The sequence below is a fragment of the Mytilus galloprovincialis genome, chromosome 1 (genome assembly GCF_965363235.1).
Source record: "Mytilus galloprovincialis chromosome 1, xbMytGall1.hap1.1, whole genome shotgun sequence".
In the NCBI taxonomy this organism is placed as follows: domain Eukaryota; kingdom Metazoa; phylum Mollusca; class Bivalvia; order Mytilida; family Mytilidae; genus Mytilus; species Mytilus galloprovincialis.
Window position 1 is genome coordinate 50,058,234 of NC_134838.1, and position 71,876 is coordinate 50,130,109.

Genomic DNA, 71,876 nt, shown 5'->3' on the forward strand with positions numbered 1-71,876 from the left:
TGACTGGGTATGAGTGCAATAGTAAGTTTATTGTCCCCGAGTTGCAACTATTGCCCTGAGGCGTAGCCGAGGTCAACAGTTGTATCCGAGGGGACAATAAACCGACTATTCTACGAATATCCAGTCAGTAAGTGTTTTATTATACCGATAGAGGCAACAGACAATAAATGTCGGGGCTTAATCAACTATCGAAACATAAAAAGCAGAAACACAACCATACTGTTTAACGTAATCATATATGTTTTGAATCCTAAGACTACGTCCCACACTGACGTCAACCCTAGATATAATAGGTAAAACGCGAAGTCGTAACTCCCGCGGTATTCGCAACATTCTCCAATCCCGTAGCTGCAGTTGAAATTCCGCGAAATATATAGAAAATGATAACTGACGCAAAATAAGATTGCCTATTAGACAAATATCCATCAGGACCTCGTAGAATGAACCCGTAGAAAACGTATTGCAAACGAAATGTATCATTTTTAACGGTCATGTTGTTTATAGATTTCATCAACTTAGATACATTTGTGTACGATTCCCTTTCACTTATTGGTCCTTTGAACACACTGACCAATTCAAAAAGGTTGTCAATTTAATATTGTAATAACACAGCAAACACAAAAATATTTTTATGTCAATTGTCATGAAAATATCATGAAAATATCGCCAAAAATGTATAAAAAATATAAAAAAAAGTATGGTTGTAAAAATATCGCAAAAGCATTTTCAAATATATTTTTTAAAATATTGGCATAATGTGAAAAACAATGGCGTATAAAAATCATTTCACAAATATTTTCTCGAAATATTTCTAGTCGTTTGAAAAACATTATGAACATCAAATAATGTTTTACAACTGTTTTGGGGATATGTTCTTTCAAGTGCCTGCAAAATGTTTACAAAATGTTTTATAAGATGTTTTGGGTGATATCTATATCATATGTATATAAAATTTTCTGTACTTTCAATTGAGTTTCAAGGTTTTTAACATTTAAAATCATAAGTTTAATAGATATACATTAATTCATTCTATAAACAAACAAGAATAAATCAGTTGTTTTGCTAAGCACGTGACAATTCACAATTCAAAGTATACGAAAACAGGAAGTATATACACAGTTTGGAGCATCCAAAATTGCAGACACAACTCATCATGGTTATGATGGTCAAGTGGCTAACCAAATATGAAGTCATTCTTTTCAGCTGCAATACTGATAGAAGTCATGAGAAATATGTGTTCAATCACACCAAAACATAAGCAAAATGACAGATACAAAAAATGCTAATACATCACAGTTAATCACTATTAAGCAGCTTACTAAATATGAAATCATCCTGTTCAGTAGTTTTGGTGAAAACAGTTAAGAAATATTTAATTAAACCTACAGTATGAACGTAAACAAAACAAATATAATTGACAACCAACGGTAAACACTAAATAACTGTTCAAGGCTAGTAACAGACATATAAACATAATGCGGTATTTCACATGTTGGTAAGCGTTCAAACCTCCCCCTTTACCTTGGTCAGTTGTGTTTAAAACATTATAAGAACATTTTTTTTAAATTGTTAAAAATAATTCGAAAAGGGCTTAACTCATGCATGTAAGATCTGTATAAAGCACTACCACAGATAACAAAACGCACAAACAACAGCTCAAAGAATACTAGCAGAAAATAAATACTAGTTCAGAGCCCAAATTCAACTACAACTAAATCATAATCTCAAAGACTTCAATGTAAATCAGTACACCTCCAATGGTTTAGTGTTAATACGTCTAAGATAGAATCAAAAAGCATGACCTTGTGCAATTCTTGTTGCTATTAAATATGCATTACTTTTATATAGACTAGGGGCAGTTGATTTGATATTTTGTGTAGAAACCTGTTTATTATGGAAGACTGTTTGCTGCCATCTGGATGTCTTTTGTTATTTTTGTCATTTTATTACATTACCATTGACGCATATTAGACATCTCTTTCTATTCATAGGAGAATAGGAAAATCGTTTTTAGTATTTAGTTTAATTTCATCAATATCAAAACATATCTAACGAAGGCTGCCATAAATACCTATCTGGTGAAGAAACTTAAATTTAGAAACATGAATGAACAACCACCATAAACGAATAATATTTCAATAAAGAAAGAAATTACAAGTATTGCATTATTCTGAAACTTTCAATTTTACATTCATACGTTGTTCTGTTACACAGAGTTGGAGATTCTGAAATGAATATTTTGGGCGACTTTATTACTGCAACTCATTTTCTTTCGGCTTTATTTAACCACAAAAAGGTTAGAACACAGTAACTCACATATTTAAATATACACATGCAATGTCATTTGCTCTCTGGCGGAGAGTTGTCTCATTAGCATCCATACGACGTCTTCTTATGTTTACATTCAACTACTATATTTATTCTTTTCAAGTAACGCCATGTTCAAGATCCCCATGTGAACACGGTGGGAATTGTTTGGTGACAGACAATAGTTTTTCCTGTACCTGTTTAAACGGATTCACAGGATTACAATGTCAAAGTGAGTAATATGATATTCACATTTAACGTGCTTAGTTATAGGCATTATAACCGTTAACTAAATCGTTATTCTTAATAAAGATGCGGTATATAAAATTGAGAATGGAAATTAGGAATATGTCAAAGAGACAACAACCCGACCAAAGAGCAGATAACAACCGAATTAGACAGCAATCAAACGACGAAACTACTAAACGGTATTTATAGGGCAACATTAAGTTTTCAACAGTTAAAGACAGTTATACAATATGTCCATCCTAAAGGGTTGACTGGGGGTTTAGAAAATCCGTCGTCCCTAGAGTTATCCCATCCAACAGCTAAACACACGCTAAGGTTGGGCCTTCGATTCCCTGTGTCGAAAGTATAAATAAGAAGCCGTTTCAAGACTAGAAGTCGGAATAATTGTGTCCGGATAGAGTGACCTGTCTTAGATGACAATGGTACAACGTGTGAATGTAATTTATTTCCAATCTTTTTTTATGAGTATGCAAACATAAAATAAACACTTTAAATACAGTTTTTGTGACAATACACACCGGTATATGTACATATGGATTTCGTACTTCAAAGAATAGAGCGAATGACTGCAAAAATTACGAAATATTCGTCTATAGGACTTCAACTTTACAACACACAAAGAAAGACAAATAAACATTTAAAAGGCAATATACGATTGTCAAATAACTTTACTTTCTCCAATTATTTTAACCTAACACTTGATTTGAATAACAGGTACTCCATGCGATAACTATAGCTGTGACAATGGTGGGACGTGCTTTCTTGATGAATATCAGCCAAAATGTGCGTGCAAAAATGGATTCACTGGTGAAAATTGTGCATGTAAGCTTATGAAATATAGCAATTTTTTTTTCTTTTTTATAGATTCCATCAAACACCAAAATTATATATTCATATATGCCTTTCCTTTATACATGTATTCATCAGCTGACTACAGAACCGTCCAATTTTATTAGTTGTTCATTTTATAAGTTTATGGTTCTAAATAAGCTAACAATATATATCACTTGATGATCAACAAGCTACAAACAATTAATCAATAATTCCATAAATCAATCAATTTATGAATATATAGATCAGGTTAATATTCCACGTCTTCAATTTAGAAAGTTCCAAATGGATAAAAGATTTGAGAGTTAAGTGCTTATCCTGTACTTGGTTTTATTGTAATATGTTCTTTTATGAGCGTTTTATTTATCTTTTCATTGCATTTTAGAAGGGGGATAGTAATGGTTTAACAAAACCTAGTTTAACTATTTTTTGTGCATTTCCCTAGTCAGGATCATCGTCCGTTGTTGTCAAATAACGTACATTATATCTTAAGGATGTACACCTCTGAGAAGCCAAACATTTCTAGAATCAAACTTTTTTTCTTAACATGATTTTAGGGTTTATAAGACTGTTACAAAATAATTGGTGAAGAAAAAATCATATGGTGGTTCACTTCTTTTTTTCTAACCCTTTGAAAATGACCAATTTTGATGATTTTCCCATTTTTTATCGATTTTTGCCTATTTGTTTTGCTATTATCGTGAAAAAAAATCACAGTTCCAGAATTAAACTTTTTTTCATACTTTCTATAAAGATGAAGTTGACCAATCTGAATAAATTTTACTTACAAAAACTATAGGTAGGTGTTGATATAAGAAAGTTTTACCATATTTTGACACTTTTTTGTGTAAAATTTACTATGCTGTCATAATAATAGTATATTGCAGACACAACTCATCATGGTTATGATGGTCAAGTGGCTAACCAAATATGAAGTCATTCTTTTCAGCTGCAATACTGATAGAATTCATGAGAAATATGTGTTCAATCACACCAAAACATAAGCAAAATGACAGATACAAAAAATGCTAATACATCACAGTTAATCAATATTAAGCAGCTTACTAAATATGAAATCATCCTGTTCAGTAGTTTTGGTGAAAACAGTTAAGAAATATCTGATTAAACCTACAGTATGAACGTAAAAAAACAAATATAACTGACAACCAGCGGTAAACACTAAATAACTGTTCAAGGCTAGTGACAGACATATAAACATAATGCGGTATTTCACATGTTGGTAAGCGTTCAAACCTCCCCCTTTACCTTGGTCAGTTGTGTTTAAAAAACTATAAGAACATTTTTTTTAAATTGTTAAAAATAATTCGAAAAGGGCTTAACTCATGCATGTAAGATCTGTATAAAGCACTACCACAGATAACAAAACGCACAAACAACAGCTCAAAGAATACTAGCAGAAAGTAAATACTAGTTCATAGCCCAAATTCAACTACAAAAAAATCATAATCTCAAAGACTTCAATGTAAATCAGTACACCTCCAATGGTTTAGCGTAAATACGTCTAAGATAGAATAAAAAAGCATGACCTAAAGCAATTCTTGTTGCTATTAAATATGCATTACTTTTATATAGACTAGGGGCAGTCGATTTGATATTTTGTGTAGAAACCTATTTATTATGGAAGACTGTTGATGCCATCTGGATGTCTTTTGTTATTTTTGTCATTTTATTACATTACCATGGACGTATACCAGACATCTCTTTCTATTCATAAGAGAATAGGAGAATCATTTAGTTTAATTTCATCAATATCAAAACATATCTAACGAAGGCTGCCATAAAAACCTTTCTGGTGAAGAAACTAAAATTTAGAAATACGAATGAGCAATCACCATAAACGAATAATATTTACATAAAGAAAGAAATTACAAGTATTGCATTATTCAGAAACTTTCAACTATACATTGTATTATGAATTACATGAATTATGAATTATACATTTCTATTATGAATTATAAAATACGTTGAACCATAAACGTCAAAATCATTCTACTATACATTATATTATGAATTATACATTTCTATTATGAATTACAAAATACGTTGAACCATACACGTCAAAATCATGCAATCACGTAGTAGAATTTACTCCTTGTGGATTTATATAAATTCTTTATATAACTTTTGGACTTTTTTCAATCTCGGTCTATTTCTGATATTTATTCTTTAACACTTTTGATTTTTTAACCCTATATGCTATCATTGCCTATGTAAAGTTTAAAATTGTGTGCATGCACATTGAACGACTTTATGTGACGGATAACATTTTCTGACGTCAGACACACAAATCAATGAATGTGTTTGTAGATAGATGTTTTTGTGTTCTGTTAAATTGTCCCTTTTAAAATTGTTATACGATGATGACTGATGTACCCATATTTTGACTATTTATTAATTGTGTCTGTTTAGTTAACGCATCAATGTAAATATAACGGAATTTGATGAGACTGTCATCAAAGTGAGAGGGTTAGCGCTATAAAACCAGGTTTAATCTAACATTTTCTACCTTTGAAAATGCCTGTTCCAAGTCAGGAATATGACAGTTCTTGTCCATTTTTTTATGCGTTATGTTATTTGAAATTGCCATATGATTATGGACTTTCCAAATTGATTTTCCTCTAACTACAGTATTTTTGTGATTTTACATTTTTTTCATACGTTTTTCTGTTACACAGAGTGGGAGATTCTAAAACCGAAGGCAAAATGACTATTTTGTGCGACTTTATTACTACAACTCATTTTCTTTCTGCTTTATTTAACCACAAAAAGGTTAGAACACAATAGCTCACATATTTTAAAGATATACACATTCTATGTCATTTGGTCTGTGGCGGAGAGTTGTCTCATTAGCATCCATACGACGTCTTCTTATGTTTACATTCAACTACAATATTTATTCTTTTCAAGTAACGCCATGTTCAAGATCCCCATGTGAACACGGTGGGAATTGTTTGGTGAAAGACGATAGTTTTTCCTGTACCTGTTTAAACGGATTCACAGGATTACAATGCCAAAGTGAGTAATATGATATTCACATTTCACGTGCTTAGTTATAAGCATTATAACCGTTAACATAATCGCTATTTTCAATACATATGAAAATAAGGAGATGCGGTATATATATCAATCAACCAAACAACGAAAATACTAAACGGTATCTATAGGGCAACATTAAGTTTTCAAGTATTATAGACAGCTTTACAATATGTTTACCCTAAGAGTTGACTGAGGTATATGAATATGGTCGTTCCTAGAGTTCTGTAATCAAACAGTTAAACACACGCTAAGGTTGGGCCTCCGAATCATGTGTCGAAAGTATAAATACGCAGCCACTGCAATACTCGGAGGCGAAATAATTGTGTCCGGGTCGGATGACATGATTTCCTGCAGACTGTTACCTCTGAACTAGAACGTTTATTATCCATCTCAGCATGCAAGTCTAGAACAAAGTAAGTTTAATATTCACATTACATAATCATGTTCAGATATGCATTTCATTAACCACTGAACGTTAAACAACTGTCCATCATTATCACCATACAAACTGTGCATGCATCTGACGAAACATATTTTATTTGTTTTAAACCCAGTGCGAAAAAATCACGAGAAAAAGCAAGAGAGAAGAGTTCAATGTACTAGTAAACTGTTGCTAGGGATTGCATTTTTATAGCGGAAAATGTGATAATAACCGAAAACCTCATAAAATATATTGTCGACTTTTAAGTCCTAACACTCCATGTTGGTCTTTGATACACATTTAAGCGTTTCATTTATTTGTAAGAAAGGGTTTTCACAAAAACAAGAAGTGTAAATAGTTGTCAAAAGTACCAGGATTATAATTTTATACGCCAGACGCGCGTTTCGTCTACATAAGACTCATTAGTGACGCTCAGATCAAAATAGTTAAAAAGCCAAACAAATACAAAGTTGAAGAGCATTGAGGACCCAAAATTCCCAAAAGTTGTGCCAAATACGGCTAAGGTAATCTACTCCTGGGGTAAGAAAATCCTTAGTTTTTCGAAAAATTCAAAAGTTTTGTAAACAGAAAATTTATAAAAATGACCATATAATTGATATTCATGTCAACACCGAAGTGCTGACTACTGGGCTGGTGATACCCTCGGGGACGAAACGTCCACCAGCAGTGGCATCGACCCAGTGGTGTAAATAGTTATCAAAAGTACCAGGATTATAATTTTATACGCCAGACGCGCGTTTCGTCTACTAAAGAGATTATTTCATTTCGAAAACCACTGTACTGCAGGGTGGAAGGGTGTTATATCTACTTTATACACAATGTTTCGGAAATCCAAGTTCTTTCGAACAATGTATTATTTTAGGGAAGAGAAATTTGTTCATCTCTTTTTGTCATTTTAAATCAACATTTATTTTGCAGTCACCCTTTATTTTTTATAAAGCACACGGTTACGTAACTTTTTGCTTTGGTAAGGCCATATTTTCCAACAAATAATAAACTGTAGACTAATCGTTAGATTACTTGTTGTAAGTTTTGTTTTCAAAAGAGGTAGGCATCAAAAGTCGAAGGGGAAAAAGACCATTGTGAAAAGAAAAAAAATAGTAGTTTGCAAAATATGTCGCGAAAAACATTACATGAAAAACTTTACACAAAAAAACATTACAGAAAACATAATGATTGATCAAGTAGAATCTAACTAAATGTGAAAAAGAGCACCAATAACCCTATCTTTGAATAATAGTTTTAATTTTAAAGAATATCAGAGTTATTGAAATACATAATTTACCATTTTTTTCAGATTATCATGCTAACTTTGAGAACAACATGGACTCCATGTTTACTCAGGATCTAACTGACGATTTCGACTGGATAATAAAATCGGTAATCCATTTCAATAAAATATCACGCACGTTATAGGTCAATGGGACAACAACCGACTGACAAAGCAACAAAAAGCAACAAAAACTCATCTAGAACGCAGCGTTTAATCCTCAACCAGACATTACGATATGTCAAGTACAAAATTGTACCGCGTCTTTAAAATTTTTGATTAATTTTTCAGAAACAATAAGATCTGTAATTATAACAAATTTCTCCAAATAGAAAAGTCATTCCTTGCTGTCCTTGAGATTTCATATAGCTACGTCAAAAACACTACGTCAAAAACAGTACAGGAAAACAACCTATACGAAAAATCAAAGGAAACGTTTAAGTTATGCGGCAAACTATAGGTAATTGATATTTGTCCAAAAGAATACGATTAATTGATTAATTGTTGCTAGCTTAACGCACTGTTGCAATTCTAAAATATACAAATCACAGTGATTAGACAGCATATTAATCAGTATATGAAGGCAAGAAGACAAATATGAGGGATAATTCCTAAATTTATAGGCTTTTTATGAACAATATTACATTAAAGAGCTGAATGCGAAACACGACCTCTCATTTCAATCTTAATAAAACGTAAAGATGTTTGTATTTTGGATATCCGCGTCCAAATTGATACCAGTCTCTTTCAAACTACAGAGGTGCCAAATTCGCTGAGTTACATTAGATCATGATGGTAATGCAAAGAGAACGATACTAATTCCTTTCATCTCCCCCAATGGGAATGTTTGAGAGAAATTTACAAAATATTTCTGAAATTAAGCTGCAATGTGTGAAAACAGATATGTACAGTTCCGTTTCTAACTACCCCTCATTTAGGCCTTCAGTCTAACATCCCAAGTTAAATTTGGGTAGTGATTTAAAAAAAAAGTGGTAAATAGCCAATACCCAAACAGGCTGTTAAAAAAGGATGAAAGTTTATGCGAAAAGATATGGAATTGTTTGCCTACACAAAAAAGAATTGCACCTACATCCTATAACGACAGGTTCATACATTTTAGTAACTGACACGTCTTATAATAACTCTGTTAAAGTATAAATAATTAGAATATAACAATATCAAAAATATACTACATTTTGAACTTGTCATTATCTGGTTGATGCATTTATAAGAATAAATTATCAGCTCTTGCCTCCAATTTCTTTATCTTAAAAGTCATATGCAAAAATGCCCTATAATTTCAATTTAATCCTGGACGTTTTTGAATTGAAAAAATGATTGAACACAAAAAGTGGCAGTTGATGCGAATTTAAATGTATTTTTCCTAGAAATCCCGAGAACAAATCAAATTCTAGTTTGTGTAACTATTGAAATGATCTTCGATCTTGTAACAAGAGTTTTTGAAAGTTTATTGCACACATTTAAACCACGCTGGATGAAAAATAAGGTTATGGATTATTATATACATTTATATTCATACATGACAGGTATGTCACATCAAATTAATCATGACCATTTTTAATCCTTTTTAAAAAAGTTTACCAGGTCTCGTATTATTAAAAAGGCAATTTGCTATGCAAAATTCTACGATTATTGTTTCGTTTTGAAGCTGTTTCATTTCATTAATTTTTTAATACATGTTTTTTCGCAAAGCAGGGCCCAACAGTGACTAAAGATACTGGTCCGTCGTCAGCATATGAAGGTGATTACTACTTATATATAGATACATCACAAGGATCTGACGGAGATGTTGCAAGATTACTGTCACATGACTTCATTTTTGGTAAAATTATTGAACTTTTATATGTATGAGTTACTTTCAAACTTATAAATGTAAATTCGCTCTCGATCGACATTTCTCTATAACAATTGCAATCAGCATTGAGAAATGGTTTAACTTATGTATTCTCAATACACAATCAGCATTCTTGATACTTTAATATACTATATAGAAGGAAAATCATTATGTTAACTTATTGAAATAATTGTTTTCAAAATTTTAACAATAATGACATTTAATACATCACTTTTAGGTTTTGCTAAACAAGTAAAATGTTCATATATGAGGTTCTAATCTAATAGCCAAGTAAACTGTAACGTGCAAAAATGAAACATGAAAGAGGGATGGACAGGGGTAAGGGAACATAAGAATGAGGGGCCGAGAGTCAAGGGGAAGCGGGAGTCAGGGGACAGGAACCTGGATTTAGAGGTTGAGTAAAAATAGGGATATTCTGAAACCAGAGGCTCTAAAGACCCTGTGTAGCTCATCTGCATCTTCAACAGTGGCCACATTTTAGTAAAAATCATCGTTAATGGGGAATAATTCTTTTAAGAGTTAACTGAAAATTTCAGTCATGCTGACATATTTGTAGATCTCATCCTGCTGATATTTTTTTCTGTTTAAAGTTTCTATGAAGTTCTAATCTAATAGCCAAGTAAACTGTAAGTGCAAAAATGAAACATGACAGAGGGATGGACAGGGGTAAGGGAACATAAGAATGAGGGGCCGAGAGTCAAGGGGAAGCGGGAGTCAGGGGACGAGAACATGAGTTAGAGGTTGAGTAAAAATAGGGATATTCTGAAACTAGAGGCTCTAAAGACCCTGTGTAGCTCACCTGCATCTTCAACAATGGCCACTTTTTAGTAAAAATCATCGTTAAAGGGGAATAATTCTTTTAAGAGTTAACTGAAAATTTCAGTCATGCTGACATATTTGTAGATCTCATCCTGCTGATATTTAAAGTTGCTATTTATCTTTTATATATATAATTCAACGGATAATAGGCAAAAAATGCAGACTCGGACTTCTCTTGAACTGATTTTGAAATGTGCATATTGTTATGCGTTACTTTTCTATATGGGCTAGAGGTATAGGGAAGGGTTGAGATCTCATAAACATGTTTAACCCCGCCACATTTTTACGCCTGTCCAAGTCAGGAGCATCTGGCCTTTGTTAGTCTTGTATTATTTTAATTTTAGTTTCTTGTGTACAATTTGGAAATTAGTATGGCGTTCATTATCTCTGAACTAGTATATCTTTGTTCAGGGGCCAGCTGAGGGACGCCTCCGGGTGCGGGAATTTACCGCTACATTGAAGACCTGTTGGTGACCTTTTGCTGTTGTTTTTTTCTATGGTTGGGTTGTTGTCTCTTTGACACATTCCCCATTTCCATTCTCAATTTTAAAAACATGTTAAAAAGTATCAGTTAAGGGCAAAAACTCAAATACATTTGTAACAAGTCGACTGAAGATTTTGGCCATTATTGCTTATTTGTAGATCTTTTCTTGTTGATAATTTGTGCTATTTGAAGTTTTCTATCTATCTTTTACAGTTTTCAAGACAATAGGTAAAAATTGGAAAAAAATTGGGAACATCATTATAAAAGGGTCATAACTTCAATAAGAAGTCGTCATACGATTTTTGTTATTCGACTTATTTGTAGATCTTGTCTTGCTGATAATTTTTGATTCTAACAGTTTCTATCTATCTATTATAGTTTTAAGATATTAAGCAAAAACGAAAAAAAAAAAAAATTAAAAATCGTCATTAAAGGGCAATAACTCTTATAAGGAGTCGACTCGAGATTTCGGCTATTTGACTTATTTGTAGATCCTGTCGTGTTGATCATTTTTGCTTTTTTACAGATTCTATCCATGTATTATAGTTTTTAAGATATTAGGCAATAACATTAATAACGCAAAACGTTGGTAAAAATCATCATTAAAGGTAAATGACTCCTATAAGAAGTCGTCTGACAGTTTTGACGTAAAAGAACAATAGGTAGAGCTCAACATTTTGATCAATTTTGCTCCTGTCAGATTTTCTCTTTTTATAGCAGTTTTCAAAATAATGGGCAAAACTTGCATTTTACAACTATGTTCTTTTTTTAGCCATGTCGACCATCTTGGTTAACAGGCAAGGTCATCGGACATATTTTTAAAACTAGAAACCCTTATAATGATTGTTGCCAAATGTTATACACAATGCTTATGACCACAAAACTCAGATCAAGTTCGAATTTTGGTGATGTTACTTTTACCGTTCCTGAGTTATTTCACTTTTACCGTTCATGAGTTATGCCCCTTTATAGATCTATATGCAAGAGGGGCATCATCTGTGTCCCATGGACACATTATTGTTAAAGTTAATCGGCGACGACGATGGACGTCAAATAAACTCATCATAGATACCAGGATTAAAATTTTATATTTACGCGTTTCGTCTACAAAATACTCATCAGTGACGCTTTAACCAAAAAATGTTTAAAAGGCCAAATAAAGTACGAAGTTGAAGAGCATTGGGGACCAAAAGTTCCTAAAAGTTTGCCAAAAAACAGCTAACTTAAAAGGTAATCTATTCCTGAGGTAGAAACGTCTTAGTTTTTCAAAAATTCAATGTTTGTTAATAGTTAATTTATAATTATAGCATATCAATGATAACTCAAGTCAACACAGAAGTGCTGATTACTGGGCTGGTGATATCCTCGGGGAAATAAATCTCCACCAGCAGTGGCATCGACCCAGTGGTTGCAAAAAAACTCATCATAGATAACAGGATTAAAATTTTATATTACGCCAGACGCGCGTCCCGTCTTCAAAAGACTCATCAGTGACGCTCGAATCAAAAAATGTTTAAAAGGCCAGTGATGAGAAAATCTCACTTGGTTTTTTCGGCCAGGTGAGCTAAAAAAAACATTTTAACCGATTTTCGTCTGGTAATAAGGGGCTATTAGAGTGGCAATAGGAGTTGGGAAGTAAGAGTTGTGGTAGGGAAGTGGGAATAAGTGACCCGCTATCTACGCCCTCATAAAAAACTAAACTTTATCGCAAAGCCAATCATCAAAAAGATACATTTTTTTACAAATAATTCCATACGACGATAAGGAATTATATCCGTTTTTTGACATGGTATTGTCAGTTTGTTTTCGACTAATGAGTTCCATTATTCCTTTGGTATCTCTCGCCTGTCTCTTAAAGACTTCGTTGTAATATGAATGCTACATATTTGCAGAATACCCTGGATGTCTAAAGTTTCATTACCACATGTATGGTATTGACATTGGTACTTTAAATGTATATCAAGGAAGCAATCTTATTTGGAACCAATCAGGAAATCAAGCCAATAAATGGTACCTTGCCGAAATTATCCTACAAGCTAATAGTTTTAGCAGCTCAAAGGTGAGAAGAAATCCCACAAAATTGCTACCGTATAGTTTTGTGTTGTTCAAGGTTTTTCAAGATATATATGCCTTTTAACTACAGACTCGGTTAGCAGCAATATTTAAGTCACTGTAAGTACTCAAGGGGGTACCCAACGCTTTGACTAAAATATATTTTGCTCGTTTGATTTTCATAAATTTTTGACAAAATATTGTCTTTGACCTATTGCCAAAATATAATAGTTTTAAGAAATTTGAACCTTACAGGAATAAATTCATTAATATATAGCAGGTTGACAAACACTAATTTTGATTTTTGAGAATCTTGATTTCTCTTTACTAATTATATATGATAAAACCGTTCAGCTGATTTTTGAAAGGGTTAATTCCCTTGGGTGTTCTCTACTCCCTTAAACCAACTCTATGCATTCAAAGACAATGTCAACAATTGTTACAACGATTTCAGATAATGTTACATAATTATTTTCCTTATCTCAGCATTGTAATATGTGACTCGAGTCTGATACCTTTCAAATCATAAACTGTAGATCTCTTGCAGATGTGATGTGACTCAGAATAAATTAAATCAAAGTTACCTCATGCCATGTGATCCGTAAAATGTGATCTGTATCTTCAGACACTATAACCCCCAAAAAATAATAAAACCACGAACAAGACAAACAACAGTCTACAAAAAAACTGGATTTACAAAATAAAGATTGATCAACAACATCAAGAACAACACCAAAAACCTGGCGTCATCTCATTGGTTCCTGCTCCACTAGTGGTACCCGACGGGTAGTACATACAAATTTAAGATAATCTATCTTACTTTTAAATGTATGTGCATATTACAGTTACCGTCTCTCAATTTTCATACAGATTAAACACGTGCAAATTTGACCTTAATAAATTATACGTATCAAGAAATTTGAGTCCACGACCCTTGGGTATTGAATGAGTATGAAAGGTACAAGCAACACGTCTATTGTTCCCTATTACAGATATCATTTGAAGCAGTACGTACTTTATATTCCGAAGGTGATATAGCCATTGATGACGTTCAAGTACTTCTTACAGGCTGTTGAAATTATTCAATAAAACGCAATATTTAAGTGATGGCAATATTATTCTTACATATACCGTTTTTGAAGAGACTCCAACATTCAGAAAATTCTAAGAACTGAGAAACATGACTACAATACACAAAATTACTATTTACTGAATGTCACATTTGATAAATGCAACAGATATATGATGTTGGATGAAATATTCCCTAGTTATACCTTTTCGTCAAGTCGTAAATTTAAAACAAAAACTTTTTTTGAAAGCTCTCGGTCAACTAAATCAAAGCTTGGCCACTACCAGCATTATGAAGGTTATCTATTTTCCCATTGTATCTAAAGGTTCAATTATTCCAAAACTTGTAGAACCTTGTCCTTGATATGCATAACTGCCTTACTAAATACATTTTTGTGTCATAGTGACGTTGTAGATAACCCATAGTTCGGTATGGTATTCTTCTTATATTTTAGAATTTGGTTAAAAAAACGTGTTATTTTCTTCTTTTAATGCATTGACAAAGATAAGCTAGTTTTATTTCTTTTATTCTGTATGCATTTAAACCGGTTCTGAACAGTTAGAATTTCATTTGTCAGTACGCTACAATTAATTTGATACATTTAGATCTTGCAATGTTCTGCTATTTCCAATCAGAACATTGCACTAGACATGTCCCCTTATTAGAGACAGATTTTTCCACTTAACCGCGTTGACTGCAATACTTATCAACTCCATATGGTTACTAATCAAATTTTGATGTATGAAACTATCTTGCATTGAAAAATATCGCAATCAACGGGAAAGCGTGGTAGACTCTACAATGTATAAGAAACAATATCAAATCATGAAAGAAGAAATTGTAAAATTGTGAACAAATCAAATTGTAAACAAATCAAATTGTAAACAAATCAAATTTGCAAATGTATAGCTCTATACATGTACCGAAAAGAGCCTCTACAAAACTGTCATTATAGTATTTTTAATCTTCAACTAAAAACTATTGTAAAAATAAACATGTACATAGCACATATATACGTACTGTAAAATGATGTATCTCTACTACTCAATGGTTGAGATGTGTCAAACTTAATTAAACGATAATTTGTTGAAATTGGATAAAACTTGTTTTATGTGTAGAGAAATTCAACTTAATATGACCAGTTCATGATGATTGGATTATATCGTTCTTATTGGTCAATGATCTTGCGTGGTTGGCACGAGTTCACGTGTATGTGCTCTGCGTGCACTTCTTTTTATTATCAACGGTTAACGTTGACTTGCATACTTGTATCTCTTATCACACAATTTATGTTTAATTTAAATTCCTACCAGTATACCTCCCCTTTTCAATCTTTAGACGTACATATGTATAAATGTCTGTAAGGGGTGTAGATTTTTCTGCCCACATTTGTTTTTGTCATGTATTAAATTGATATGATTTTAGTTGATATAATTTCTTATTACTTATGTATTACAATTTCATATTAAATATGAACTGTCAAATATTTTACATGTAAGATGTTTTATTTGCATTTCATGATTTTGAAACAATTACAGTACCTTTTTTCGTCAATTTTATTTTTATATAATATAGCTAAACAGTTTCATACTCTGAGCTGTGTATACATTAGTATCTTTATGGTATCTGTCCGTCTGTCTTAAAAAAAAATAAAACAACGTAACAAAATAGTACATGTACAGCTACCACAAATATCATTTTGTCAAAAAATATGGAACTACAGTTTTAGGTCATCAGTTACTGTATTTCACTTTTTTGGAAATTCCCCTATTATTTCACCAAAAAAAAAAAAAAAAATCAAAATTCTACTGAAAATTTATCTTGTCCAAATAAAACCAATTTTATTTGCTAATTAAGAAGCGGAATAAAATAATTTAAGACTGCAAGGAAGATTAACTTTGTAGTTTTATAGCTTTAACTGATAAAAAGAATGAGAACTTTATATTGTAAATTTTACGATGTCTCTGAAGTGACCAGTGGGTCAGATTTGTATAACATTGCTATTTGATTAATTGTCTAAATTGTATAACACTTTTTCACGTGTAGAAAACCATGTGAGTGGATTCCTTACTTCCTAATGGTCAATGATCTTGCGGGGTCAGCACAAGTTTACGTGCCATGTGTGTACTTCCTTTTATCATTAACTTTCGTCTTGATAACTTGTAATTTCTAAAACATTGCGCAAACCTTCCTTTATTTATCTTTACAAGTAGTTTTGTAAATAGATTTTTTTAGTTGGGCAGATTTTTCTCCCCACCTTTGCTATTATTTGTCATTTATTCAATTGATATGATTTTAGTTGATGTAATTTCGTATTAATTATGTGTTATAATTGCATATTAATTATAAACTTTTATGTCAAATGTTTTATTTGCAAATTGTATTTTTTTGCATTTTATGATTTTGAATAAATTCGTCAATCTTGTTTTTATAGATATAGCAAAACAAGCTCAAACTCTGGCTGACATGTTTATATGTCAATTAGTTTATGGTATCTGTCTGTCTGTCTGTCTGTCTTAGTAGAATTATTTCATTTCATACAGAAATGTCTGCAATTTCTTGCAAAAGAAATGAGATGTTTTTATGATTTATATTTCTAGACAAATATGAATTTTCTGCACGAAAAAAAAAATCATATGGCCATATTGGAAACAATTACACTTAATTTCAATATGAGTATATCAGTAATGATTTCCCAATAATGACACCTCATAATAATATTTCATGATAACCACGAAAAACTGTTCACATTTGTGAAGTTAGCAGTAAAAATCATCAAAATCGAACCACAAATTACCTTTTGATAATGGTTTTAGAAAATGTGTCATTAAAGGAAAATTAGATAGCAGGAAAATTTAGGATAAGTGAAACAATTTTGTCCTTCCAATGAGCCATGGCAAGATTTGAAAACAATTATGATAAGATCTTTCAAATTCAAGTGATGTCATAGTTGAAATGACAATAGAGAAGTAAAAATAAAATAAATATCGTCAATCTCCTCCTTCATATATTTTTTGTGAGATCGCCTACCTAGATAAAACATAACTTTGCAAAAGAGAGGAGAAAGATACCAGAGGGAGATTCAAAATAAGTCGAAATAAAACTTGGGGTGATCTCAGGTGCTCCGGAATGGGTGAGCAGATCCTGCTCCACATGTGTAACCCGTCGTGTTGCAAAATGTGTAAAGTAATTATAAAAAAGTAAAAAATAGTGAAAGAAATGATACAGATGCGCTTATGAAAGTCCAAAGCTAGCATATAAAGCCATATGTTACAGTATATGTAACCGGTCTGCAAACTGTCGGTCGAGCAAGCAATGTACAAAGTAAACCTATAAATAAATCCGTTATGGCCAAATACAATTTGCAAAACTGATCTACGAATTTACAGTTGGTCAAAAATTGAAGTAATGTTTCTAATTCTTGACAGAAGTGGCAAATACCATCAGATTATTTATTTTCTAGTAGCCTATCTTCTTGGGTTGCAATTCTATTAGAAAAATGTTCGTAAAAACGGTCCCAAATGAGTTCCCATGGCAACTCAGATTCAAAATACAGTTCCAATTTTAGTTCACAACTCGGTACAGAAGAGACATCAAAGATATATTGAATATGTTTTAAACATAATTTCTTAACTTCAATGATTTCATTATTTTTTTGTAAATGGATAGAGCTTTAAAGACTTATAAAAAAGAGTAAAATAACAAAAATACCGAACTCCAAGGAAAATTAAAACCGGTAAGTCCCTTATTAAATGGCAAAATTAAATGCCCAAATACATGTGGTTTAAATCTGGTTTTACAGCTAGCTAAAAGAGGGACGAAAGATACCAAAGGGACAGCCAAACTCATAAATCTAAAACAAACTGACAACGCCATGGCTAAAAATGAAAAAGACAAACAGAAAAACAATAGTACACATGACACAACATAGAAAACTAAAGAATAAACAACACGAACGCCACCAAAAACTAGGGGTGATCTCAGGTGCTCCGGAAGGGTAAGCAGATCCTGCTCCACATGTGGCACCCGTCGTGTTGCTTATGTGATTACAAATCCGGTAAATAACCTTATTCGGTAGGTCAAATTCATGAAAGGGAAGGGGATTGTAGTTACGACGTAAGGAAAAAGTAAAATCACAAAAATACTGAACTCAGAGAAAAATCAATTCGGAAAGTCCATAATCACATGGCAAAATCAAATAACAAAACGCATCAAAAACGAATGGACAAGAACTGTTATATTCCTGACTTGGTACAGGCATTTTCAAATGTAGAAAATGGTGGATTGAACCTGGTTTTATAGCTAGCTAAACCTCTCACTTGTATGACAGTCGCATCAAATTCCATTATATAGTCACCGATGCGTGAACAAAACAAACAGACATAATAGGTAAAAATGTCAAAAATAGGGGTACAGCAGTCAACATTGTGTTATCATCTTAATCACTATAAAAACAACAAATGTAACGAAGAAGCACAAAAAGGCATACATCAAATTAACATCCTCATTTTGATTATATTATACGATTATATTTGTCTATGTAAAATGCACCCATCAAGGAAGGAGGGTATGGGTACTGGTGTAAAATTGCGCGTTTGAAATTCGCACAGGTAGACATGAAATAATTTTGTCGTTCAAAGTATGACGGGATGCACAAATACAGTCACGCAAAATAGATATAACAAACACTGACTTAGCAGTTAAAGTAATAATAATAAATAAAATAATAGTGTGGTTCAAAGTATGACGTGATACATAAGTACAGAGTCACGTAAAATGTATATCACAAAAAAAGTTGGTTAACAGTAAAAGTAATATTAATGAATAAAATAATTTTGTCATTCAAAGTATGACAAGATACATAGGTACAGAGTCACATCATAAAATAATTTTGTCATTCAAAGTATGACAAGATACATAGGTACAGAATCACATCATAAAATAATTTTGTCGTTCAAAGTATGATGGGATATATAAGCACAGAGTTACGTCAAAAGGATATCTCTAAAAACAGACAACAGTAAAAGTAATATTAATAAAGACAAATAAAAGAATAATATAACAAGCAGATCTTGCTCCACATGTGGCACCCGTCGTGTTGCTTATGTGATTACAAATCCGGTAAATAACCTAATTCGGTAGGTCAAATTCATGAAAGGGAAGGGGATTGTAGTTACGACGTAAGGAACATATCCGATATCATTTGTGAAACAGTTATATTCCATAACGGTCAACCAACTCGTGATGGCGTCCGTAAAATTTACGAAGGGATGATTTCAACTTCACCATTTGGAACTCTTGGTTTAATAGCTTCCTTGTGAGCAGTGACCCTCTATCAAGAAAATCATGATAGGAAATGCAAGCACGGGAATATCGTATCAATTGGGAGATATATACCCCGTATGCAGGTGCTGCTGGAATGTTGCTACTTGGAAATGGAAAGTTCACAATTGGAAAGCTGAAATCATCTTTTTTGTCGTAAAGTTTTGTTTTCAACCGACCCTAATTGTCAATTTCTAGATGTAAGTCAAGATATGAAGCCGACTGTATCTGTAATATCCTTTATCTCCAATTCGATGGGATAGATGCGTTCCACATAGTCACCAAATTTTGAATTGTTTAGTGAAAGAACGTCATCTATATAGCGGAAAGTAGAGTTAAAGGATATTGCTAACTTCTTATCTTTCTTCCTAAGAAGTTCCTGCATGAAATAGCTAAACCTCTCACTTGTAGTAAGAAGAGACGTTATTTTCGGATTTTTGATAAATTGATAATTACAGATGTGAATGCTGCTTTGAGTTTTTTTAATTAATAAGTCGATTGAATATTTCAACTGAAAACATTTGATATTTACATCTCATATATCATTTACTGTTTTAATCCCATTTTTCGAAAAATTCTCCTTAAACATAAATGAAATGTTTTCTTCTATATTGATAATCATAATTAATTTCTTTTTTTTTCTTCTTCTCTGAGATTGATATGATATGTGTAAAAAAACAACACTTTATAAGTTATGTGCGTCCAAAGCGTTTTTCTGGATGCACCTTAATCAGAAATGCTCAAAGCCGAATATTTGAAATTCAAGGATGTATAAGAACCGAAACAGGCGAAGAGCTATATGAATAAAAGAACCTAAGGGAGCTACCATTTGATTTTTATGGGGGGCTAGGATGAAATTTGAAAAAAATAGGCAGGACAGGAGTTTTGAGTAAAAAAAAAGGCAGGATGTGACACTTGCAAAAAAAAAAGTCAGGATGACAATTTAGGTAAAAAAAAAGTCAGGATAAACTAAAAAAAAAGGCAGGACTGATTAGAGTGAAAAATAAAAAGGCAGGACAGAGATTACAGCTAAAAAAAAATGCAGGACAAAATTTTTCATCCTAGCCCCCCCATAAAAATCAAATGGTAGCTCCCTAAATCATAATAGTTATATCAATCTAAGGTCACCTTTATAATTATAAACCGATGGCATTTCAAACGAGAAAGTGTTTATATGAACACGCTGTAGCTAACGGGCCTTAAATACTCTTGATAACTTTCAGTCGCAAGCTAGTACAATGTAGCATGATATGAACAAATTATCGCAAAAAAGATCAAAGGAAAAGTACACAAAATAGAGATAAGTATGCATATATATTACATTGAACGTCCTTATGATGCTGTTGTTATTGTGTATGTTTAATATGTATGTTTATTGTGTTAATATATGTTGGTCACAAACTGTAAAGTTTATATGACAATAAAATATTTGATTTGATCTGATTTGAAATTAAAAAAATACTACAGGTTTAAGTATGTGGTTTTGAGTTTGTTTTCAAAAGAATAAAAAATATCACAGTGGTAACCAATAAATAAACGTTTTAAAAAGAGATAACGCAATGATCAAACGAACAACGACACGCAGTCAAACAATGAGAGTCTATACAGTAAAACCATGAATACGTAGAAAACAAAAGAACACACAAAACAAACAAAAACCCAACAAACGAGAAAACTAGAAGGTTATGCATTAACTGTTCCTGCTTCTCTAGAGGTCCCTGTCGTACTTATCATATCATTTCATTACATCAAAAACGGTGACTAGACGCTTTAAAATCATTTGCGTGAATGGTGGCAGTGATGCAAAGAAGTTTATGTCCAATGAACAATATGGGAAATCACACTTAAATGTTTTCTATGAAACTACATCGCCAATCTTACACGTTATTTAAATATACAAATATACGGAAAAGACTATCTATCAAAATTCACGTAGAAAAAAATCCAGTGTATATGCTGGGGTTCGAACTCAAGACCTTTAGTATATTAAGCCACGACACAACCACTACACCAGGACGACTAGATACGAACTATCAGTAATTTAACATACTTAAAGGAAGCAAGATATTTTTATAAGTGAGGCGAGTTGGCAGACCTTTATTCAGTGGGGTTTAAACCCTTGTCATTAATTAGTGAGTTGTCAGTGATTGTTTAGTTTGATTTTACACTTTTTCAAAAAATGGGGCGAGTCGGAAAACAAGAGTGGGGCGATTTTTTTCATAAAATGGCGATATAGGTTGGGCCGATTCTCCGGTGGGTCGAGTTGACATTGTTTGATATCTACTCATCGTGTTCGGGGTCAAAAAGGGTATAAATCATTTAGTAATGTATAAAGTATATTATAGTGGTTGTGTGGTGTTCTAAATTAGATTTTATGAATTGTAAATGGTTTTACGTCTAATCTAAAACAGCTGGGATGTAAAATAGTTATCCCACTCGGACTTGGTGTGTCAGTGTTAGATCACCCTCTGGCCTCCGGCATTGTGGGATAACTATTAATTAATTATATTTATGTATGTTCTCGATAACTAGTAATTGAAGTTTTATGAGAAATAAAGTAGTCGTATTCCTTTAAACTATAAATTACACGAAGACAGCCTACGGGTATAGTACAAGTGAATATATCATAAATAGATATAGGAAGATGTGGTGTGAGTGCCAATGAGACAACTCTGCATCCAAATAACAATTTAAAAAAAGTAAACCATTATAGGTCAATGTACGGCCTACAACACGGAGCCTTGGCTCACACCGAACAACAAGCTATAAAGGGCCACAAAATTACTAGTGTAAAACCATTCAAATTGGAAAACCAGTGGTCTAATCTATATAAAATAAAAAAAACGAGAAACGAGAAACACGTATAAATTACGCAAACAAACGACAACTACTGTACATCAGATTCCTGACGTAGGATAGCTGCAAACATTTGCAGCGGGATTAAACGTTTTAATGGATCCAAACCTTCTCCCTTTTTTGAAACAATAGCATAACATCACAACATAGAAAAACACACGATAAAATATCAATTGACAGGCTTAACTCAATCAAAAAACGTACATGTACATTAATACACTATAAACGAAAAATTGTATCTGCGATATCTGAATGCAAAGTATATATTTAATCCTCATTCGTCCTTGTAAATGTAAAACTTTGGATTCTCTTTATTAAATTCATTTATATATTATGCAAATATAGATGTGGTAGTCACCACTTACCGATTAAGTCTGGAAGGTGGCAGGATTTACAAAGAAAAAACATAATCTGCCGTCTCTGTGACACAAACAACATTCGCGACGAGTACCATTACATTATGAATTGTAGAATATTTAAACTATAGAAAGAAGAACATTTTTTTGAAGGGTTTTGAAACCACTGAAGGCCCAAACAGCTTTAGAACAAATGATACAAAATCATGCTTTCTGGGAGTTCCCCAGACCCTTTCTTAATCTGAAAATGCAAGTTTTGTTTTAATAATTTTTTGACAATATTTTGGTCTCAAAGCAAAACGTATACTTTAGATTCAGTGGAAGACTTAAGTTTCTAGGGACAACTTCAAAATATGATATGGCCCAGTAATTACAGTGGAAAATAATTTTTTTAAATTTACCAAAATTTATGAAAAATGTTAAAATGGTTAAAAATTGACTATAAAGGGCAATAACTCCTTAAGGGGTCAATTGACAATTTTGGTCATGTTGTCTTATTTGTAGATCTTACTTCGCTGAACATTATTGCTGTTTAAAGTTTATCTCTATCTATAATTATATTCAAGATAATAACCCAAAACAGTAAAATTTCCATAAAATTACCAATTTAGGGGCAGCAACCCAACAACGGGTTGTCCGATTCATCTGAAAATTTCAGGGAAGATAGATTTTGACCTGATAAACAATTTTATCCATGTCAAATTTGCTCTAAATGCTTTAGTTTTTGAGTTATAAGCCAAAAACTGTATTTTACCCCATGTTCTATTTTTAGTCATGGCGGCCATCTTGGTTGTATGGCCGGGTCACCGGACACATTTTTTAAACTAGATACCCCAAATATGATTGTGGCCAAGTTTGGATGAATTTGGCCCAGTAGTTTCAGAGGAGAAGATTTTTGTAAAAGATTACTAAGATTTACGAAAAATGGTTAAAAATTGACTATAAAGGACAATAACTCCTAAAGGGGTCAACTGACCATTTCGGTCATGTTGACTTATTTGTAAATCTAACTTTGCTGAACATTATTGCTGGTAACAGTTTATCTCTATCTATAATAATATTCAAGATAATAACCCAAAACAGTAAAATTTCCTTAAAATTACCAATTTAGGGGCAGCAACCCAACAACGGGTTGTCAGATTCATCTGAAAATTTCAGGGCAGATAGATCTTGACCTGATAAACAGTTTTATCCATGTCAGATTTGCTCTAAATGCTTTGGTTTTTGAGTTATAAGCCAAAAACTGCATTTTAACCCTATGTTCTATTTTTAGCCATGGCGGCCATCTTGGTTGGATGGCCGGGTCACCGGACACATTTTTAAAACTTGATACACCAAAGATGATTGTGGCCAAGTTTTGATTAATTTGGCCCAGTAGTTTCAGAGGAGAAGATTTTTGTAAAAGATTACTAAGATTTACGAAAAATGGTTAAAAATTGACTATAAAGGGCAATAACTCCTAAAGGGGTCAACTGACCATTTCGGTCCTGTTGACTTATTTGTAGATTTTACTTTGCTGAACATTATTGCTGTTTACAGTTTATCTCTATCTATAATAATATTCAAGATAATAACCATATAACGGCAAAATTTCCATAAAATTGCCAATTCAGGGGCAGCAACCCAACAACCGGTTGTCCGATTCATCTGAAAATTTCAGGGCAGATAGATCTTGACTTAATAAACAATTTAACCCAGTCAGATTTGCTCTAAATGCTTCGGTTTTAGAGTTATAAGCCAAAAACTGCATTTGACCCCTATGTTCTATTTTTAGCCATGGCGGCCATCTTGGTTGGTCGGCCGGGTAACCGAACAAATTTTTTAAACTAGATACCCCAATGATGATTGTGACTAAGTTTGGTTAAATTTGGCCCAGTAGTTTCAGAGGAGAAGATTTTTGTAAAAGTTAACGACGACGGACGACGGACGACGCCGGACATATTCATTTTATGAAAAAAATGTTTTTTTGTAGTTATGACGTCATAATGCCGTGTTTTGACAACACTTCACGTGCATTTTTGTTGGCTTTTCACAATTTTTTACTCATTTTCACTAACTTTTTCACGAAAAAAGTACCAGCGCATTCTTGCCCCAACGAAATATTTTGTCAGAGCAATAATACCAACAAAAAGCTTCTTATGTTGAAATATTTCAGTGGGGCAAAGCTGCGCTCATACTGAATTTTCATTAAAAACTTGCTCAAAACCGGCATCAAAGTTCCAAAATTTTCCGTCCGTTTTTCATATATACCATTATCGGACTAAGGATGATCAGGAACAGATGTGTTTTTTAACATATTATTTGTCAATGGTTGATAATAATAAAGTTTCATTATAGAAAGTAAATTATAAAGTATTTTTCTTCATATTAAAGTATAACATAGCCTCTCAAGTACAGCCTAGCCCTTGTCGTCTATATTTATTGTAAGTGATTACGGAACTGACACACGAAATTTTACTGGTTTCTGTTGTTTTATAGCGGAATAAAAATCCGTGTATCATTCGTTAAATACTTGATATTAACAGACAGAATTAAAAAAAACCATTCAATATATAACTTAACACGTAAAACATTCCACAGCACAGCAGGGGAGTGGTTTTTTTTTTTGTTCTTTGGTTGTGAGCCAGAAGAGGTCCATTTCTGTTGTTTTTTTTTGTTTTTTTGTTTTTTGCATTGGGAAGATCTTCTGGCTCTCTTCTACCTCTTTCCTTTAAATAGGTGGTTTAGACGGCAGAGGCACAAAACAAAAATGGCGTTGTTTAGTCGAAATGACAATAATAAATAGAGTGCCTCCCCGTGCTTAAGGTTTATGCTCTTATACTATACTAGATTATGAGCCTTCGGGTGTTGTCTGTTCTATGGTCGGGTTGTTGTCGCTTTGACAAATTCCCCATCTCCTTTCTCAATGTTATTAAAAATGTAGATATATTAGAATGTGAGCTGTGTTATACATGCATAATGCTACGACGGCCTTTGTAGGACATCTCTGTAGGATGATAAGCTAGATGAATATAAGAACTACACGGACAATAACAGTTAAGGGCCAACTATTTGATATTCTAGGGAAGGAATTTTGATTCATAGGTGTTAAACTCTACTTTCAACACTCATGATTTGGCTAGTGGTCAGCTTTAAATCAATGCTAATTTTTAACGCACAGTGACACATATTTCATGCATATTCAGGAAACAGGAGATTAAACGTCAGACATATATAATATAAAAACGAAGAGATGTGTTATTATTGATTATATGGCAACTATCCACCGGAGTTCAAATATGAAGTGGATGTAAACAATTACAGGCAACCGTAAGGCCTTCAATAATGACAAAATCCGATACTGTTAAGGCGTTTATAAAAGTCCATGAAAAGTGTGAAACAATTTAAACGAATAAACTAACGGTTTAATTATACATATCAAATCAATTAAAAAAATATCAAAAATGAGTTGAGACATGAACCAACGACAACCACTAAACTGCAGCTCCTGACTTGGGACAGGTTCATAAAGAATATGGCAGGGGTTGATATTAAAGCGAAGATTTGGTATGATTGCCAATGAGACAATTTCTGACAAGAGACTAAATGACGCAGCAATTAATTAAAATTGAGAAAGGACATGGGGAATGTGTTAAAGAGACAACATTTCACATACTCAGCTATAAAAGGCCCCGAAATCACTAGAAGAAACCTAACAGCCTAATTAATGTACAAAATAATGAACGAAAAACAAGTAAGTAACACAGCAACAAACAATAATTATTGACTTACAGGCTCCTGACTTGGGACAAGCATATAGTTTTTTACATACATAATTTGGCGGGGATAAACATTTAAGCCGCGGATCCCAACCATCCCCTAACCTAGTACAGTGGTTTAACAGCACAACAGCATGTTTGTGAGCGCTCAACCCTCCCCGAAGCTGAAACAGTAGCGTAGCAGTACAATATAAAAGCAACCTGCACAAATCAGTTGCAATTAGATTAACTCAAAATATTGGTACGAGACAAACACAAAGAAACCCCCAGCAAACTAGAATTAAGACAATAGAGTATTGAACTAAGAGTATTTGCAATTACTGGTAATGTGTTCAAAACTAGTTGCAACTAGTGCTGAGATAAATCTTGTTCTCCCAGAATGAAGTATCAATCAGTACACTTCCAACTGGTCCAAGGAAACAGTAATCGTCCTTTGGTTTTCGTTGTCTATAGTCCCTAGTGTAAACAGTGTATAACTTGCATGTTTTATTTGATACACTTTCCCAATTAATTTCTTGATATTAAATGCATGAAATATTAAGTAGGGGGATTTATTTACATGTTAAAAAAAATTGGGTGCTGAATCTTTATGCTAAGTAGTGATTTGGTCCAGTTCAAAAAGGTCAAATTGTATCACGTCTGAAGCTGTCAAACTGAATTTTACATCCCCTTAACACAGAATTGTCAATATTTTGAGTTAGAGCTGGTAGAAGTTTCTATAATTTTGATATTATTTGTCTCGCTGGTAATAAACTACACTGTAAAAATCTTTTTGAGAAAGAGCAAGTGCGATTTTTTAAATTTAAATTTATTGTCTAAAAGAAATGGACTACGAAATAACTGTGTTCTCGGGCCTACTGATTTATTTATAAAAAGAAACGTCTGGTATACCTTGTATACTTACATATAGATCCATATACAATGAAGGTTGTAGAAAAATGGTAGTCCGAAGGTTTTGACCATCAAAATTGTGCATTAGAAATAATAGTTAGGACCAGAAGATGTTCTTCAAGGAACACCATAGAAAAACGATTTATAGAACTTCCAGATATCTTAGCTTTATACAAAAAAAATCCAGTTGGGTTACTTTTAAAAAAAATGTATTATAGACTGAGATGTACTTTTTGATCAGTCATATTGACAAACATTGACGATTTTTCGTGCAGTTTAAGATTATTCTTAACAGGAGCTGTCAAAATGACAGTAAACCGGATTCTTTAACATTTATTTGTGTTCTGGCATTTATCAATATTACAAGGACCAAAACTCCTAATAGGTAAAATTTATGATTATCAATATCAAACTTGACTTCCATGTTGTCAACAATAACAACATATAAACTAGATAGAAAATGACCCTCTAGCAGGACAAACTGTGTGCCCTTAATGCATAAAGTAAGAAAAAATTACTAAGTCCACCTACCTAGGATTTTGAAAATATCTAAAACATAGAATGCTTCTAAAGTTAATGAATCCCATTTCTGTTGTATAATCTGCCAATAATACTCAGGTAACACAATTTTTCAATCTTTCAAGAACCGAAAGGTTTGGTTGAACGGTTCATGAGCAAATGCACGGACACGACATTTTTTAAACTTTGAAGAACCGTAACTCCTGAACGGTAAAAGTCAGAATCGTCATTATTTAACTTAACCTCCATTTTGTTGTCAGTAACAACATATTAAAATTATAAAAGGTTTGGTTGAACGGTTCATGAGTAAATGCACGGACACAACATTTTTTAAACTTTCAAGAACCGTAACTCCTGAATGGTAAAAGTCAAAATCGTCATTATTGAACTTGACCTCCATTTTGTTGTCAGTAACAACATATTAAAATTTTAAAAGGTTTGGTTGAACGCTTCATGAGTAAATGCACGGACAACATTTGGTTGCCGCCCGCCCGCCGTACATCCCCAAATCAATAACCGATATTTTTGACACAAAAATCCGGTTAAAAATCAAATAGCGGGAGATTAAGCCTGGTTTGTTTAGAAAAATTGAGATATAGGAAAGCACAAAGAAAATTTTAACGAACAGACCACACTTTTACAGTCATGCATGTCTACGGGACATATCATGGCTTAATTTTCTAAAAAAAATAAGGTCATCGAAAACTTGATTTATGTCATCGAACATAACAAAAATCTGCTATTTTCGACGTCAAAATTAATTTTTATTTTACTCTTCACCAGAAGATATTCTGAAGATGTGCAGAAGAGACCAATAAAACACGCCCCAGACGAAAACCTCAGTTTCCATTTTGCACTATTAACGACCGTTTGGTAAAACAAAAATAATTTAGACCACGACATTATCAACAATGATGAAATGGCCATATCATTGATATAAACAATTTAGTTGAATAAGAAGTAAAGAAATGAAAAAAAATTGTTTCTACCGTTTATGAATCAAAATGATCAATATGAGTTATTAACTTCAAATAGTTGTGTCAATGTGGTTCAAATCGCCTACACGCTGCTCATTGGGCATGATGGTGTACGTTCGAGTCCCATCAAATTCTATTGTTTTTTCATCGTTCCGTATCTTTTTACATTTGTTGTTTTAAATCACATTATCATGATAGTGTAAAGACACCTAAACAACAAAAAATAAAAAATGTGCTAACAATATTTAGGTTTTATTAAGGTTGAACCGGTAATTGTTGAAATGTATAGTTTATGAAATTGCGATCTTTATTCATAAAGTACACACAAACTCATTTTTGGTTATTCAAGTTAAAAGAAAAATAAATAAGGCCGTTAGTTTTCTCGTTTGAATTGTTTTACATTGTCATATATTACGGGGCCTTTTATAGCTGACTATAGCTAACTTTATATCAATTTTGTTCTTTATTGTATTAATACAATGGTTCACTAGTAATAATGTATTCACGTTGATTATTTAAGGTGTAATCTATTGTAAAATGTACACAATACATAAAAAAAGGATAAAATACATAAAAATCTGATATTTAAGCTTAGTCGGCCTACCATTTTTATGACGTCATAACAAGAAAACCGCAAGAGATAACTATAAATTTTTTGGTGTTTTATAAGCTCAATATCATAGAGACCAATTGAAAGAAATATCAATAGATTCTGAAGTGGGGCCAATTTTCCCCCTTATAGCCCAATTGCCTCAATGTAGACCCTGTAAATAAATGTTCCTGAGACAATATAAACTCAAGTTATCAGACATTTCAAGTATATTTAAATAATATTTATACTTTTATCATTAAAAGATTTGGGAAGTGTTTCCCGATTTTTTTTTGGAAAAAAGATGAATTTATAGAGAATCTGGTGCCATCTCATACTTTCGATTAGACCTGCTGAGTTATTTATTTTCAATACATTGCAAGTCAGGTAATTTATTTTCAAACTACCACAGAACAAAGCATTTATTTTTGTGATTATCAAGGCCGAGTTATTTATTTTCAAAATCCTCCTGCCCCTCCCCCCCCCCCAGAATATCAAATGGTCGTTCCCTAAATTCGTTCATACATGTATATACAAAAAAAAAATGTTTTGCAAGTTTGTCTATACATGTAGAAAAATGTCTGATTTGAAGCGTACCGAAATAAGGGTTTTCGGAAACACATGTCATCTGTTCATATTTTAAAAAGCTGATAATCTGTGTGCGTTCTATAACCTCGTGGGATAAAATGAGAGAATTATGCTTAATATAACAACGCCTTTTATGTTAGATACATATTTCAGCTATGTTTGCGGAAGACCCAATGTTAAAAGGGGTTGTGCAAAATTTTAGCGCAAATTGAATAGGCATACAATAAAAGAACAGAAAACATACCATCTGCCCCAAGTTTTACGTTTTGAATAAAATAGTAGTGCATACATGTATTAACTTTCCATTCAAGGATATGTTATTTTTTTTTAACGAAACTTCATAGTAAAGTAGCACAGTTTTGCCGTGAAGGTAGATCCTAAAGGAAATTGCAATGTCTTTATTTGCAGAGTTTTGACTACATTTATGTACTTTTTTGGTGATTGTACATGTATTTACCGGTCATGTTAGATGATCTAACATTGTATTTGTTGTTATCTGGATATATGTATAGGCTTTTTGTTCTTAATTTGTCGTTATTCTGCTAAATAAATTTGAGTTTAAATCGTTGCTTTAACTATTTACCTCAGTTACATATTACAAGACAAGTCACATATTTTTATTGATTTAATACTTTTTGAAAAATTAGAGTCAAGAAAATCTGAGAAATGTTTTTTTCATTTACTTCATTTTTCCTAACTTTGTCAAATAAATGGTTTACAACCATATCAATAAAACTTTCTTTGCGAATTTGATTTGACAATATCATCTGTTTTAAATCTAAATTTACTTGACTCTTATCTCGTCTTCTTGCCATTTCTTCGATGAAAAATGGAAGTGCATCTGTGAGCACGTCATGCAATGCCGCCCTTACCTTTTCTTCACGTTCACTCGAAAATCTCTTTAGTATATCAATGAGGATATCAATATTTGAACTTTCACTTGGATCATTATATGCTTTCCGGAATTCTGCTACCTTTTCAGCCGGAATTTTTTCATATTTTACTTCATCAAACGTCTGTCCAGCGAAAAAAGTATTTAGAGCTTTGATCGGATTTTCTCGTACTTCCGTAATTTTGTTCGCAATTTCAAAAGAAATGTTTTCATTCATCCCCGCAAAAAGATTGCTTGGAATAAAGAAGTGTTGCAGTTCTCTACTTCGCAAACAACTAATCATGTAATCTAGAACTTTTATCAACAATTTCAATACGTTGTCTTCTGTATCTACAAGTAACAAGGAATTAAGAGTTTCTGAGTTCCAATAAACTGCTGTTTTCCAATGAAACGTAGTTAATATTTCTGAATAATCTTGCAATAAACTCTTTTTGATAGCTTTAAGAATGAGAACAACTTTCTTTTGAACACTTGTCATTGCTCTCGCCAGCTTTATTTCAGCGTTGTTGTATGCCAAACAAAAATCTTTGTTTCTCTCTCGTTTAGTCAAGGCCGGTTTTGCAACAACAAAGAACTCGCTATTGTAAATATCATTCACTACATGTTCTGGTGGCCAGACGCGTTTACGTTGTTTCCACTCATCAAGAAATCTTGGCTTCCCAGCAAGCGGGAATGCTGGTATAAAATCTTTGCTTGATTTTGATTTGTATTTTAGTATAACATCGCCTTTGTCGAACTCTTCTCCATTGGCATCATAATCAATATTGTTGAATTTTGTCTTCCTACTCATAGATTGTTTTTTATTTCTATAAAATTCCTCATTTGGACAAGTATCTGTTTCGTTTTGATTGTTTTCAGCAGTTTCAAAAGAAAGAGCATCGATAATGGAGCCATATGTTTGTAAAAAAATAGACCCCTCTGAATCTGATTTGATGTCAGCTTTCTTAAAAGCGTTTACTAAATGAGCTCCTTTTTTAAGCGGAGACATTAAATCATATTTTCTGTCAAATATCTGCTGATCAATACTTTGTTTTAATTTATCAGATATAAGTTTCGTATTACTTTTAACGTATTTCAGATCTAAAACTGGACAATCAACATCACGGTACGAAACTAACGTTTTTCCTGGCTTTATATTATGATCTATTGCCACGTGCAAACTGTTGCGACCACGTGTTCTTCTAAAATTTGAGAGTAGTTTGTGAAAATCTCGCATATGCTTGAAAGCTTCAGGTCTAATTTCACTAAGTAAATTACTTGGTAGATAACGACCATCAATCAGTTGAACAGTCGGAAGTTTTTCAACCAACTGAAGTCCATTTATGTGGACAAAACAAGGAAGATCGTCTCTGTACTCTAAAGCACTAACAGGAATAGATATTGCCGAAATTATTAGGTAGTCGAAATCCCCTTCGTCTTGTCTGATTCTTAAACGTGTCTGCTCCTGAGTACTTCCAGCAACCATACATCTTTCTCCGCTGAAATAGGACAACAATCGCATTATATAGCTGCAGTATTTGTTTTGTCTGTCATCATTAATAGCTGGTTTATTCATTTCAATAAGTCGTTCGATCATTTCCTGTAACGACAACTCTGGCTTATCAAATCCTGTTAACGAAGTAAGGCCTATAAAATGACAAAGAAAATAGTATTAGAAGTATGTGAATAAAAAAAGTTTATTATAAACGCTGTATGAAAACAGAACACACTCTTTTCTACGTCTGATTTTGTACACGTATTTAAAGAAAAGTAATTGGTTAATCACAAAACCGAATAGCGATTGATAGACCATTTTCAAGATTAGTCGCGTTTAAACAATATTCTATTTTTATAAAACCAATTGACGTAGAATCTTACCGTCGTAATTCCTTACTGGCCTATGGGTTGTTGTTTTTCATTTTTGTTTTTCTTTTAAGAGTTGAGTTCTTTCAGCGCCTATTTTAGCTTACTATACGGTTTGAAATTGTTTTTATTATTGTTGAAGGTCATACGATGACATATAGGTGTTAACCTCTACGATATTTGGTCTCAGGTGAAGAGTTGTTTTATAGACAATCAGACAACACCATCATATTTTTATATACGCAGTAATCAAGGCGTTTGTTTTTCTCTTGTGGATTGTTTCACAATTTGTCATTGTCATTTTTATTCTTCTTAACCTCAACTATTCGATATTTCAGAAGCGTTCGGCAAAATAAAAGAAAAAGACCGAACAAACCTACTTGAATACAAAGATAAAACGACCCAGACGGATAAGATCCCGTTTGTTGTTAGCTTTCATCCTAACCTGACACAAATCTTTCATCCATTGTCCACAAACACTGGCGTCTTATTGAAAATGATCCTTCCTTAAAAGAGATTTTTCCATCACCTCCCGTCATGGCTTAAAACCTCAAAGATATTCTAGTAACATCCAAAGTATCTAAACATGAGATATCAACAATCGGAGGTTATATAAACCATGCGGAAGGGGCAATTGAAAGTGCTGCAAAGTCGCCAATATCGAAACCCAATTCGTCAGCACTATCAAAAAAAAGAAAAAAAATACAACATATTCATAACATCAAATTGCAAAACGCAAAATTATATTTATGTCCTAACGTGTGGAACTTGCAAATTACAATATGTTGGTGAAACAGAAACACCATTTAAAATCCGACTTAATAATCATCGTTCGCAAAAAGAAAGAAACTGCCCAATCACAAGACACCTTTTAAGAGCAGGACATGAATTTGAAAACGTCACATTTCAAATCATGGAGAAAAATTAAAATTGGGATACAAAAGGAAGAGAGATAGATTTTGGATGCACCATGCAGTTACGAACTCTTGAATCTGATGGACTCCATGAGAGAGACGAAAAAAGATTTAAAAACAAATCAAAACCATAACCTTGAAATCATACAAATTAATTTATAGATATTCATATAAGAGGTATGGCCAATTTCCCGTGAATTCTTTTCATTCGATAAGATAGGTAAATCATGTTTAAAATAGCCCGATAGATGCTAATTATAGTACATTAAAATACGTCACATCATCTATTTTCATACCTTGAACAGGTATTCCTAAAAAAACCAAGGCCAAGACTACTGATTTTTTTTATATTGATGTTATCTAATTGTTAACACCCTTTATGCGCAAATGGTACCATACCACGAAACTTGTTAAGAAGCCTAATAATATCGAACAAATTCAAATGGGATGCTGTTTTTCTCATTCTGAATTTATGTATATCTGTATTAGTCCTGGTCTTTAAGGTTTTATCGTCTATAAGATAAGATAAGATCATATAAATTATACTTAAACCGGACGACAACATCTGACATCAGTTGGTCAAAGAACATCTTGTGTTACAACAAAACAACACATGTAATATGACCTTTTCTGGCATTTCAACAAATACAACAACTTCTTGAAGTTTCACATACAATCACGATTTGTAGTGTAATTGATTTGTTCTGTGGTGTTGTTTTATTTTCTGATGACTTATATGTTCCGGTGCAGGGACAGTGGTAAAAAATTCAGTACTTGTATCTACACAGTTGGTGAATTTTCGACAAAATTGCTGTGGACCATGTTGACTGCATTTTAATTTTGTTACATGTAATATCATGTTCAAAAAAGGTTTCCAAAAATTGTTTGTGTTGTTTTGAAACTTGAATACAATGGTCTTATTTTAAGTTATGTGTATATTACACATGCAATATTTGAGCTTCATTGCTATATAATCAATTCTCGTGTTATTGGTTATGTATAGCATCTACTTCAGTTTGGCGACAGTTGCTCCTTGCAAATATGTAATAAATGTGAACACATGAATAGAAAGTAAGTCAAGAGTATGTACAGTCATAGGAATGCACACAATAAGCGATACATTATTTTTTTCTTTAGTAAAATGATATATAGTCAAAATGATCCAGAATGACTCTATGAATTAAGCAAACATCCGAAAAATTTGATTAAAACATTAATATCTAATATTTCAACACAAAAAAAAATCAAAGTATCTATTTGAGATTCGAACTCATTCTTCATAAAATTCTTTCCTTCTAGGTTCTAGGCTCTACCGATTGAGCCACGACGGTACATATAACTGTTACTGGTATTAATCAAATATATAGGTACAATTTAACGATGTTCCACCTTTACATTAAAAAGTTGTTTTTGAGGTATTAGGGACACACTAAACCAGTTTCATTTTTGAGGGGGAAAGTTGTATAAATTACAATATTCACAAAAAACATAACTTTTTTTTTTGGTTTGAAATGTCCTTCTTGGGGGATGCCCTGTTTTTCCAACCTAAAAACACCCTAAATTCCGCAAATTTGACTTTTGTCCTTTTTGAGGGTTGATTTAACTATCTTTCACACATATGATACATAAAAGTCGAGATATTGATCAAAAAGCATTTTTATTTTTTGTTTTTAAAGTAAATTTTATTCTTTCAGCACTTTTTGAAATTGGCCCTTCTGTGAACAAATTTATGGGGAAATTGGCCCTACCTCTTTATCGAACATCAATAAATGTGTAAAACTTTTATTCCAACTTTATGTAGTTGTAGCTACAAACATATTTTATGCAACATCAAAAAATATGTTACACTTTGCCTCAAATCTTGTGTAGATTAAGCTACACAAATATTTTTTTGTCATGCATCCGATTTCACATTGAGAGATGCACACGCCTGATGAAGCTAATTTGTTTAGCGAAATGTTGCGTATTTCTATTTAAAATCTAATAGATTTGTTTAATGTATTAATTAGCGTGTTTAAGTTATATTCTTAGACATTTATATAATTATGTTACAGGCATTTTCTAAATTTAGGAATTTTGTAAAATGACTGAATTTGCAGGCAATTTAGTAAATGCCTAACCTTGACAGACATTATACAAACTGACTGTAAATACCTAGTTATTTTGTAAAATGACTAAAAATTTGTGATTAAATTCCACAAATTGCCTGTTAAGTTTCAGGCATTTTGTAGAAGGATGATATCATTGAGATGGATATGACAAAAGTGGACAAACATATCTTGCAAAAAATAACTAATGGTTAGTTAGAATTAATTGATTCTCCTAAAACCAGATGGGAAGGTTTCTATGTTTTATGATATGTTCTTTTTACTGAAACTACGTTAAGTACATGTACATGTACGTACTCCCTCTGTATTTCAGATACCAATAGTGAATTTATGATTATTATGTCAAAAGGGCAAAAGGACAAATTGTTCTGTCATAAGAACAAAATTTGCAATCGAAATTTAAAAAAATCTAGATTCAAAGCAGTAAAGTGAAACATATGAAGTAGAGAAAATTCGTTTTTAATTGACTAATTGCTGATTTTTGCGTCAGTCGCAAATATGTCATGCATTTTTAAGACGTGAACAATTTGGTTATAATTTGTTAGGGTTATTTCTACAGTGGATTGACCTGAATAAAAGACAGAAATTTAGACTGCAGCTTGCAATTGAAATGAAGGTATGTAAGACAGGAACAGAAAATCCACCCTCAGGCTGCAGGACAGCCATTATAGAGTTATTAACGTGCAGACAGTGTTGATTGACGGGGAAATACCTCCTTAAGGGGTTGATTGACAATTGAATTAATTGTTGATCTTACTTTACATAAATTTATTGCTGTTTATTAGTTTATCTCTCTCTCTATTATAATATTCAAGATAATAACCGGAAACTGCAAACTTACCATCAATAACCAATTCAGGGGCAGCAATCCAACAACGGGTTGTCCGATCGTCTGAAAATGTCAGGGCTGATAGATCTTAACCAGATAAACTTGTTAACCCCCATGTCAGATTTGCTCTAAATGCATTATATTTAGAGATATATTAAGCCAAAAATTGTATTTTATCCCTATGTTCCATTTAGAGCCATATGTGCTATGTTGTTTTGGCAATCGGGGATTTATGGGACGGATTTTTTTAAACAAGATACTTTACAAGTTTGGTTAAATTTGACTAAGTATTTCCATAAAAGCACATGCTTGTGAAAGTTAACAGCCGCCAAGTGATGAGACAAGCTCACTTTGCCCCTTTGGCTAGAAGAGCTAGAAATTGACAAAGAAAAGAAAAAAATAACAGTGCTTTGACAGGAGAAGCGTCTCCAGATAAAGAGGGATCGTCCGTCATAGGCACTGTCCGTTTAAAGCTATAAGTCAAAAGATGCAAGTTAAACGAATCATGATAATATACTTTGATAATTTTGGAGAACATATAAAAAAGAAGATATGCATGTGTGACGTGTGTGCTTATTACAAACATTATGTTGCCTAACGTAAAGTATTTTATCAGTAAAGGTAATGAAAGAGCTTAAATTGTGAAGATCCAGATTTCCCCAAATGTGGTCGGATTGCTAAATCAGATTTTACGCCAAAAAATTAAAGATTTGTTAACAATACCAATAAATAGATTGAAAACAAAACACTAAAAAGTGTTGAATATCATCGAACAAAGATGGAAAAACTGAACAGATGATATAAGCATCTGTTCAGTTTTTCCATCTTTGTAAATCATCTGTTCAGCTTTTCCATCTTTGTGCGATGATATTCAACACTTTTTAGTGTTTAGTTTTCCATCTATTTATCGGTATTGATACACAATCTTTTAGACTCATATATTTATATATATATAAAAAAGAAGATGTGGTATGAACTATCCACAAAAGACCAAAATGACACAGACATTAACAACTATAGGTCACCGTACGGCCTTCAACAATGAGCAAAGCCCATACCGCATAGTCAGCTATAAAAAGCCCCGATAAGACAATGTAAAACAATTCAAACGAGAAAACTAACGGCCTTATTTATGTAAAAAAAAAATGAATATATATATATATATTAAATAAATAAACAAATCGTCTAAACATCAACCCAACAATGTAAGATCTGTAAATTTTAGTGTTGTCAAATCGTACACTTTTGCTTAACCGGTTACTCGGACAATCGTTTGACCGATTAACCGGTTAACCGGTATAGTTCAGATTGGGGTTTGAAAGCCTTATCAATAGTACCCTACACATAGATATAAGATGTAGTATGAGTGTCAATTTGACAACCTTTCATTCAAGTCATAAATTTACGCTTTTAAAATTTAATATTGTCCTTTTGGCATTATACGGCTTGCTTTGAGGATTCCTGGCGAAGTTTGATCTTTAATAATCAGATGCACCGTATCAACTATAGCGTCTGTACCAACTTAAGATGGAAAAATAAAATAAAACTTCTATATCTCGTAGGATTGAATATGTCTGAAACCGATTATTCTTTTCTTTTCTCTTGTTGTCTCAGAAAATAATGCGGAGTGTTTCAATTTGAAATGATTAATTATAAAAAAGAAGATGTGGTATGATTGACAATTTTCCACAAGAGACCAAAATGACACAGAAATTAACAAATATAAGTCACCGTACGACCTGTGTCTTTGCTTTGTTTGCTTGTTTCTTTAAGCATGTGACTCGTACTATCACGTATTCATTGAGAACATTCACATTGGTTTGCATTTCACAATTTTTTAGTAAGCAATTCGTTTCAAGTAAGACTACGCCTTGCACGACGGAGGTTGCACATTTAGATGTAGGTCTACACAAAAATAGATTAAAAACGAACTTATGAAGTAAATCATAAAATTTAATCGCATTACTGATTTAAAGTTACTGTTAAAAAAACATGTGAAACTAATTATGTTTCTTTAAGATCCTGCCCCAAGCTGAGAGACAAGTTCTAATTAATTTTATGTTTTTAGGATTAACAATAACAATCAATATACTGGATAATTGATCTGTCTAATTAATTAACACGACGACAAATTTTAAATAAAACATAACTATTTAATGATTTCTATACAAATATATCAAATCTACCAAAATTGAAAAAAGTCCGGTTAACCGGTTAGCGATTTTGGTATTCGGTATTCGGTCGTTCGAACGGTTAACCGGTTAACCGTTGACAACACTAGTAAATTTGCCGAATGCAAATTTTTTGTTCTTCCCTCGCCGGGATTCGAACCCATGCTACTGAGATATCGTGACACCAAATCGCCTGCACTGCATGTAGACGTCCCGCTAGACCACACGACCACCTGGGCTTCACAAAAATAAAGCTTTCGGTGGTCGTGTGTTACCTTTCCTCGTCAGTTTTAATCTAGCGTCGTACTACAGTCATGACATATAAGGCATGGAGATGTTATTGTTACAGATCAGCTCAGTTATCTATAGAAAAGGATCCTACAAATTAATGCAAGATACAGTCCCAGAAAATAATTATATATACAACTCGTCTAAACATCAACCCAACAATGTTAGATCTGTAAATTTGCTTTCGCAATTTTTTTTGTTTTTACCTCGCCGGGATTCGAACCCATGCTACTGAGATATGGTGACATCGAATCGCCTGCACTGTAGCCGTCCCGCTAACCCACACGACCACCTGCCAGTGGGCTTCATAAAAATGAAGCTTTCGGTGGCCGGGTGCTACCTTTCCACGTTTTAATCTAGCGTCGTACTACAGTACATGATATATAAGGCATGCAGATGTTATATTAACAGATCAGCTAAATTATCTATAGTAGAGGATCCTACACATTAATGTAAGATACTGAGTCACAGAAAATAATTATATTTATTAGTACGTCTAAAAATTTTTGTTCTTCCCTCGCCGGGATTCGAACTCGTGCTACTGAGTTATCGTGACACCAAATCGCACTGTATCCGGCACACTAGACCACTCGATGAAGAAAAAAGTATGACAAACTGATTTACCAGACTGACGGATGGACAGACAGACAGACGGACGGAGTGGAAACCCAGAGCCTCCTTTGACTTTGTTTGCAGAGGACCAGTAACATAAGAGATAATTACATTTTACCTCCCTGGTAAATCATAAATAAATAATACCTGCTTACCAACTTAACAGTTCTCATGGGGTAGAACGAAGTGATCGGATGGGGATTTCGTCGTACCCTTTCAATACCAACACATTCGCTAAGTCTATTTAAGGCTGAGCTTTGACGACCTGGAACTTTCTATTTTAACTAGTTTTTATTTAACATGCTTAATATAAATAAGCTTTACAAACTCAAATACACTTGTAATTTACCTGTATAAAGATCTATAAATAATAAAGTATTATAATATGTATGTATTTATAGAGTTACTTACAAATGGAAACTAAAATAAAACATGTTATCCAACATGCTGCATTTGAAGTCATTCTTTAGTTGGAACGTCGACCATAATCTTTTTCACTATTCTTGTAAATGTAAAATTATGTATAATCTCCTACTCACATACTACGCAAGTGAACACATGTATTTGTATTTCATGTTGACAGTTTGTGTATCCGCCTCATTAAATATTCATAGAAAATCCCATAATCTAAATTGAGAAATGTTTGTTTACAAATCAAAAGTTAATAAATTCACCTTCATTTGAAACAGGTTTTCACGAATGTTTTGCAACACGATCGAATGGTTTATTTAAACTACATTTACTTTTATTTGGGTCATAATATCTATAGTAACTGTAACGGTTCACGTACATATAAGATTATGTTCAACATATTAAATTCTAATCCACTATTGGATGTGAAATTTTGGTTAATTCACCATAAGGGGGTTCGCGGGTCTAAATCATTCATATAGGATTTCTCTATATTTTTTCTATAAATGAACTTTATCTTATAGTTAATAGAAAAATAAAATAAAAAAAGTGGGGTCACCGTTCATTTGCGCTCACAATCTGCCTTCGAAAGAAGCATACATTTTTCATTGTTTTTGTAAACTAAGGTGTTTTTTTCTGTTGAAGTAATAGGAGAAATAAAGGAAATATCGAAATAAAAAAAAGAAATTTATTACAGAAATCGCTAAAATTTTACAATAATTTAGTTTAAGTACAGCTTATATGGAAATTATATTAAAAAAAATAGGATGAAAAATTTTGTCCTGCATTTTTTTTAGCTGTAATCTCTGTCCTGCCTTTTTATTTTTCACTCTAATCGGTCCTGCCTTTCTTTTTTTTAGTTTATCCTGACTTTTTTTTACCTAAATTGTCGTCCTGACTTTTTTTTTTGCAAGTGTCACATCCTGCCTTTTTTTTTTACTCAAAACTCCTGTCCTGCCTATTTTTTTCAAATTTCATCCTAGCCCCCCATAAAAATCAAATGGTAGCTCCCTTAGGACTATTAAGGTACTTTCTATGTCCGATATGTATAAGTGTAGAGCGTTTGTGTAGACTCTCCCATGAAACTCCCTTTTATTGTTTGTAAACAAGCAAATTACATGCAATGTGATTTTTCAGAGGGAGGAATTTTTAAAAGCCAGCATGAACGGTTGTCGTATCTAGGTCAAATATGTCAATTTCGAATTGCAACCAGTGGCGGATCCAGAAATTTTCATAAGTGGGGGCCGCTCCAGTCACGCTTCAATGATTCCCTATATAAGCAACCAAATTTTTTCCCTAAATCCGCCTCTGGCAACACATTACAGTCGGCCACAGACCACAATAAAATTCTCTATCAGTTCTTTATGACGTTTTGTTTCATTAAAATAACAAAATAATGCACCGAATCTTTTTATCATTTTTTTTGTGTGTTTAAAACACAGTTCCAGTCCAAAAATATATCCAACATTCAGAAAGATTGCTATCCAGTATTTTACAAATTTAGCCAATACACATCCATACCCCTAAGGACAAGTCAAAAGAGATTCCGAAAACTGTAAATCTCACCTTTTTGCACCTGTTTCAGTCATTCTTTCCGGGCCATATCAAAATCAGTTAAGATACAACACCCAACAGTTTAAATCACCTCTCTTCTTTCATTTCTACCCCAAAAAATCTAAGAAATGGGCGAGGAAGGGAAAAAAATAAAGAGAAAATGCACTCTTATAATTTTATTAAAGGAACCATATTCGGGGAGAACGAAAAACGGGTCATTAATTGTGGTCTTTGGCAAGTCGTAATCAATGAATTAGTAACAACATGTGCGTCATTTAAGAGTTTGTTTTAAGTTATTGAAATATATCAAATACGTACCAATTAGAAAAAAAAACACATTATTATGCAGTAGTCAATATAGGCAATATAAAGACAGGATTATAAAAGTTGTTATCCATTCGTTTGATGTGTTTGAGCTTGATTTTGCCATTTCATTAGGGATCGTCTTTTTTGAAATTTCTCCGGAGTTCAGTATTTTTGAAATTTTACTTTTGATTTAAACATATTAATTAAGATACAAGTACAGATTGCTAATTTTACTGTTTTGGTATTTAACAATATTAAGTTATATTTCATTGTAGTTTTAACATGGTTAGGCATTATATTCGTTTTATTTTAGCCCTCACTACCGCTTGAACTAAAATAATGTCGAACATAATGCCTACCAATGTCATAACTACAATAAAGTATAGCTTGCATCAGTTATTTCTTAAGTACATTTCTTGACCTGCTACAAAGTGAGTTTCAACAGGTTTTGTTGTCCCATTACATTATGATAAACCCCTTTTTCTCTTACGTCTTTCTAATAATGGCTTCAATTGTAGAATTTATCTATGAATAAAAATAGGTATGTGGTAAATTGACAGCACCATAAATACCAACTCAAAATAGTTTTTAACTTTTATTGTTCAAATAATTCATATTAAAACGGGAGTTTTCAGTCGTCTGAAAATAAAATGAACGCTGCAATATATGTTACTCAACTACTTCCAAGTTTAAAACCATGCTCATATCGTTTCTTTTGATATTAAAACTGCCGTTTTGCCACTACTGTTTTTTTTTATAAGATATCAGGTGGTCTATGTAAAGTTTGTTTTTTACATAATGAAATGCCTGTAAAATGTCAAAAACATGACAATGTTTTCCATTTGTTTGATGTGTTGATTTAGCTTTTGTTTTTGATATTTGAAACAAAAAAACTTTCCGTTTTAGGTTATCCTGAGAGTTTGGTACTTTTGTTATTTTACTTAAAATGGGAGTACAACAGTCAACATTGTGTCATAATCTCTTAAAAACAAACAAATATGTAACAGAAAAAAAAAATCATATATACTAATAGTACACAAACAAAAATGAAAGACAAGAATACATTAATTTACCATATCACAATAACACAATGAAGAGGTGTATAAGAACCGAACCAGGTCAAATTGATACCATATAAAATAGACTATACAGTAAAATATGGTTATACTCATTGTCCAGCCAAAATTGTTCTTTACATACAAGCCATCGATTCTTTGTCTTTTTATGTCAATATTTACAACAATTCTTTAGCAAATAATCATTACAAGACTTTAAAAGCAAATCGTAACCAAAGTTTGGTCAACACGCAATTGTAAAAAAGCTTTTATACATTATTTTTTATTCATAATAATTTCATAGTATACAGGCAAAGATGGAAGTAGACATTTCCACAACAGGGTGTTGAAATACATCAATTTTTTTTTACCAGTTAACACAAAATATACAGACAAAGATACAAACAGACAGTTCTACAGCAGCAATACATATATTTTTTTCTACAAATTAAAACAAGTTTCCAAAAATTTCTGCATCACAATAACTAACATATTCCGAGTGCAATCTTCCACTTTTGGTGCTTTAGTACTATGCATTTCGTCAAGTAACCACGATACAGCAACATCAATTACAGTGCTTTTCAAACTATCTGTTGAAAGGGCTTTGATAATTTGCGAGTTAACATCCTTGGCGTTTAGTTCATATCCCCTGGTTTCTTCAATCAAAAATGGAACGGCTTCTGTTAAAACCTCATGTAAAGCCCTCCTCACAACTTCTTTATTTTCATTCACGAATCCTCTGAGCAGTGTAACGACAGATTCGACTATGACGTTATCACCTGGATCGGAATGCATTTCTTGAAATTCCTTTATCTTGCTCCTAGAAACAATGTCATAGTGAACTTTAACAGTACTTTGTCCTTTGTCGAAATTCTGTAAATTTTCCATAAGGTTTTTTTGAATTTCAACAATCTTTAGTACTATATCGTGTATTTTATCTTCATGTATACCGACAAAGAGATTGCTAGGAACAAAATAATGTTGCAGATAATTGTTACACAAGCAATCGACCATATACTTCAGAACGTTTTGAAGGAATTCATGAATATTGTCCTCCGTTCTTTTTTCAAGTATTTGAGTTTCAGTGTTCTCAGACACCAAGTATACAACCGTTTTCCAGTGAAATGTTGTCACTATTTCAGTATAATCTCGCAATGAACTTTTCTGTAAGGCTTTTATGATAAGGATGACATTCTTTTGAAGTTGAGTCATGGCTTCAGCTAGCTTGATTTCTCCTATATTGTATGCAAGACAAAAGTCAATTACTTTTGATGGTTCCACAAGGGCAGGTTTTGCAACGACGAAAAACTCACTGTTATATATATCTGTAACGACGTCTGTCGGCGGCCATTTTCTTTTCCGGTATAGCCACTCATCTAAATACCTAGGTTTTCCCTTTAGAGGAAAGACGGGAATGAAATCTTTGCTTGTTTTATATTTGTACTGAATAGTGACTTGATCGTCTTTGTCATTCCCTCGAACCTTTTCTATTATATGACTCTCATTATTTAATCTACCTGATAAACCGGAAGTCGATGGCACATCATCAGACGTTGAACAATCACCGCTAGAATCTAACTTTGGTTTCTTTGGATTTGGAGAAGATGTTTGATGCAATATGTCCTCGGTGTTTGCAAGTGCTTCACTAAGTGGATCGTATGCTTGATGGAAAATAGACTCCTTGCTGTTACGAGACATATTTGATTCCTCATGTGACAGGTTTAATTCCTCCCACCCTTGAACAAGACTACTGATTGCTATACCTGTATTACGTATCTTTTTTTCATTTTCACGTGAATCTCCTTGGAGACTTTTTTCGACATTTTGTTCAATAAGTCCGATGTCTTTCTTCTGTTTGTGTTGTGCCATGCTTAGTTCTGGACATTTAGGATCTGCATAATCAACCAATGAAACTCCCGGTTTAATCTTATGATCTAAAGAAACATGCAGTGTGCTTCGACCACGTGTTGAATCCATCTGAGTTACTATTTTATGAATATTTCTAATATGTTTGAAAGCTTCCGGTTTGATTTCACTAAGTAAATCACTTGGCAAATATTTGCCGTCGATCAGCTCAATGCCTGGAAACAGGTTTTTCAACGTACTTCCGTTAATATATACAAAACATGGTAAGTTTTTTCTATATTCTAAGCATTCAATTGGAATAGAAATTCCAGAGATTACTAAATAATCAAAATCTCCTTCATTTTCTTGTAGCCTCAATCTGGTCTTCTCCTTAGTACTTCCGACTACCATACATCTTTCTTGTCCAAAATGAGACAAAAACAGAGATATGTATTCGCAATATTTTTCTTGTCTTCTGTCGTTAATAACTGGTTTAGCCATTATTTCAAGCATACCAATCAAAGCTAGAATGCCATTGGTCTCATTGCACACACTTTTGCTGGCCATTTCTGATAGATGATCATAGATGTCTGAAAAAAAATTAAGACATTACTATATCTAAATTGAATAAACATTAAAACACGTCCTTTATGAACGTAATGACTACACTTTTAGGAAAACAACTTTAGTTATGTGATTACTTATGAACTAAAGTTTAAATCAGAACTTTTATATGAGGGTTCACTATTCTGTATACTTTTGGAATAGTATTCTCTTTCTGTTAGCCTCCACCCACACCCCATTATATACGTAAATAACAAGAAAAAATATTGAGATCTCCTCTCAGTGTGACCAAGAATGTCATATATACTATTTTTGATGATTTATCTATATTTTATTACTTTTTGTTTTTATTTTGCATTTCTGCTTCTCCCAGTTTAATATCGCTAATAATTATTATAAAAACTATTTTAGAGAAAATATGAAGTTGAAAAACTAAGAAAGGATCGTAAAATCAATGTTTATGCTGTAGTTTCTGCAATGTAGATATTTGAAACTCAACTAATTCGAAACTCACCAAGCCTGGGAATGCTTCTCTCACAACACGAGATTTATCTCGAATATAATCCAGGTATGATCAACAAACTTCTTTCTGCATTTCGCACACATTCTCTGAGGTAAATGTAAACATGGAATTATTTTTCTTCATTTTTTCAAACAAATAAACATCTGAAAAGTTCCAACTGTTTAATAATCCAGTATTCAATCATAATAATATATAGATAATATATAAGTCGAGACGTAAAATTTTAAACGCTGCGAAGGTTCGATAAGCAATTGCCTATTTAAATATATTTAAGATGTATATCAATTTACAGTATGTATATGACAGCTATGGCAACTAAAGTCTCAAATGAGCCAAAAAAATTCAACGGATTACTAAGTTTGAAAAGATATATTAGTATACAAATTAAATAGCTACCGTGACAGGTGTCGTATTTCGTGAACATGTTTAAGATAAATTGTTCATTATCATTAAATTAAAAGAAAATTGCACATCTAAATAACAAGGAGCATATATCTGGACCTATTAAATCTAAGAGTCGTAAATAAAAAAAACATGCTGAGGTATTATAGCGTATTTATTATTTCTACAAAGTGTTAAGGCGACATTTTGTTTGAGCTTTCAGTTTAAAGATGTTTAACCTGCACTCACAGTTACTACTCTGGAAAAATAAAAAGACATATTGTGATTCCAAACTTTGAAGAAATTCGTTTATGTCATTTCGAAATGCTATGTCATCTAATTTAGACACAGTATAATTTGTATTTATTTATTACAAGTTAAATTTAGATGCAGTATTAAATGAATCATACGTCTTTCAAATGATAACATTTCATATTGCGCGTAAAACAAATTCTAGCAGTGAATAGACCGACCTTCTAATTTGCAAGTATAATATAGCTACAATTCATACAAATCATAACAAGAAACAAGGATTAAACTCAAAGATATCTTTTAATTTTTCGAAACACTAAGGATTTTCTTATCCCAGGCATAGATTACCTTAGCCGTATTTGGCACAACTTTTTGGAATTTTGGATCCTCAATGCTCTTCAACTTTGTACTTGTTTGGCTTTATAAATATTTTGATATGAGCGTCACTGATGAGTCTCATGTAGACGAAACGCGCGTGTGGCGTACTAAATTATAATCCTGTTACCTTTGATAACTATTTGATAGACGACTGTATCTGTTTGAAATAAAATTAAAAAAAAAAGAAAGGCAACCTTAACAAATATGGTGTTATTTTTAAGACTACAACTTTAACACAAGCTTCTTATATATTATTTTTTTTATAAATTTTCATAATAGTATCTGTATACATTTTTTTCGTATTTAAAACTGTAACGTAAATGTGTGCAGCATACATTAATTTGAAACTCACCAAGACTCACTCTTAAAAGAATAAAATTGATAATTTATATACATATTTAATCTAAGGCTTGCTATAAACAACCAACTGCTTTCTGCATTTCTGCATACATTCTCTGAATGAGAGTTAATTGGATTTCTTTCTTTTTTTTCAAACAAAGGAATATTTGAAAAATTCTTATACCATGTAGTCGAAACGCCAAATTTAAAATACTGTAATGGTTCGATAAACAAATTCTGTTCGATCTATAATTTGATATGTTCGTACAAAGTTTATTGAATTAGTGTGTAGAAATGAAATCTAGTGTCTTGAAGAGACCCGAAATGCTCATCGGTTAAATAGAAATAAAACAACAGTAACAGGTGGCTCATGTCTAGAAATAGTAGGAAAAGATGGGATAGTATACAATTACTGTCTTTTAATGAGGTAAATATGCGGTTTTATTGACTTTTGAAAAATGATATTCACTGAGGCCGACGGCCGAAGTGAATATCTGTTTTTCAAAAGTCAATAAAACCCCATATTTACCGAAACAAAAGACAGTAATTGTTTTATTCCATATTCCGAGGAAGAAAATGTATTTAATGACAAACATATACCAATTTTTTTTACATGAAACATTTTACCATAACGTTGCATGTAAAAGCGCGTGACGTTTAGCGCGGTGAATAACACTTTCTCAGGTGAATATGCTTTTTTATTCAAAATCCAATTCATATAGAAACCTACTAAAATAATACCAATATGGAATAATTGATAATATTCACAGTAAAACACAATTGCCTAAACTATTTCCTCCGTTTTAGTATACAAAAGCAACTAATTAGACATTCAAACTCCTTATGGAAGAAGATCTGACAAACTAATCAAAATTATCAACATAAGGCATCAGTGCATAGAAAACAGTTTGAGAAACACGAACCCAAGCGGAGTATCACCATAAATAAAGGCAACAGTAGTATACTTTGTTCAAATACTATGATTGATGTATGGAATAGGAACAAGGTGAACATATATGTCTGGCAGGTATCATTCATTCTTGACCTTAGTCATTTTCAAGGTTCATAGGTCAAGTAAAGTTCTGTGTTTTGGTCTGTTAAATAAATACTATAAGAAGTAGGTCAACTATATTTGGTGTAAGTATAAGTATAAGAATAAGAATGCTATTAGTCTAAATTCAAACATTAGGATTGTTACTAAATAAACAGAAAACAAAAAGATCAAACAAACAAACATATAAATAACCAAACGATAGACAGAAAACAATACAAACATGTAGAGATTATCACTTTTTACTATAATACTATTTTGACAAAATGCCTAGTCTATAAAATTATCAATGTAAAAATCTTGATTACATATTAGTTTTTATTAAATTATAATGTCAGTCACCAATTATACACAGTTCATATATTGACATTGTAGTTGTTTCTTTCATTATACATTTCACTTATGTTTTTTACAATGAAAATAAATATGTCACAATCTTCAAGAAAATATCAAATCAATTTGTTTTACTTACTCATTGCATAAAACAGGGGACAATATTAGAAATTTCATTAAACATTTTAATCTTAGGTTTATTAAGTTCCGTATGATAAAATGGAATTCAGCTATTTATGGCACAAAGGACATATTCTATCTTATAAGGCTATTTGTATGACATGATTGTGCATGTCAACTGGCAAGTATCATCCCACAATGACCCCATTTTCATGGTTAATAGGTCAATTTTGAGTTTTTGTGTTTTGATCTGTTTTAATAAAATACTTTAATCAGGTGGTCAACTATATTTTGTGAACTTGAATGGTTGTAAGGTATACATGTCTGTTTGTCTGTCTAATAGGAATAACCTGACCTTGACCTCATCTCATATTTTTTGGGTCAGTGTTAATTTTGGTAGATTTATTAAATACCATAATTATGTTAAAAGGTCAACTTTATTTGGTTTTTAGAGTCTTATACTTACATAAACAGTTGTGTACTCAAGTTCAACGGTATAATTTATCAGCATATTTTTAATAATACTGGTAACAAGATTAAAAGTTGTTGGCTTGAGCGAAATATGTCTGATCTGTACCGGAACACAATTCATTATGAGAGAACACGATTTATCTATTTTTACTGAAAAAGAATAGAGTTTTGAACTAGCCTTTAGTCAACAAGGGAATATTTGATTGATAAACTGTCATTTGTTATTTGTATTTTTTTTTGTGCTCAGTTTCGACAAAGCCCAATCCATAAAATGAATATACAGTTTATTCTTATATTGTGTTGGTACACCACTGTTTCACGTTAGAGTGAATGTTGGGCGCTTTCAAACAATGTACAAACCTGTCACCATTGTCACAAGCCAGTGGTTGTCGTTATCTTTGTACTTCGTTCAATTCAATATTATGATTCAGACCGAGGATCTTTTCTCCTTTTCTATTTTGTCATATCTCGGCCTTTACTATCAAACCGTTAGATATGGGTTTTCTTTCGTGTTTAAGATCATACAATTACCTGTATAAACTATTGTATTCGAACAAGCCAGTCTTCATTCATATATGCAAAGTATAGGTCATTTTTGTAAGTCGAAATCAAATATAGACATGTGTTAATGAATACAAAAATAACACTTTATGAATTGTATAATTCCGAAAAAGCTTTGATTAGAAAGTTATAGCCAAACATTTGTAAGCCAAGGATTTATAATTATTGCCACACATAAAAAGCAATGTTACCAAAGGGATTTAATATTCGCCAAAATTCATACAAGGTCTTCGCCTGGTGAAGTTCAAACCTTGAAAAAGAAGAGTTAGAGGCAACAGGTAATCAGTAAATCCATTTGATATAAACCAATCAAAGGCATTGTTCTAATCTGAATGAAAGAATACACGTATCATCTAAATCTGGTAACTACAGACGTAATACAACACATAAATCAAAATAGAATGACAAAAGTTCAATGTCTTTTAAAATATTGGCCAAACTTTGAAATCTTTCAAAATAAGTTGAGTAAGCATATTATGTCAATGAAAATTTCCATTTCAATTGCATTTTTTAGGGTTCATAAAACTATTTTAAATAAATGTTTTTCATTAGATTTTGAAGATGTTACCACCTTAGAAATTATGAAGTTACGAGTATTTGATATTTTTTTCTATCAAAGTTAAATATATTTCAAGATAAGTATTGTTTCTGCATTTTTCTTTCAAATAAAACAAACACCTTGACAAAACTAGCATGTACTTTGATCTACTTCAAATTCGGAATTGTTTGGGAAAATGCACAGTTTTGATAATTGACTACGGTTTTATGCACACAATTAGGTCGTGTGGATTTCAGTATTGATAATTTCTTTTCCGTTCCATATGATCTAAAAATGAGCACTTTTGTGTTACGCATACTAAAACAGCCTATATAGCTAGTGTTCAATTTGTCAACTATTAAGAAAATCAGGAAGATCGTTCCAAGTCAACTATGTCTTTTTGAATTGGAGTAAATATTTGTCAGCGATAGCTTGTACGTCTGGTTCAGTGCTTAGCAACATGGATACGACTTTATCAATCATAGGGATCCGAAAAAAATCTACTACAAGATTATCAATAAATGATAATGAGCTACTATCCATATGCTTTAGATTATCGCCCCTTTTTACCTCTTCAATAAGAAAGGGGAGTGATTCTGTTAAAACATCCGTTAAAGCTCTCTTCATAACTTCTTTATTCTCAATTACGATTCCTCTGAGGAGTGAAATGACAGATTCGACTATGCCGTTCTCACCTGGATCGGATTGCATTTCTTCAAATTCTTTGATTTTGCTCATAGAAACAATGTCAACGTGAATTTCCTCAGTACTTTGTCTTTTGAAGAAGTTATTTAGATTTGCAATAGGGTTTTCCTGAATTTCAGAAATCTTCAATATTATGTCATGTGTTTCTTTCTCGTCTTTACCAGCGAAGAGATTGCTAGGAACAAAATAATGTTGCAGATCATTTTTGCATAAGCAATCAACCATATACTCTAGAACTGATTGAAGGAATTTAAGAATATTGTCTTTTGTTCTGTTTTCGAGTATTTGAGTTTCAGTTTTCTCAGAAACCCAGTAAACAACAGTTTTCCAGTGAAACGTTGTCAGTATTTCAGTATAATCTCGCAATGTACTTTTCTGTAAGGATTTAATGATAAGGATGACATTTCTTTGTAACTGAGTCATTGCTTCAGCTAGCTTGATTTCTCCTATATTGCATGCAAGACAAAAGTCCATATCTTTTGATGGTTCCACAAGGGCAGGTTTTGCAACGACGAAAAACTCACTGTTATATATATCTCTAACGACGTTTGTCGGCGGCCAATTTCTTTGTCGGTTTTGCCACTCATCTAAATACTTAGGTTTTCCTTTTATAGGAAAGACTGGAATGAAATCTTTGCTGGTTTTATAGTCGTACTGAATAGTGACTTGATCATGGTCATCATTCCCTCGAACTTCTTCTCTATATCTCTTTTTATTTAATCCACCTGATTGAGCGGAAGTGGATGGCAAATTACAAGACGTTGTATCATCACCGCTAGCATCTAACTTTTGTTTCTTTGGATGTCGTGGAGATGTTTGATCCTCGCCGTTTGTTAGTGCTTCAATGAAGAGATCGTATGTTTGATGGAAAATAGTATTCTTGCTGATAGATGTCTTAGTTGATTTTTCCCACAACTGAACTACATTATTGATTGCTATAACTGTTTTCTTTATCTTTTTTTTAATTTCAGGTGAATCTCCTTGGAGAATTTTCTCGACATTTTGTTTAATAAGTCTGATGTCTTTCTTCTGTTTGTTTTGCACCATGCTTAAGTCTGGGCATTTAGGATCTGCATAATGCACCAAAGACAATCCAGGTTTAATTTTATGATCTAAAGAAACATGCAGTGTGTTTTGACCACGTGTTGAATCCATCTGAGTTACTATTGTATGAATATTTCTACTATGTTTGAAAGCTTCCGGTCTAATTTCACCAAGTAAATCACTTGGCAAATATTTGCCGTCGATCAGCTCAACTCCCGGAAACAGGTTTTTCAACGTACTGCCATTAATATATACAAAACATGGTAAGTTCTTTCTATATTCTAAGCATTCAATTGGAATAGAAATTTCAGAAATTATCAAATAATCAAAATCCCCTTCATCTCCTTTTAGTCTCAATCTAGTATTCTCCTTAGTACTTCCAGCTAACATACATCGTTCTTGTCCAAAATGAGATAAAAACAGAGATATGTATTCGCAATATTTCTGTTGTCTCTTGTCGTTAATAACTGGTTCTGCCATTTCTTCAAGGCGTTTAATCGAATCTAGAATGCCTTTGCCTGCCATTTCTGATATGTATCTGAAAACCAAATAGAAATGAATATTGATTTAAATTAAAGCGTACCTTTGAAATGAAATAAGTATACTTAAAGGTAAACATTATACCTCATGTATTTAATTACTTGTAAAGTTTAAATCAAACTTTCATATGAGGGTCTGGATGTAGGGTTCTTCATTCCTGGCTTTTTGGGCCATTTTTATCTATTCTTTATACTTTTTGCCCATTATTCTCTCCTCTGTATAAATTAACACCTCATTATTCTTTATTCTTCATATTTTTGGTCAAGATTTCACTTTTCTCTGTCATTTTTTGTCAATTATTCTCCCCTTTTCAAACCCCCATGCACACCCTCTGATATGCGTTAGTAACCTGAATAAATATGGCGATCTCCTTTTGAATATAATTGTAACCCTGGTGTCATATATACTACATTTTAATAATTTTTCATAGCAGTTTCTTTATATTGGTATACATTTGTGTTAATTATGTATTTGCGTTCCTTCCAGTCCTCGTTTAGTATTATAGAATTTATTTTAAATAAAACATATAGAGAAAAATAAAAAAGATAATAAAATCAAAGTTAATGTAAATTTGTAGTTTCAGTAATAATTGCATTAGTTTTTATAAAATACTTTATTCTGATTGGCAAACTGCACATCACGCGTTATTCCTTAAGCAATGGCATGGCATTACTCAATAAAACTTATCATTCATGATAACACGTACGTGGTCCCACAATAAAGTACACAGTCAGGTGAATTAAATAAAATCAAATTTGTGTTTTCATGATCATAGCTAAAAAATGTAATTATAAGTATTGAATGCTTCTTTTTGTAACTTCATAAAAGCGTTGACCGTGCGCACATTTTTGGAATGAAGCGCGGAAGCGCTTCTTACAAAATGTACTTCAGTCAACGCTTTTACACCCCAATGAAGTAACAAAAAGAAGCATTCAATTCTTAAATGAAAATATTGCAGCTAACTCACCAAAGCCTGCACCTCTCACAACACGAAATAAATCTCCGAATATTATCTAAGTATAATCAACAAACTGCTTTCTGCATTCGTTAACTTTCTTTAAAATGAAAGTGAACATAAATTTTTCAAACAAATAAAAATCTGAAAAGTTCCAATCGTATAATAATCCAGTATTCAATCATAGTTAAATATAAATGATATATACGTCGAGACGCAAAACTTTAAACGTTGCGAAGGTCGATAAACAATTGCCCGTGAACATTCCTTTTAAATCTATTTAAGATGTTTATCAAATTAAAGTATGTATATGACAACTAGAATCTCCAAGGAGCCTAAAACTTCGACCGACTTACTAACGTTGAAAAGATATATATAGTATAAGTATACAAATTTGAGGAAGGGCCAATTTGCCGGGGATTTTTTTCACAGACGGGCCAATTTCAAAAAGTGCCGACAGAATAAAATTTACTATAAAAAAAAAATAAAAATGCTTTTTGATCAATATCTCGATTTACATATATTATGATATATGTGATCAATAGTTAATTTAACCCTCAAAAAGGATGAAAGTCCAATATGCGGATTTTTGGGTGTTTTTAGGTGGAAAAAACAGGGAATCCCCCCAAAAGGACATTTCAAACCAACAAAAAGTTATGCTTTTTATGACTGTTGTTATTCATACTACTTTTTCCCTCGAAAATGAAATTGGTTTAGCGTGTCCTTATTACATAAAAAACAACTTTAATTCTGAAGAAAAAATTGTAACATCGATAAATTGTACCGATATAGCTTCTTAATAAGAGTTTAACTAATTAGTATCGCGGTAGCTCCATCAGTAGAGCACAGAACTACTTATAAATGATAGTTTGGAAGAAAGGGTTCGAATCTCACTCATAATACTTGCATTTTTTGTTTTGTTATATTAAATTTTAATGTTTCTATTATATTTTTTCGGATGTTTGCTTAATTGATAGAGTCATTCTGGTTCATTTTGACTATATAGTTTACTAGTATATCATTTTACATGTATCAAAGAAAAAAATAATGTATCGCTTATTGTGTGCAATCCTCTTGACTTACCTTCTGTTCAGGTGTTTACATTTATTACATATATTTAAGGGACAACTGCCGTCAAACTGATGTAGGTGCCTGTACATAACCAATAACACGAGAATTAATTCTATAGAAATGAAGCCTACATGTTGCGGGTGTAATATACACATAACTTAAAAAAAGGCCATTGTATACAAGTTTCAAAACAACAAAAAACAATTTTCGAAACCTTTTTTGAACATGGATGTAACAAATGCAGCCAACAACAATATTGTCGACAATTCAAAAACTGTATAGATACTAGTACTGAATTTTTTACCACCGTCCCTACACCGGTACCTAAGTCATCAGAAAATAAAACAACACAACAGAACAAATCAGTTACACTACAAATAGTAATTATATAGGTAAAACATCAAGAAGCTGTTGCATCTGTATCAAAACGAAGGGCCGATTTGTTAAAATGACAGAAAAGGCAATATAACATGTGACAGTAACACAGGGTGATCTATGACCAACTGCTGTAAGATGTTCCCCGGTTAAAATATATACATGTATTATCTTATCTTATCTTATAGACGACAAATTCAGATATACATATATTCAGAATGAGAAAATCACTATTTGAATTTGTTCGATATTATTTTGCTCCTTGACAAGTTACGTGGTATGGCACCTTGCATAAAGGATGTTAATAATAATAAAATAAAATCAATATTAAAAAATCAATAGTCTTGGCCTTGTTTTTGTAGGAATACCTGTTCAAGGTATGAAAATAGATGAAGTGACGTATTTTCATGTACTACAATTAACATCTATCGGGCTATTTAAAACATGATTTTACCTATCTTATCGAATGAAACAAATTGCTGACAAATTGGCTCTACCTCTTAAATAGCAATCGTGACAAGTGTCGTATTTCGTCAAAACATATGATTCACATTAATTGGTCACTAACTACTATTACATTAAAAGAAAATTGCATATCCAAATTACAATGAGCAGAGATCTGGAAACGAACAAACCTAAGAGTCGTCAATAAAAAACAATCTGACGGATAGTGAATTATTAATTCTACAAAGTGTTAGTCTACATTTTGTGTGCGTTTTTATTGTAAAAAATAAAATTTTTAAATGTTTAATTACCACTTCCAGTATCTACTCTGGAAACATAAAAAATAAATATTGTGATCCAATCCAATGCTGATTAGCAACTACACCTGCATCATTTGAAGAAATTATTTCATGTAATTAATAAAAATTCTAAGACATCCAATTTTGACTGAATAAGTAGGATTTTAATATAAAAAAAAACAGAAGTTAAATTCACAAGCAGTATTAGGTAAATTGTAAGTTTTACAAATAATAACATTTCATATTGTGAGTAAACAAAATTTTAGCAGTGAATATACCAACCTTCTAATTTACATTTAATGTATAAGAACAACACATATAAATCCTAGCCCTAGCAAGAAACAAGAATTAAACACAAAGACATCTTTAAAATCATTAACGGTACCAATTTTCCTGCACCAGATGCGCATTTCGACAATACATGTCTCTTCAGTGATGCTCGTGGCCAAAATATTTGAAAGCCAAAGTTTATATAAAAGATGAGGAGCTATAATCCAAAAGGTCCAAAAAGTATAGCCAAATCCGTGAATGGAATCAAAGCTTTGCATGAGGGAGATACATTCCTTAATTTATCATAATTTATATCATTTTGTTACAGCAAATTTCAATAACACAAAAAAATCCGTATTTTCATGCCAGTACCGAAGTACTGGCTACTGGGCTGGTGATACACTCGGGGATTAACAGGCCAACAGCAAAGGTATCGACCCAGTGGTAGTAATACCATTAACGGTAGCGTGTACCTAAATTCCTTTAAGTCACGTTTGTATATACCTATTAACTAAATGTCTGCATAATATTAGAATGATTTTCCTGCACCAATAGACGTCTGAGGCTGTTCTGTTGAAGCCAAAATATGTTGATACCCCAAACGTTTTGAATAAGAGCTGTTTGACAGTGCAGTTTGATTTTTGTTTAAACACGATCTATGATGGACACTGAATTCGATATCCTACAGTTTTATGGCATATTTAATTACAGCAAATGACTCATTGACCAATGGGGATTTACCTTTAAAAAGGCGTTTTGTCTACAAAAGACTCATGAGTGACGTTCGAATCAAAAAGATGATTTATTAAAAAGGCCAAATGAAGTACGAATTTGGAGAGCATTGATGATTGAAAATTTCTATTTACGATATAACTTGTATATGAATATTTGACAACTATTTATCTAATAGGAATTAAAGGTCAAGTTTAAATCCTACTTGTAAATAGTTGATTAAATTCCAACAATTTGTATATTAAAAGTTGAACGAACAAATATGATTTAAGTTCAGACAGGAATTCAGTGTATACATTTGATAAATTATTAATATTAAAAATCGTCGGTCAAGATATGAAAATTTCTTTTGTATCAAAAACTATAATAAACTTTATTATCAAATAATGATGGGCATTGTAATTGCTAAAACCTACGAATAAAGTAATTATTAACGTTTTTAAAGATAATTAGAATTTTTCCAAAACTTATATGTAATGTAATTGTTACGTTATTTATCTAAACACTATATTACAAAAAAAAACTAATTTGTTCATATCAAAATAATTTTATTATCGTAACTGTTAAGTGATTCATCGTAAGTCAAATTAAAAGTGGTGGACGTTTTCCTATGGAAAAAATCTAATACAGTTACAATTTCTTACACAGATAACAGACATTTAACTTTAGCAAACTTTGAGGATACATATAATAACAACATAAACGTAACAAGACATATGCATGATAGCGGCGTTTGTTTTTCTTTTCAATAAAAAATGGCAAATGAATAAAAAAAAATCCCTCAATTGATTACAATTTGATAATACAAATAATGATAGTTTAATTTTATTAATAAGCTTACTAGATAGCCAGAGTACTTCTTTATTGTAACACGGTCTTGGATAATTGCAGGACAGTTAGTTTTGTGGACAGTTAAATCGATGTTTGTCTTAAATTTGGTGTATAAGAACTGCATGATTAGTATATTGACTGCTCTTTGGATGTTTTATAATTATTACGTGCCTTTGATGGTCTTTTTGATTCTGTTGACAATTTTGACCGTTTACCTCTTTACACTACACTTCTACACAATCTCATTAGACAAAAGTAATCTTTTCTTATTCAACTGAATGGTAGTTTGGTAAATTTAGATACAAATATGCTAGATATACTTACTGGATGTGGGATGAGATGATTTAAGCTGCTTATTTTCTCCTTGATTTTTTTTTATTTACGTTTCGGCACTGAAGTTTATCGACAGGTTGTAGGTATTACAATGGGCACCCTTTTATAATAATAGCAGAATTGTTATGTTCTGTAATGTATAACAGTTTATCGCCAATCTCAGTAAAGACTCGTCTAAATTGCATTTAATTGATAAATTCAACAACAATTATTGTTATCTTGATGAAATGTTAACGTTATATAATATAGAATATACTGTCGAAAAATTCCCAAAAGAAACTTACCTATAATAAATTAAATATAAACGGTAATTACTGTCCTTTCCTAATTTTGATATTTAAGTTTTACTCAGGAAACTCTACATAAAAACTCACGCGAAAGAGAGAAGAGTTTTGATTCCCTATCGTAAATTTTCATTTATGAACGACCGGTGATGCTCATTTGGCCTAGTCTCACGGTTTTTATATATAACAACTCGTAACTCGTTCGCTATTTCTGTGTCTGTTGTGGCGTTTTGGATTTCAATGACCATAAGCCATATATTACTAAAAAAGTCATGAATTTCGTTTCCACAAATAACTTAAAACCTTCACTAAATTCTTCAGTAGATATACAGATTTGGTTTGGAAGTTGGGTTGTACCTATAGAAAACGTATTTCAAATGGGATAGCACATCAACATTTTTACAAAGATGTTATTTAGCGAGCCTGAAAATTTAGATACGATCCGGGTAAACTTATTGATCCTTTAAATAAACTTATTCTAAAAGGTTACACATTTCACACTATAATTAGATCTTTGAATATTGTTTTGTTGGTATTAATATTGATTTTGTTATCGGTAAATTAAGATTAAACTAAATATTATTTTCATATATATATGCACAATACAGATCTACAATCTGTCGATACCTGTATCTTGGCATTGCACAAGGTCATGTATTTTTCTGATTTTTAATAAGTTAACGTCTTTTCACTTAATCTATTTAAAGTTGAATATTTACAGGTTGATATTTACGTCTAAGTTGCATGATTTTGTTGTTATTTGGCTTTGAACTAGCTGTCAGTACTCTCAAATTTGTTCTTAGTATTTGTTTGTTGTGGTGATGTTGTATAAGTACTCTGCAGCGTCCATTCTGTGATTTTGTTAGGTGTATTTCTGCTTTGTTCGATCTGATGAGTTAAAACCTTTTCAACTGATTTTCATAGTTTGTTTTTATGTTGTAGTGATACACCGCTATCCGAGATTAGGGAGAGTTGGCTATTATACCACATGTTATTATTTTTTATACCTAGCTACAAATCTAGGGTGATTTCACCATTTTATGTAATATATTACACAATCAATTCTTTTCTTTTCAATTGATAAACAAATCGTTGCAAAATAAAGACGATTAGTTTTAATTATTCATTTTTGTTTTTAATTCCTTATTCAGTGCAAGCGTGTGTTTAAGATGGCACAATACAAAGATTTTTTCATTCCCAATCAGACAACTTTAAACTGATGTAATTCATTTCATCCTTCTTTATATTTTATAAATGCGGTACCAAAAGAAAGAAGAAAGATTGATCTTTCAAATTGTGATAATTTCATTATGACATAATTATTACATAGTTAATTATTATGTCATAATGTTGCTATATAGTGATGTCCACACTTGAATGAATTTAGCGTCTTTGTTCTTCATATCATCCCAAAATATTTTATAGATTCTTGTACAACACAGCTTGACCTCCAAAACTTTGTCTCAGATTTCTAAAAACATCAATAGAACAAATTTTATACCCAATTGAATTTAGTGGTCTCTTATGAATTGATGTTGCAAACTTCATTGAAGATTTATGAGAGAATGAAATACAATAGGAAAAATCTGAGACACAGTTTTGGAGGTCAAACTGTGTTGTGATAGAATCTATAAAGGTTTTTGGGATGCTATGAATAACAAAGAAGCTAAATTCAATCAAGTATGGACATCACAATATGGCACCTACATGTAATTACATAGCAATTAATTATGTAATAATTATGTCATAATGAAATTATCACAATTTGAAAGATTAATCCTTCTTCTTTCTTTTGGTACCTCATTTACCGCATCAAAAGACAGTTATTGTATAAGGTTTGTTATATTCTGTTATATTTGAATTTTGTTTTTCTTGATGATTTTGGGGCCTCGGTTTCCAAGTGGTCTAAGTAGTTCTACTTCTGCAATCACTAGCCGGTCAACACTGAGGTTGTTAGTTCAAATCCCGCTCATCTGAGTGCACTCGACTCCAATCTAAATTGAACAGGATTGTCGGTTTTCCTATCGAAGGTAGGTAGATGTATCCGGACACTCCAACAATAAACTGACCGCCCCGCAATAACTCAAAAGTGGCGTTTAAAACAGGCGTTAAAACACCAACTATCAATCAGTGATCATCAGTCAATCTTGATGATTGGTGTTGTCATGCTATTTTCATTTTATGATGATGAAAAAAGACTGAGACAAAATGAACCGAATAAAAAACCATGAAAAAAAAGATAGTACAATACGACCCACATAAAAACAGGTGTCCCAAAGTGATATTGAATAGTAAGCTGTTCCTGCACATCTAGCGTACCAAACGTGTTACTCAGAAGACATGACAGACATCGAAAATTAAAGTCGAATTCGGTAATGTCTTATAGGAACACCAAAGTGCAACGATATATTCAAGACCATGTGTCTTATGTTTAAAATGGAAGTTCACGTCATAAAAATAAAAGTTAATTCTTGAACTTCAAACATAACTTTAGTTAAAAATCCGATCGAGGTTTAGGTGTGATACCACCATTGATTTTCGCCTATTAGTCTTTGTAAAATTTGCACTTTTCAAAAAAAATGTGTAGAATATACCTTTGTTTCAAATAAAGAAATACTTTGCATGAGTAAAGTTTTATCCTGTCCAGTACTATAGAAAAAAATGCACTTAACATTTCATTGCATATAAGAAAATAACCATCACTGGAAATTAACCAATCAAATTTCTCCCCTTATTTTATCTGTGTACAAGGTTTAGTCACAATACACCTAATCGCTATTTATTCCATTCCGGATAAGTTCTAAAATTACACAACTTTTTCATCCAATTGAAGCTATCTGGGACCCTGTTTAAACAATTAACCATGCATGATACTTTTTAATGAGACCTGTTTAAACTACCGTAAATACTTCAAACAAAATATTTTTTTACTTCAATTTTAATTTCGAAAAAAGTGGATCATACTATATCAAAGTTTCTTGATGATCACTTTCTAAAGTTTTTTCTCCCTCAGCTCACTACTGATGACCTCTATTTTTCGGCCGGTGACCCAAACAGGAAGTATAAATTACTGTTTTTCCCGGAATGGACTAAATAGCGATAAGGTGTATGTAATCTCAAGATTACAAAATATTCTTTAGAAATCCCAAATAAGAAATAAAGGTGATTTGAAATACCCAAGACGTACGTTTATGACACAGAAATATTTTATTGCAATAACATGTAGGATTAATTACCTACAACTGTCAAGTTCGAGGGAATATTTTTTTCGACCCATTTCCAGATACAACCGGATGTGACGTACCATGATTTGGTGGTATTACACCTTTATGGAAAGAATACATGGTTTGTTTTCCCTACTTTGTTGTTTTCGACTCTATTTTTGGTTGTTCCACACTTGGCCGCCATCACTGTGGATTAAGCTTGAATGGTACAGATGAGTGGTACATATCTATGTAGACGAAACTTGAGTTTGGCAAACTAGATTATAAGCAAGATATCTTTGATGAATTTATTTATTTTTCTTGACAACGCTAACTCAATAATTTTTTTAATCAATCACCAACGAAGAAATAAAAACAAAGATTCACGAAAATTACACGTATTCGAAATATTTATCTAACATCCACTCGGGTATCTACATGTACTTAGCAATAATTAAAATTTCATGTTTCTATCATGAAATTTTGATGACAAGTTTTATCATGATGTAAGGCATATTTTAAAAACATGTCGATATAATTTTATTTAAAACTAGATGTGTCGAAACAACACGAATGGTCCCGTCTCAAAAAGTTGAAAAACTGCAACTTCAATAACATATGTGGACACAAACATGATGGTAGTCTCACATATCAAAAATCAACTTCAAATTTGAAGGCATATTGAAAAAAGTCCGTACAATTGTGATTTTCAACAATTTTCAAAGTCGTAAATCCCTAATTTTGATAAAAATCAGCGGAGCGGAACCTGACTTAAACTTGATCTATAACTCATCATGGTTAACTCACATACAAAAAATCAGCCCATTATCTGAAGGCGTTTAGAAAAAAAAGTCCGTAAAACTGTAATTTTTATCATTGATATGTTCATAATTATAAAAGAACTGTTAACGTTAACAAAACTTAGATTTTTTGAAAAACTAAGGCTTTTCTACCTCAGGAATAGATTACCTTAGCTGTATTTGGCAAGAATTCTAGGAATTTTTGGTCCTCAATGCTCTTCAACTTCGTACTTGATTTGGCCTTTTTTTTTTAAACATTTTTTGATTCGAGCATCACTGATTATTCTTTTGTAGACGAAACGCGCGTCTGGCGTATATAAAAATATATAATCCTGGTATCTATGATAAGTTTATTTGCATCGATGAAACTGCTGGTGGAGATTTATTTCCCCGAGGGTATCACCAGCCCAGTAGTCGGCACTTCTGTGTTGAATTTAGTTATCAGTGATATGTTCATAATTATAAATGAACTGTTAACAAAACTTTGAATTTTTGAAAACTTAAGACTGTTCTACCTCAGGAATAGATTACCTTAGCTGTATTTGGCAAAATGTTTAGGAATTTTTTATCCTCAATGCTCTTCAACTTCGTACTTTATATGGCCTTTAAAACATATTTTGATTCGAGCGTCACTGATGAGTCTTTTATAGAAGAAACGCGCGTCTGGCGTAAATATAAAATTTTAATCCTAGTATCTATGATGAGTTTATTTTTAACAACTAATCAAAGTCCAAAACCCGTAAATTTGGCAAAAATTAGCGGAGCAGAACGAAACTTAAACTGGATCTGTAACTCATCATGGTTTACTTCCATAACAAATATCAGCCCAATATCTGACGGCGTTTAGTAAAAAAGGCGGTATAATGGTTAGTTACGGGAAGACGAATTGATGGAATGACGGAATGAAAGAATGGCGGGATGACGGTCAAGGCTAAAACTATATTGCACCGACAACTTCGTTGCGGGGCCATAAAAAATAACAATCAGTTACCATTACTTGTTATATATTTAAAAATGAACATCACCATAATTAAATACACAAGGAGTTAAACTCTCTATATAGGTATAGAACAAATATATAATAAAACACGAAACTTATCTGTTTCAAATTTTCAACTATGCAAAATTCATTTACGGACTTTCTGTTTCGAATTTTTCCTCGGAAATTGCAATCGAACTTTTGTTTAATTGTATTTTAAAAATGTTTTACATCTCAATTTATAAATTTCTATGTATTTAATTGGAAAACAGTATATACTTCTTCTACTTACCTTCTTTTTGAGAGGCTGTAAATAAAGAAGGAAACAAATTTTCGAACAAGAAAGCACCCCTTTTCCTCTTCAAAACCACCGACCAAAAATAAAAAGTATGAACCCAATTCTTTGATGAGTTTTTCCTTTACAAAGTTGAATTTGAGTGCCCATAAAAGAAGAAGATATGAAACAAACGTGTTTCGTTCTTTGGATTCACGTTCAACAAAATCATCAAAGATACTGGTTTAAACATCTCTGAAAGCTTCTCGAAGTTTATCTTTCTCCTCCATATATCTATTGAAGACAGTTTTAAAAAGTCTGAGTGTTAATTGATGATCATTGTAATCCATCAAACATTTTTCCAACTTTTTCCGCGTCATTGTTTCACACTGCTCTAGACCATAGCCAGCCATACTCACAAACAACCGCAATTCCGTTTCCGGATCCTTTTGAATTTCAAGTATAAGCTGATTTATCGAGGAAGCATCCTGATGATCCATGCCTTCAAAAAGATTACTTTCAATAAAATAATGCTGAAGATTAAGTTCAGTCAAACATTTTGTCATGTAATCCAGCACTAGGTGAAGTAGTTTAGATACGTTTTTTTCTGTGTTTTGTTCAATGATTGATTGATCTACACTCTCTGAAATCCAATACAGTGTAGTCTTCCAATGAAATGAGGTAACGATTTTTGAATGATTGCGTAAAGTACATCTGTTGAAAGCCTTTTAAAACTATCAACAAAACGCGTTTTTGTACTGGTGTCAACGCCTCTGAAAGTTCCTTTTCTGCCATGCTATACGCCAAACAAAAGTCTTTCTCTTTCTCTGCTTTAACAGGCGCTGGCTTGGCAACAAGGAAAAATTTACATTTTGAAACTCTATTTACAGTGTCTTCAGGGGGCCAATGTGATTTTCGGTCCCGTTTTATCCACTTGTCTAGCCCTTTTGGATTTCCTTTTATTGGGAACATAGGAATATAATCTTTATGTTTTTTACGACTGTAGAATATTTTAACTTCATTCACTCCAATTTTGTCATCATTTTCACATCTGTAAGAGGTGTTTTTAAGTAAACATTCGTTCCAATATTGTTCATGATTGTCATTCAAGGGTTTTGAAAGAGCCCTATATTTTTCTAATAATTGGTTTATTTTTTCTGTGCTTGCTGATGGATTATTTTGTATAGCTTTGTCAAGACTATCTGCCAAGGTCATCACTAAAGTTTTTGATGCGTTCGGTAATGTTATTCCTGGGTCTGAACATCTAGAATCTTCATAAATCGTTATTGAAAGTCCAAGTTTTATTTTCTGATCTATGAATATAGTGTTTCTATTTCTTAACAAAAGTTTTATAATGTCTCCAACATGTTTAAATGCTTCGGGCTTAATCTCACTTAATAAACTACTAGGAAGATATTTACCATCCACCATTTCAATGTCAGGAAACTGTTCTTGCATGAAGGATCCATTTACATGAACAAAACAATATGGTCTATCCCGTTTGTAGTTCAATATATTCTGAAGGAATTGCAATTTCTGATATCAGTAGATAGTCATAATCACCGTCATCTATGGATGTACGTAAACGTGTATTTTCCTCTGTACTTCCTCCAATCATAAAACGTTCTTTACTAAAATGACTTAAAAACCGAGTAATGTAAGAATATAATTTATTCATGCTATAATCGCTAGGCCGAGGGCTAGACAGCCTTTCGAGTTCTCTTATAATATCACAAAAATTCATCTTACGAATTCCATCAGGTAGTTCCATTTCTTGACCTTTTGTAAATTAATCATGATTTTAAATTTAGTAAATAGTATAACCTATAAATAAACTAATTCGTAATTTTAACAAAAAAAGTTTATTCTTAGATTTTAAATGATGTTTAGCATGATTGTTCTGTCTTTGCATCTGTAGTGCTGACTTTTGTCAATGTCTTAGTCACGATCTTATGTATGCATTGCTTTTAAAAACTGATTTTTTTTATTTCAATATTTCAAATACACGATAATATTTGCCGAGTAGGGCTCAAGTGTTAACCTTTTAATGAAAAGAAAAGTTAATGAGATGGATGAGAGACATCTACCGAACAAATATATCGTATTTTAACATGAACTAAGTAATTCTTGTTTATTTTGCCCACTCTTAAATCTTTGATGAAGAGTTATTTTGATTGTGGTTTGATTTCATTGTTATAATTATTGATGTTGCCTGTCCTTCGACTTTTAGTTTCGTTTTTAATTTCCCTTAAGGCTTCATTCTAATTTTATGTTTTTTTCTTCGGTATCTTCGTCTTTGTGTTAAATTCAACACATCACATAACAACCTAAATGACTGTGAGCACTGTATCCGCAAAAATAGCTATTTGAGTGTTTATGCCAAAGTGTGAAAGAAGACAAATAAGGCTCATAAAATATACGCAAAGAACAATATTGATGTTATAGTTTTAATATAAGCAAAAGCGTGTTACCAAAGAAATCATAACATAACACGCAATCCTTGTAATGTTGTATCAACTGTGATATTTCTACAATATTTATATGCCTATTTTGTAGTCGAAATTTCTCCTATAAAACCTATGTGAAAATTGTGGAAAACTTTTCACAATCTTATCGGTATATCGCAATTGCATCTTTTTTTCTTATGAACATTTGTTTTTCTTTAGCAATTTCCTTGGTCACTGCTAAATTTCGGATAAACATTGTGTATTGTAAATAAAGACAACAGTAGTATACCGCTGATTAACAGCAACAATTCGATAGCAAACACAAATCCGGAAAACAAAGTATTACCGTTGAAAACACATCAACTATAAGAGGACAACAACAGAACAACTAAGAACTGATCTTTAAGAAAAGTAAATGCCAACATACAGAGATACAGACTGTGTGTGGACAATTACCATATTCCTGGCTTGGTATAGAACATTTGAAGAAAAAATGGTGGAATTATCTTGGTATAACGGCAAGCCAAAAGTCATGCTTGTATGGCAGTGTTGAAAATACAGCTAAATTGATCACTACGTGACAGGAATACAGTACAAAAACCGCAAGATCATTCAGAACAGAGAAATATATTTACAATCAATATTATAGTACATAACTGCGCGTCAAACGAATGGATCAACGTTACAAAACCTGACGATTTTTTTGTGACATTCATATCATCATTAATAAATTGCTAAAAATAAAATAGATTACTACAATTAGAAGACGTTTACAAGAATATCAATTGGTAGTGAATATGTAATGGTGATATTTTATGTATCTTTTAAACACGATAAGCTATCAAAATGAAATTGTGTACTTCGTGATAGTGTTATTATTCTACCAATTTTGCAAACTCCGAAACAGTGGTGACGTTGCTTCGCTAAACTATCAACGTAGCGTAGTAAAGAGGACGTAAACGCTGTTTTGGAGTTCGCCAATTTTGGTTTGTCGTCTAATGTAAACTTGATATAAAAAAATCATGTTCACATAGTCGATTTAAACTTAGAACCATGCATATGATTTTTTTGTTTTAATTTTTAAAATACACATTGGAAATACAAATAGAATGAGATGAAAAAAAAACTTTAATATAGACAAGATCACATAAGAAAAAACAGTAAATCTGCATGAAAACAAACAACATAAGAAATTAAACCCTGTAGACGAACTATGTGTAACTTGAATATACCGACAAATATAACATATATAAAAATGTATTCAAAATACAGAATTTAAAACAAAAACGAAATAAACAGACAACACAAAATGAACTACCTCAATTGAAAACAAAACCAAATACTGTATATACCAAATTGCAATATTTCAATCTGGCTTTGGAATTCAAACGAACTTGATTTTAGAAAACATACGAGTATATTGATTTACCTTTTTAAGTAATCCTGTTCGAGCTTTGGCGAAAAGTATCAACTTATTTGACTTTTCTTTTATTCCAAAGTCTTAAATTTTCTAATGAATGATATACTTAATTCAAAGAAACATGAAAAACCAACAGATATTAACGTCCTATAATATTATCCGGTAACATTTAAAAGCATGTATTGATTGCTTTGATGTGATATGCTGCGATCAAAACGTATGAATATATACAACATTATATTACTAGCAATAATTAACGTTTGATAAACATCTGCTAGCTGCACGAATTTGCGTTTTAAACCTATCTTGAATTTAATCGAATTGTATTGTCATTCCTAAGACTGTATGTCTGTTTAAATATCTATATTATAAAAGAAGACATGGCATGATGGCCAATGAGACAACTCTCCACAAGATACCAAAATGACACAGCAGTTAACAACTACAAGTCACCGTACGGTTTTCAACAATAAGCAAGGCCCATACCGCATAGTCAGCTATAATGGGCCCCCAAATTACAATGTAAAGTCGGAGGAGTTGTGTATTGGTTGTCCTTATGTATTGCTGTTCTGAGAACTATTTTTGGTGATCCTTTTATTCGTTGTTTGTATCACATAAAAACTATATACGATATAAATTGCTACTTATAATCATTTGAAGTAAATTGAAAATTACTTATATATCAAGTCTTCAATTAAACTTTGAAAATCGGTTCGTTTTATTTTTATGTATGTTGCAAATTATATTTGTCCATCGTCATTTATTATACCTTCAATGTAAAGGAGAAGCGGGGGTCCCGATGACCGAGTGCTTTACGCAGTTACTACTGGAATCACTAGCCAGTCAAAACTGAGGTTGTAAATTCGAACCCCGCTCATACATGTGCACTCAATTCCAATCTTGATTCACTAGGATTGTCAGTTTTTCTATCAAAGGTCGCTGGTTTTGTCCGGGTATTCTGGCTTCCTCCACAAACAAAACAGGTCTCCACGCAATAACCCAACAGCGGTACTAAAGAGTGGCGTTGGAGCTATAGTGCATTCACCTTGTCTGCGGGTCTGTCTTTTCGCTCTACAAATAAAGGCAACAGTAGTATACCGCTGTTCAAAACTCATAAATCCATGGACAAAAAACAAAATCGGGGTAACAAACTAAAACCGAGGGAAACGCATTAAATATAAGAGGAGAACAACGACATAACACTAAAATGTAACACACATAGACAAAATCCCACGAGAATAACAAATATAACATATATATATAACATCAAAACCAAATACATGAATTTGGGATAGACATGTACCGTGACATGTCTTATCGCAATGTGAATTTACACTAAAAAATAAGAGAAAACAAACGACACAACATTATAATGTAATACACACAAAAACGAACTATAATATAACAATGGCCATATTCCTGACTTGATACAGGGCATTTTTAAAGGAAAAAATGGTGGGTTGAACCTGGTTTTGTGGCATGCCAAACCTCGCACTTTTATGGCCATGAGATATATAACATCTAAATGACAACACAGGACTACAATATAAATAAATTGGAGAACACAATTGACAAAGAATCACACGAACAACAGCCAACAAAAGGCAACAAGTTCAAAATTTTAATACGCCAGAAGTGTATTTTGTCCACACAAGACCTACGTGTGACGCCCAGATACAAAAGTTTGAAAGCCGAAACGAGTACAAAGTTGAACAGCATCGAGGACCAAAAGATCAAAAAGGTTGTGCCAAACACGGCAAGGGTTTTCTGTTAGTTACCAGAAAATCCCTATAATTTAGAATAATTTATACTTTTGCAAACAGTAAATTTTATAAAATGAATATTCGAAAGATGTACATGATAAAACTGAAGTATTAACTAATTACAGGAAACAACTGAAATACATTTACATAACCAGACATTTGAAACTCAAAAGTAGACACATCCGAATAAGTTTAAACCTCTACGCCAAGTGACGTCCTATTTGAAACTGAAAAATGACAAAAAAATGACGTCATTTGAATTTGTAAAACAGATAATAAAAAAATGAAAAATGACGTCACATAAGAATGAATAAGATAGAATTAGGATTGATTTAAGATTATGTATTTGAACTAAATACTGATATTGCATTTAATAACAAAGCACATTTTAATACTTATTAATATCAAACTAAGGTAGCAATTAACTATATTATAAAACTATGTCCGGTTTTACGTTGAACGAAATCAAATCTGATAAATGAAGGCGGTGATTAATTTTCTTTACCATAACACATAAATATAATAGAAAAGACGTCAACACATTTGACAAAATCCGATGAGAATTACAAATATAACATTAAACATTTAAACTAAATATATGAATTTGGGATAGACAAGTATCGTACCACGTCTTACACCTCGGCAAAACAGTCACAATCGGGAATAAGTCACGTTTGGTAATTAAAAGATTAGACGACATTATGACAAAACACAATCTACCATGTGGTAAAAATGTCCTTAGCTAATTTGGTCGACGAAACATCGTATGGATCCACAAATATTAATAATACTATGCCATTCGCATTTCTATTAAACATAATAATTTACATAAGCTATAAAGGTCAGCGTCATGTCGGGTGAATTTCAATGTTTGAACACTAAACGAATCTATCGGTCACCAAATTCTTGTTTTACCGATATATATATATGTACTTGTTAAAACTTTTGATATATTGATTTTTTTCTTTTAGAATTAAGGGCAGTATCTACATGTACCGTCCACCGTTTTACCTTTAGTTATATCACAGCTTTCCCCTCGAATTTGCAGTATGCGGTTGTCGAAGGGCACTAAATACGGGGAAAAAAACCTCAGTGAATTAGAGTACGGGAGACAATTGTTTGGTAGTAGCAAATTTCAGGAGGGGGAGTCCTGACCCCGAAATCCCGGGCGTAAAACACAAAAGCCGAAAATTTAGATAAATTTAAATCCCCACAAAAAATTCCAGGATCCCGAAAGGGTCAATCCCGAAATCCCGAGCTTGAAAACACCCGATCCCGGAGTCCTGATAAAGGTCCTATCCACCTCTATTTCAAAAAAGGTTGATAGAAAAAGAATTTTCTTTTGAAAGAATGTACTCATGTAACATAGTACAACATTCAAGTATATTATTATTTCTTCATTTTTTTTAAATTTGAAGTATCATATGCGTTTAATGTTAACATTGCACTTTTAAATATCTCCACTTCACAAACGTAAACTATAAATGTGTACACACGAACGATTATTGTATATCGATTAGATAACCAGGTAGGAGTACACGGTCTGATTTTAAATTTAATATTTTGTTTATTTTCTGTCAAAATCAAAATGGCGACTTCGTTTCGAAAAGCACAACATATTTTGCTGTGTCAATTATGTGAACAAGACACAAGAATTAAATGTAAGTGCATTGACTGTGATCTATTGATGTGTGCAAAATGTCAAGAAAAAGTTCATTCAAAATTTAAACATGCAAATATGCATAAAATTGTAGACATCAAAGATATGGCCTCGTATCAAAATGAAAACAGTGGTACAACTGAACTTAAAATCATCCCATGTGAAATTCATGTTTCCCAAACAGTTTGTTTGTTTTGCGTTTCTTGCACACAGCTAGTTTGTCCTCTATGTATAGCAAATTTACATCAAAAGCACGATTTGACGGAAATCGACAAAATCTATGCTGAAAAAATATCCTGTTACAAGAATATGAGGAGCAAAATTGATGGCGACATAATGGTCCAGCTTGAAGAGAAATTAAGTTTTCTTCAATCGAAAAAAGAATCTGATGATCGTGAGTTTAAAAAATTAAGAGCAGATATTTTGAGAAAGGAACAAACTTTGTCTGAAATATTCAGAAAGTATTTTGAGCAGCTGTTATCAACAGTAGATATCGCAAGAATGAATAATGAAACAGATTTAAAAGAGCTTGATGGCACACTAAAACTATCAAAGAAAGACCTTCTCTGTCATAAGAGCAATATTGATGATATAATAAACTCTAATGATCCTTCAAAAGTGTTGTCAAAAGAAGTTGATAAATTACAGTGTAAACTTGACCAAATAGAATTAAACAGTACTCCTTCAAGTTCTGCAATCGTGAAATTTCTCGAGTCTACAATTCAACCCGACGTATCAAAATTAGTTGGATTCTTGGTGTCCGCTTCCGTCAAAAATACCTATTGTGTTGATCACTA

General features: G+C 32.2%; 2 protein-coding genes across 2 annotated transcripts; both read right to left on the minus strand.

Annotated features, from left to right (window-relative positions):
• Nucleotides 1-30,922: 30,922 nt before the first annotated feature.
• LOC143077345 (uncharacterized) lies at nucleotides 30,923-40,683 on the minus strand. The gene is made up of 2 exons (XM_076252967.1): nucleotides 40,380-40,683; nucleotides 30,923-32,830 (listed from the first exon to the last, which is right to left on the minus strand). The coding sequence occupies exons 1-2, from the start codon at nucleotides 40,429-40,431 to the stop codon at nucleotides 30,930-30,932; spliced, it is 1,953 nt and encodes a 650-aa protein (XP_076109082.1). The 5' UTR covers nucleotides 40,432-40,683; the 3' UTR covers nucleotides 30,923-30,929.
• Nucleotides 40,684-48,927: 8,244 nt separating this feature from the next.
• LOC143077361 (uncharacterized) lies at nucleotides 48,928-54,116 on the minus strand. Its single transcript, XM_076252968.1, has 2 exons — nucleotides 53,907-54,116; nucleotides 48,928-52,937 (listed from the first exon to the last, which is right to left on the minus strand). The coding sequence occupies exon 2, from the start codon at nucleotides 52,922-52,924 to the stop codon at nucleotides 51,041-51,043; it is 1,884 nt and encodes a 627-aa protein (XP_076109083.1). The 5' UTR covers nucleotides 52,925-52,937; nucleotides 53,907-54,116; the 3' UTR covers nucleotides 48,928-51,040.
• Between the last annotated feature and the right edge of the window lie 17,760 nt (nucleotides 54,117-71,876).

What these genes read in the sequence shown, in the direction of transcription:
- LOC143077345 (XM_076252967.1), bottom strand. Translation starts at nt 40,431, where the DNA reads ATGACTTCAAATGCAGCATGTTGGATAACATGTTTTATTTTAGTTTCC. An exon ending in TTTTATTTTAGTTTCCATTT is followed by an intron (nt 32,831 to 40,379) that starts GTAAGTAACTCT and finishes GTCATTTTATAG; the next exon opens with GCCTTACTTCGTTAACAGGA.
- LOC143077361 (XM_076252968.1), bottom strand. Translation starts at nt 52,924, where the DNA reads ATGGCAGGCAAAGGCATTCTAGATTCGATTAAACGCCTTGAAGAAATG.